Source organism: Triticum aestivum, chromosome 5B (assembly GCF_018294505.1).
Source record: "Triticum aestivum cultivar Chinese Spring chromosome 5B, IWGSC CS RefSeq v2.1, whole genome shotgun sequence".
Taxonomy (NCBI): Eukaryota; Viridiplantae; Streptophyta; class Magnoliopsida; order Poales; family Poaceae; genus Triticum; species Triticum aestivum.
The window spans coordinates 263,869,895-263,941,983 of NC_057807.1; positions in this window are offsets into that span (position 1 = coordinate 263,869,895).

A 72,089-nucleotide genomic window follows, 5' to 3' on the forward strand; every position below is an offset into this window, starting at 1 on the left:
AACAGGAGCATGAACACCTCATCCCTGGAGCCGCCCCTTCCGGATCCACGTCCTCGCCATGCCTCTGGTCCGCCCGTCGTTCCTTACCCGCCCGAGGGTGCCGTCGTCCCCCGTTCCAGCGCGGCAGCTGCCGGCCTCGTCTCTCTGCGAGGGAGACGAGCCCCTCGCTCGTTGACCTCGGCCTCATCAAGCCCGGCGCCACCAAGCCGCTTCCTCGCGAGATTCTCCTCCCCGCCATCACCTGCGCTGCCCCGGTGATGAGCCATCGACCCTGAGCCCTGCTGCCGTCGTTCCCTCTGCTCCTCGCCTCTGCTTCGCGCTGCATCGAGCAACCGCTCGGGAACGAGCGTTCGACCGCATGCGTTATTCGCGCACGCGTGGACCATGAGGCCTCGATTTGCGTCCAGCCAATCCTCCAAGGCCCAACCCAAGCCAGCCGGCCTGCCTTGGCCTCTCCATCGATCTGGGCCTCAGCCCATGGGTGAGCTCCCCACAGCCTCCTCTCTGTTCAGCCCAGCAATGCTCCAAATTCGGCCCGCATCGTTTTTTTCCGTTCTGGACATTTTAGCTATTTTTCCAGAGTTTGCAGTTCTACAGAAAAGTCCTTCATGTTCATGCATTAATAACTCCACAACCGTGCATCGGATTAAATTGATTTAAACATGTAAAATGATTAGAATTGCATCTAGTTTCACAATATGCTGCTTCCATCCATGTTTAAAATGTTCAAAATGCAGTTTGTTCAAATTTGCTCAAATGCCATGCTAGAATGATTTATTTCATAAGTAAATAACCGTAGCTCCAATTTTAATAAACTTTATTTGTAAATGGGGTGAAAAAATACCTAGTTTAACATGGTGCACTTTATTTCCCTGTTTAACAACATTAAAATATTGTTTAGGTAGAACAGTACCAAATCCATAATTTGCAAATGGGGATTTTCCGGAATTGTTGTTTGTTGTTCCGGCCTCATTTAAGCTTGCCTAGATAGGTAGTTTAATTATGCTTCACCTCTTGCCATGTTTAACAACATGTAATATTAATAATACCTAACCAAGAGTGAACTAAATAATTGCTGTGGTGTTTCGTCAATATGCAACTCGTTGCATATTGAGCTCCACTTAACTTGTAGTATTGTTTGTTGCACTTTGCCATGCCATGCCTCATTAAACCGGACATGCATCATACTTGTTTGTGCATCATACCATGTTTATGCTTGTGCATTTAGCATGTTGTTTGTTTATTTCCGGTATTGCTTCTTAGTTCCAATAATGTTGCGACTGTGAGGATTCATTCGACTACTCCCGTTCGTCTTCTTCATGGACTCGTTGCTCTTCCTAGCAGGATTTCAGGCAAGATGACCGTCACCTTGGACCTCACTACTATCGTTGCTATGCTAGTTGCTCCGTTCTATCGCTATGCTGCACTTCCTATCACTTGTTCTTCATGCCTTCCCAACTTGCCATGAACCTCTAACCTTTGTCACCCTTCCTAGAAAACCGTTGCTTGGCTATGTTACCGCTTTTGCTCAGCCCCTCTTATAGCGTTGTTAGTTGCAGGTGAAGTTGAAGATTGCTCCATGGTGGACAGGGTTATGTTGGGATATCACAATATCTCTTATTTAATTAATGCATCTATATACTTGGTAAAGGGTGGAAGGCTCGGCCTTATGCCTGGTGTTTTGTTCCACTCTTGCCGCCCTAGTTTCCGTCATATCGGTATTATGTTCCCGGATTTTGCATCCCTAAGGCGGTCGGGTGATTTATGGGACCCCTTTGACAGTTCGCTTTGAATAAAACTCCTCTAGCAAGTCCCAACCTTGGTTTTACCATTTGCCTCACCACCACCTACTTTCCCTTGGGAGTCGCTCTCTCGAGGGTCATCTTTATTTTAGCCCCCCCGGGCCAGTGCTTCTCTAAGTGTTGGTCCGAACCGAGTAGACTGCGGGGCCACCTCGGGGAAACTTGAGGTTGGTTTTACTCGTAGGATGTCTCATCCGGTGTTGCCCTGAGAACGAGATATGTGCAGCTCCTATCGGGATTGTCGGTGCATCGGGCGGCTTTGCTGGTCTTGTTTTACCATTGTCGAAATGTCTTGTAAACCGGGATTCCGAGACTGATCGGGTCTTCCTGGGAGAAGGAATATCCTTCGTTGATCGCGAGAGCTTATCATGGGCTAAGTTGGGACACCCCTGCAGGGTTTAAACTTTCGAAAGCCGTGCCCGCGGTTATGTGGCAGATGGGAATTTGTTAATGTCCGGTTGTAGATAACTTGACACCAGATTCGAATTAAAACGCATCAACCGTGTGTGTAGCCGTGATGGTCTCTTTTCGGCGGAGTCCGGGAAGTGAACACGGTTTTGGGTTATGTTTGACGTAAGTAGGAGTTCAGGATCACCTCTTGATCATTGCTAGCTTCACGACCGTTCCTTTGCTTCTCTTCTCGCTCTCATTTGCGTATGTTAGCCACCATATATGCTTAGTCGCTGCTGCAACCTCACCACTTTACCCCTTCCTTTCCCATTAAGCTTTGCTAGTCTTGATACCCATGGTAATGGGATTGCTGAGTCCTCGTGGCTCACAGATTACTACAACAACAGTTGCAGGTACAGGTTATGCGATGATCATGACGCGAGAGCGATGTTTGCTTGTTTTGGAGTTCTTCTTCTGCTTCTTCTTCGATCAGGGGATAGGTTCCAGGTCAGCAGCCTGGGCTAGCAGGGTGGATGTTGTTTGAGTTTTTGTTTGTGTTTCATCCGTAGTTGGATGGTGCTCCTATGTATGATGATGTTGTATTCGTGTGGCATGTATGCCTCCTGTATGTATCCCCATCTATTATGTAATGTTGATGTAATGATATCCACCTTGCAAAAGCGTATCAATATGCGGTTCTATCCTTGGTGGGACCTTCGAGTCTCTTTAGGATAGTATCGCATATTGGGCGTGACAAGTTCGTATCAGAGCCTCGACCGACCATAGGAGCCCCCTTGATTGTTGGCCGTGTTGAGTCTAGAAGAAAACTATTTTGAGTCTTAGGATTATATATATCGGAGAGTAGGATTCTTTTTACTCCTCATCCCCCTTCGTCGCTCTGGTGGGGACTCTCGACGTAGATGTTTTATCTTTCCTCTCCTCAATTTTTCACAAATTGTTTTTAGGATCACGCGGGTATCTTAGGATCGTTCTGATATTCTTGTGACGAGAACATTCTTCTTGGAACCTCCTGACGTTTAGGGGTTGTGGCAGTGTCCCGGGGAGTTGAGCTCCGAGGTGTTGTCATCACAATTTTATCGTTGCAGTTCCGGAATACCTGAGTTTTGCCGACATTGAAAATCTCTTTTATGCAGTTGTTGGCGAGATAACCTCAACGCCACCCAGTACTGGGGAGTTCGGGAGTATTGCCATAGCTCGTATAATGGATGCTTTTCGAAGGTTGAGGTACACGATTTCCATAGTTTTCTTGGTTATGTGTTGACGGATGGATACAACTGGATGTAGGGATTGTTAGTTTGGGTGAGATATATTGCTTCCCCTGTATCCCCAACACCAGATTGCATAACCAGAAAGTTTCGGGAGTTTATAGGTGGGAATTCAAGTAGCTCCTAGAATATCTTTCCAACAGATGCATGATATGAGATTGGGGTCGTCTAGTGGTCCGCCTATCCACGGTCGTTTTTACAGTTGTCTCGTTCTGTCTTAAAGAGCCCTTGGCTATGCCGGTTCAGGGACACTTCGTATGTCATGTGCACTGCCTTGTACATGATGGTGTTGTATGATCGAGCCCGTGTGGCCCCACCACGAAAACTTCGGATGAAATCTCTATCATATGTTTGTTCCGGCTTATTCTGCAAGCCAAATCCTTTGTTTTGTTTTACTTGTGGTATTTGAGTTGCTTCAATGCCAAGTGTTGATTCCATACCTTCTCTAAACGGAGTTCTCATATTTCTATGGGAGTACTAATCCTTCTTGATCACTGAGGTTGTCATGTCAACTCTTTTCCAACCGGTGTGCTTCTCTTGAAGTGGATCCGATCATTTTCAACATCTGCAAGATCAACTCTAAGTTTTCTCACCGGTGTTTGTTTCATCCGTCCCCAAGTTGCCTTTGTTTTCCCGCCCTCCTACCCTTTTTCTTCAAGGACTCAGATTTCTTAATCATGTATCCTTTTATTTGTGGGAAATCTCTTCATTCTTTTCTTTCAATGTTCTTATCCGGTGATTTCCCGTGAAGATGCTCAATAGTTTCAAGTTCATCATTCTTCATTCTCGTATTCTACTCCGGTGGATTAATTTCAAGCTTTCAGTGTTGATCGTATTCTTTTCCTTGTGTCAAATGCTTTTTCATATCGGTGCACCTCTTAATGTTTCACTTCTCGCTATTCATTTGTTCTGGAGTGCTGAAGATATCTCGGAAAACTCGTGTTTCCATTCTCAATTCGTTCAAGCTATTTGGAGATTATTATGTCATTCAAGTCATTTAATCAACCGGTACAATCTCTTTTTCAAGTAATCTTTTCCAATGGTTTTTCCTTTTAGTGGGCCCTAACCCACGGGTCTTTTCCCGAGATCTTACCTGATTTTCCTAATTATTCCGGAGTTATGCTCAAATCCTTTTTGAAGTTTGATGTAAGTATGAATTTCATCAGTCATTTGCCTTGTCCAAGATCGCTTTCAAATTCTTTTCATATTTGGCTCAACCTTTTTCTTTTAATCCTTCCGGAGTGTCTCAACAATTAATGGTGGTGTTTCTCCTCGTCATTCTCGGATTTGAAGACCGAAAAAGAGTTCCTCTTAAATCCTTACCCTTTCTTCCAAAGATGCATAGTTCAAGCTTGATGCCATCCTCTCATAAGTGTTTTTGATTGTGACAATTCTTTTCTTACCATCCGGAGCATTTCTTGAGTTGTTTCCATTTCTTTCCTCCGAAGGCCATCAGGTCATAATTCTTCATTCTCAGCTTGTAGCTATCATTCTCCAAATCTTACCGGTGAATCATTCAAATATCCTCTAATCAGTTCATGTTCTCTTCGTTCTCATGTATCTAAATCCCTTCAAGTATCTTCATTCATTTTCAAATTCTTTCCGGTGAATTGTGCCCTTGCTACTCTCTTTTGCAATTTTTACGGTGGTTCGTTCAAGATTTCACTTCCTTTATTATCATATCAATTCATTCGTTCTTTTTAATCCCACCGGTGGTTCCATCAATACCTACTCAAAGTTGCGCTATATCTCTCTTAATCCTTTCTACGGGAATAAGTAGTATGCCAAATCCATTCCTTGTCATCAATTTAATTTGATGAAGGATAAGCATATAATAAATCTTATTCTTATTTCCTCGAGGTGATTCAATTCTTTTCTTCTGGAGATTTTTCATGATGAAGTAATTCACGGTTCTAATGTTTCATCTTTTCCTTTTTTAGGAGTTCCAAGTTTTCTCGGTTACATCATCGCGAAGATCCATCTAAATCATTGCAAGGCTTCACCTTGTGTTTTCAACTTCTTTTTCTTTTCATCATCCTTTTATTACCGGAGTTCTTCATGGAGGCTCTACATGATGGTTCGTCAAGGATTCTTTTCATTCTTCAATTATTCTTCAATTGTTCTTCAAGATTTCTCTTGAAGTTATGATCCGCCAAGCTATACTCAAAATTAAACATGGTGCCCAACACATGTTTTTTCTGAGGAGTTCAAGTATTCTTCTTCTTGCATTTTGAAGTGCATTTCTTTCTACCTTATCTTTTGCGATGGTGATATGTCATTCTTGATAATTTCCATTCATGTTTCGTGATTCACAAGTTGTCAAGAATGAGGTATTTTAAATCCATCAATCTCTTCATTGGAGTTATCTTGGTAAAGATTTCACCTAAAGCCTTCCCTAAGGAATGTTGCTATTATGGTGTTTATCAATGATCCAAGTTATCTCTCTATCATCTTGGTGGAAGAAGTTTTTCATCTCTTCGGTGCTCTCAATCAAATCAATGGTTTCCATTTGTGGTCGGGTGTCACCTCATAGTCTTGAGATGTTTTCCATAAGCCCACTACAAGCTTATTTGTTTCGTTGTTGGTTTTCCAACAACTCCGTTATAACCTTCTTGGAAGGGTGCTTTCCAAGCTCATTTGTGGCAGAAGTTGGCATTTTCTTCTCCATTTTGCTATTCCAATGATCTATCTTCTATTCCTTCTTCCGGAGGCATTGTGATGTTGCTCCTTTCACTCATCATCTCGAATTGTGAGGATCATGTTCTTTTCGTACTTATCCATTTAACCGGAGTGTTGTGTCATCTTTTCAAGTTCTTTTCATCTTATCAAGTCTTGCATCTCTTTTCAACCGGAGTGCTGTCCGAATTTGATCGTCCTTGTTCCTTGTTTATCTTGTTTCAACCAGAGTGGTTCCAATTCCTTCTTGTCCATTGTACATGTCATTCATAGCTTTGCAACCTCCAAGGTTCACATGGTGTTCCTTGTTTCTATTTTCTACCGTAGTGCTCTCAATTGTGTTCAACTCCATTGTGTTCTTTCTTTCAAGTTTTTTCAACCTCTCAAGGATCGTGGTTTCGCTCGTTTGTCAAAGAAGCAACTTAGTTTTACCTCTTCTCTTCCTCTTTCGTTTTCTCTCCGGTGCCATCCTAGATCTCGGGACGAGATCCTCTTGTAGTGGTGGAGTGTTGTAACGCCCCGGATGTAACCTTCCATATTTGTAACTCCAACTCTTGCCATTTCCGGCTAGGTGATATATTATTTCCTCCGTGGTTGGGTTTTTGTCTTTCATTTTGCATTTTGTTCTTATCATGCATTTCATCTCATAGCATCATGCGCATTGCATCAGCATTGTTTTCTTAAAGCTTGCATCCGTTCGTAGTTGCCGTGTTCCCTTGCATTCGTTGACCATTTCGAGTCCAACTGGGTTTTCTTCCCTTTTGTTTGGCCGCATAACCTCTCTGCACAGTGCACATGCCCCCTCACGTGCGCGTTCGAAACTCCCCCGAACTCGAACCTGGTTGTCGTGACCGTTGGGTTCCGATCATCCCCAAACATCTATTAAATATCTCCATTTTCTTATTTGGGCTCCCTAGCCTATTTTTCTCCGCCGCCCGATTTCTATCGGAGGGACGAGATAGCCCCTAACCTAATCCCACTACTATATAAACCGACCTAACCCTAAAATCTCAGACGGCTGTCCCATCAATCCCCTCACTCGCCGCCGCCACTCATTCCAAATCCTCCTCGGTTTCCTAAGCCACCCAACCAGCCTCCTCCTTCCCGATCGAGACATCCAAGCCTCCAGTTTCTCCTCGATTTCCCGCAGCCGCCACTCCTCTGCTCGATCTCCCATGACAATCCAACCACCACAGCCCACGCATACCTCCTTGTTTCCCCTCGTCGCGAGCCAGGGACAGGAGCTCCCTGCCGCCTCCTACCTCATGCCGTCTCCGCCATCCACCAGTAGCAGCAGGCCGAGGCCCTCCTCCCGCTCGTCTCCAACACCGGCAGCCGCGGTGCTCCCCTTCTCCACCGCGTCGCCAACCTCTCCGGCCAGGCCGTCCCCGCTCCCCTGCCTCCTTCCTCTCCCTTCTCCGTTCTCTCCCTCACCCCACATCTCTCTGTCTATGTTTTTTCGAACAGGAGCATCACCACCTCATCCCTGGAGCCGCCCCTGCCGGATCCGCGTCCTCGCCATGCCTCTGGTCCGCCCGTCGTTCATCACCCGCCCGAGGGCACCGTCGTCCCCCGTTCCAGCGCGGCCGCTACCGGCCTCGTCTCTCTGTGAGGGAGACGAGCCCCTCGCTCGTTGACCTCGGCCTCCTCAAGCCCGGCGCCGCCAAGCCGCTTCCTTGCCAAATTCTCCTCCCCGCCATCACCTGCGCCGCCCCGGTGATGCACCATCGACCGCGAGCCCTGCTACCGTCGTTGCCTCTGCTCCTCGCCTCTGCTTCGCGCTGCATCGAGCAACCGCTCGGGAATGAGCGCTCGACCACGTGTGTTGACCGCGTACGCGTGGACCATGAGGCCTCGATCACCTCCAGCCAATCCTCCAAGGCCCAACCCAAGCCAGCCGGCCTGCCTTGGCCTCTCCATCGATCTGGGCCTCAGCCCATGGGTGAGCTCCCCACAGCCCTCCTCTCTGTTCAGCCCAGCAGTGCTCCAGATTCGGCCCGCATCGTTTTTTTTTTCGTTCTGGACGTTTTAGCTATTTTTCCAGAGTTTGCAGTTTTATAGAAAAGTCCTTCATGTTCATGCATTAATAACTCCACAATCGTGCATCGGATTAAATTGATTTAAACATGTAAAATGATTAGAATTGCATCTAGTTTCACAATATGCTGCTTCCATCCATGTTTAAAATGTTTAAAATGTTGTTTGTTTAAATTTGCTCAAATGCCATGCTAGAATGATTTATTTCATAACTAAATAATCGTAGCTCCAATTTTAATAAAATTTATTTGTAAAATACCTAGTTTAACATGGTGCACTTTATTTCCCTGTTTAACAACATTAAAATATTGTTTAGGTAGAACACCAAATCCATAATTTGCATATGGGGATTTTCCGAAATTGTTGTTTGTTGTTCCCGCCTCATATAAGCTTGCCTAGATAGGTAGTTTAATTATGCTTCACCTCTTGCCATGTTGAACAACATGTCATATTAATGAGTACCTAACCAAGAGTGAACTAAATAATTGTCGTGGTGTTTCGTCAATATGCAACTCGTTGCATATTGAGCTCCACTTAACTTGTAGTATTGTTTGTTGCACTTTGCCAAGCCATGCCTCATTAAACCGGACATGCATCATACTTGTTTGTGCATCATACCATGTTTATGCTTGTGCATTTACCATGTTGTTTGTTTATTTCCGGTATTGCTCCTTAGTTCCAATAATGTTGCGACTGTGAGGATTCATTCGACTACTCCCGTTCGTCTTCTTCATGGACTCGTTCTTCTTCCTAGCAGGATTTCAGGCAAGATGACCGTCACCTTGGATCTCATTACTATCACTGCTATGCTAGTTGCTTCGTTCTATCGATGTGATGCACTTCCTATCACTTGTTCTTCAAGCTTTCATAAATTGCCACGAACCTCTAACCTTTGTCACCCTTCCTAGCAAACCGTTGTTGGGCTATGTTACCTCTTTTGCTCAGCCCCTCTTATAGCATTGTTAGTTGCAGGTGAAGTTGAAGATTGCTCCATGGTGGACAGGGTTATGTTGGGATATCACAATACCTCTTATTTAATTAATGCATCTATATACTTGGTAAAGGGTGGAAGGCTCAGCCTTATGCCTGGTGTTTTGTTCCACTCTTGCCGCCCTAGTTTCCGTCATATCGGTATTATGTTCCCGGATTTTGCATCCCTAACGCGGTCGGGTGATTTATGGGACCCCTTGACAGTTTGCTTTGAATAAAACTCCTCCAGCAAGGCCCAACCTTGGTTTTACCATTTGCCTCACCACCACCTACTTTTCCCTTGGGATTCGCTCTCTCGAGGGTCATCTTTATTTAGCCCCCCCCCCCCGGGCCAATGGTTCTCTAAGTGTTGGCCCGAAACAAGTAGACTGCGGGGCCACCTTGGGGAAACTTGAGGACTGGTTTTACTCGTAGGATGTCTCATCCGGTGTTACCCTGAGAACGAGATATGTGCAGCTCCTATCGGGATTGTCGGCACATCGGGCGGCTTTGCTGGTCTTTTTTTTACCATTGTTGAAATGTCTTGTAACCGGGATTCCGAGACTGATCGGGTCTTCCCGGGAGAAGGAATATCCTTCATTGATCGTGAGAGCTTATCATGGGCTAAGTTGGGACACCCCTGCAGGGTTTGAACTTTCGAAAGCCGTGCCCGCGGTTATGTGGCAGATGGGAATTTGTTAATATCCGGTTGTAGATAACTTGACACCAGATTCGAATTAAAACGCATCAACCGTGCGTGTAGCCGTGATGGTCTCTTTTCGGCGGAGTCCAGAAAGTGAACACGGTTTTTGGGTAATGTTTGACATAAGTAGGAGTTCAGGATCACTTCTTGATCATTGCTAGCTTCACGACCGTTCCTTTTGCTTCTCTTCTCACTCTCATTTGCGTATGTTAGCCACCATATATGCTTAGTCGCTGCTGCAACCTCACCACTTTACCCATTCCTTTCCCATTAAGCTTTGCTAGTCTTGATACCCATGGTAATGGGATTGCTGAGTCCTCATGGCTCACACATTACTACAACAACAGTTGCAGGTACAGGTTGTGCGATGATCATAACGCGAGAGCGATGTTTGCTTGTTTTGGAGTTCTTCTTCTGCTTCTTCTTCGATCAGGGGATAGGTTCCAGGTCGGCAGCCTGGGCTAGCAGGGTGGATGTTGTTTGAGTTTCTGTTTGTGTTTCATCCGTAGTCGGATGGTGCTCTTATGTATGATGATGTTGTATTCGTGTGGCATTGTATGCCTCCTATATGTATCCCCATCTATTATGTAATGTTGATGTAATGATATCCACCTTGCAAAGGCGTATCAATATGCGGTTCTATCCTTGGTGGGACCTTCGAGTCTCTTTAGGATAGTATCGCATATTGGGCGTGACACCAGTGCCAGTTCCTGTCTGTTGCATGTTTGTGTTTCGCAGAAACCCCATATCAAATGGAGTCCAAACGGGATAAAAACGGACGGAGAATTGTTTTGGAATATTTGTGATTTTTGGGAGGAAGAATTAACGCGAGACAATGCCCGAGGTGGCCACGAGATAGGGGACACGCCCACTTAAAGTGGGCAAGCCCCCCACCCTTGTGGGCCACCCATAAGGCGGTTGATGCACTTCTTTGGTCGCAAGAAAACTAATTTTTGGAAAGCAATCTGGGCGAAGGTTTCAATCCAATCGGAGTTACGGATCTCCAGATATAAAGGAAACGGTGCCAGGGCAGAATTCCGGAACACAGAAACAGAGAGATAGGTCCAATCTCGGAGGGGCTCTCGCCCCTCCCGAGCCATGGGATCCAAGGACCAGAGGGGAAACCCTTCTCCCATCTAGGGAGGAGGTCAAGGAAGAAGAAGAAGGGGGGCTCTCTCCCCCTTGCTTCTGGTGGCGCCGGAACGCCGCCAGGGGCCATCATCATCACCACGATCTTCACCAACACCTCCATCATCTTCACCAACATCTCCATCACCTTCCCCCATCTATATTCAGCGGTCCACTCTCCCGCAACCGGATGTACCCTCTACTTGAACATGGTGCTTTATGCTTCATATTATTATCCAATGATGTGTTGCCATCCTATGATGTCTGAGTAGATTTTCGTTGTCCTATTGGTTGTTGATGAATTGCTATGATTGATTTAATTTGCTTGTGGTTATGTTTCTGTCCTATTGTGCCCTCCGTGTCGCGCAAGCGTGTGGGATTCCCGCTGTAGGGTGTTGCAATACATTCATGATTCTTTTATGGTGGGTTGCTTGAGTGACAGAAGCATAAACTCGAGTAAGGGGATTGTTGTGTACGGGATAAAGGGGCTACACCGGGGGCTACTGTAGTTGTGGACGCTTGCTAGAGTTCCAATCATAAGTGCATATGATCCAAGAAGAGAAAGTATGTTAGCTTATGCCTCTCCCACATAAAACTGGCTATCGGTCTAGTAACGTAGTCAATTGCTTAGGGACAATTCCAAAACTCCTACAACCACTTTGCCACACTCGCTATATTTACTTTATTGCATCTTTATCTAAACAGCCCCTACTTTTTATTTACGTGTTATTTATTATCTTGCAAACCTATCCAACAATACCTACAAAGTACTTCTAGTTTCATACTTGTTCTAGGTAAAGCGAACGTCAAGCGTGCGTAGAGTCGTATTAGTGGCCGGTAGGACTTGAGAGAGTATTTGTTCTACCTTTAGCTCCTCGTTGGGTTCGACACTCTTACTTATCGAAAGAGGCTACAACTATCCCGTATACTTGCGGGTTATCACTTACCCATGCCGGGCTGGGAAGAAGTGGCTCCCTCCCGGCCAACATCCGTCGTCGGGACGGGGCCACCAGCGCCCAAGTTCTCCTCCTCCTCCTCCTCCGTGCGCATGGGCCCGGTGCTTGGCGCCCTTGCCGGGGACGCCCCTCAGGGCGGCGTGGTTGATGGGGGCGACGTGTCGGGGGTGGCCCTCGGTGGCTCCTCCTGCTGCCGTCCTCCTCCTGCAGCCACGGCAAGGTCAGTACCAAGAGATCGTACCCCAACACACATTGATGAGGAGTGAGTGGTGAACACAAGCTGGGGGCTGAGACAGGGGCTACACCGGGGGCTACTGTCCGGGCTGATCTCTACCACCGATGTGCGCGAAGCTCCCGCCGGGGGCTGGTCACCCGTCGAGGCCCTGCCCCTCTTCGACACCCTCTGGGCCAGCGTCTCCCTGTCCCTGCGAAGATGAAAACAAGTCAATAAAAGCAGCACGGTCTAAAAGGACGGAGATACTTACTCGTCCTCCACCTCCTCTTCCGTTGCCTTCCTTTTCATCCTTGGGCTGACCGGCCCAAAGTCGAAGACGACCTCCGTGTCGACATCTGCGGGAGGAGGGGAAGGGGATGGAGTCCGGCAACGCTTGGACGAGGAAGAGACGGACGCTTTCATCTTCGCCATCGCGGCCTTCACCACCTTCTTCGCTGTCGCGGCCCTCGTCAGGCGCACGGACCCCCTGGGCCTCTTGCCGCTGTTCGGTCCTGCCTGGCCGGACCAGCTCGCCAGAGCTGGCCCGCCGCAGGACACGCCTTTTTCCCGTGGCCAGAGGGTTGTTGGCCTCGGCCTCTTCCTCGGTCGACTCCTCGACCACATGCTCAACAAGGGGGCCTCGGTGTTGATGCTGCTGGCCTCCCCGGCCGACCCCGCCCACTGGGCGAGCTCCCTCTCCTCCGCGGCCGCGTCGGCCTCATCCTCCATGCTGCCAGCGCTGCCGGCCTCCCTGGCGAGCTCCACCTCTGCCACCCTGGCAGCGATGTAGTCCAGCTTCGCCTGGGTAGTGTCCTGGATGAGCAGCGGATCGTCGTGGTCATAGCCCTCAGACAAGTTGTCAAAGAACTCCTGCACTTCGCGCGCCGAGGGCTCGGTCCAGGACGGGTTGAGGCCATGCGCGTTGAAGTCTGGCATCATGTCAATGATGGCAGACTGGCAAGAGTTGTTGCTCAGCGGGACCACTCCCGCCAGCAACCCAAACAGGGGCCCCTTGACGGCCTTGCCAGCCTTCGTGGCCCTGCCGGTCCTCTCTACCCTGCCGTCGCTGTACACATCGAGCTGGAAGAGCCTTTGGCAAAAATAGGCGTGCCCATCACCGTGAAGTTATGCTTTAGGCCAGGGCGGAGCCTCATGATGCCGGCCGCATTCATGAAGTCCCAGGCCGGCCTCCCTTTGTTATGCAGCTGGGCGATTCGGCGGCGGATGAAGTCCGCCCCGATCATCTCAAGGGTGAGCCCGGCAGTGGTGATGGGATGGATCCTGGTGGTGGCAATCGATAGCTTCTCGTCGTTGGCGTCGAGGTCGCTCCAGTCCCCGCGGCGGGTCGGCGGGCTCTGACCAACCCGGCAGAACTCCGGCGGGTTCTTCTCTTCGATCCAGCACCACCAGCCCTGCCACTCCTCCCAGCTCTCCTTCTGGGTACCCTCCGGGTACGTGTCTTTCCCCTGGACCCTCGGAATTCAAGAGATGCTCCCAGAGATGGCGCCCCCTGGTTGGAGGCGAGGGGAGAAGTAGTGGTGGAAGAGCGTCGTGCTAGGGAGTACCCCGGCAAAGCCCACACAGAGGTGGGCAAAGAGAGCCATGCACGCCACGGCGTTCGACGTGAGATCCAAAATACGGAAGCCGAAGGTGCGCATGACGTCATTGAAGAAGTCAGAGAAAGGGGGACAGAGCCCACAGGAGAAGAAATCGACGAAAAAAGGGGTACCGATTTGGGCCAGCCTTGGTGCAATCGGCAGGGATGACGCACGTGGAAGGGTGCCCCGTCATCTTCCTCCCCCACAGGGGCATGAAGAAGTCCTTTAGGTGGATCGCATTGACCGTCGACGGGAAGTAGGCGAACTGCGCCCGCCGCACCATCACCTCGCTCTCTGGTGCCTCCCTCGCCCTGCCATCCTTGGTCGCCCCCTTGCCCCTGCTGGTTTTGGGCGCCATGGCGGCTGGAAGGAGGCGAAGGATCAAGAGCAATGAGGGCACAGCGGCGACGATCAAAAGCAAGATCTTGAGGAGGAAGAAGATGGGGACGGCGGTTCTGAGATTGGAGAAGGCACAGAGGGTAAATGAGCAGCGCGCCTGCGGTTATTCCTTTTTATGGGGAAGGCGTGGGCCGCCTCTTTTCCATTCACTGTGATATGACGCATGCGTGCAGCAGGCGCCCCACGCAAGACCCCCATGTCACGCATTCAACGCGGTTCGTGGGGAAGCACAACGGACGAAGGAGTTACTGTAGTAAAAATCCGCCCCGCCTGCCCGCGCACCGTTCTGGGCCTAGCCCAACAACGCATCACGCTTATGTGTGGTCCAGGCCCGGGGGCTCCTGTTAGTGTACAAAAGTAGGGGCTCTCCTTCATACCCCTTTACTTGTGCACGGGCAGTCAGAGCCGCACCCACGGCCACACTTAGCAGGGCAAAGGAGGGAAGCCGAAGCCACAAGACAATCAAGGAAACGCCAAGACCGGAGACACAAGAAGCAAGAGGGCGAGGTAGACTCCCCCAGCAAGACCCTTGTCGGGGCAGCCTCCACAGCCCCGGCAAGAGCCTTGCCGGGGCAAATTGCCCAACGCCAGCGGAGCGCGCCACCCTTGAGCCCAAGGGTCCCAACACCATCAACCACATTGGAACCAAGTCATGGGAGGCACCTCCATGGTGGCAAGCAGATCTTCATGAAGATCATGAACACACAAGATCATATGAGGACCAGAAGACGACGATCCTCGGCAAGATCCTTGCCAAGGAAATCCACGAGACCTCCAGCAAGATTCTTGCCGGGGACGACCACGATGCCACGGCAAGACCCTTGTCGGGACCCCGGCAAGACCCTTGCCGAGGACATCAGCAGGGCCGCAGCCGGGCCCGCACCTGCCAAGACTCCACCGCCGTCCCCATGCAGCTGCCAGCCTAGCCAGCTAGGCGAGCACCTGCGCGGCGACGTACGGCCTCTAGACCAGCTCAGCAAGCATCTGCGTGGTGGCATGCAGATCTTCGTGAAGACACTGCCACCGTACCAGCTCAGTAGCCTGCCAGCCTACATGGCACCGCACGCCTTGTTGGCCAGGACGCGTGTCAAAGCAAGGCGAGGCGGCGACGGACGGGACGGGCTTCGTTACCATCCCCGATAAAGCAAGGGGACACCTAAGGGGCGCATTTAATTCGTTTTTGTCCTGTAATGATAGGCGATAAGCTTATCCACTGTATACCTTTCCACCTCTTGTGTGCCACTATGGCATCCCCTTTTTCCTATAAAAGGAGGCCCAAGGCATACTAGAGGGGGATTCGGCTCTTTTGGACTACGCACGCACCGTAGCTAGTTCAAGAACACAAGAACACTCAAATATACACCAAAGCAGGACTAGGGTATTATGCATCCTCACGGCCCGAACCTGGTAAACAATCTTTGTGCTGGCTCCTAGACCCACTCTTTCGACAACCTCGCGCCTGCCGACCGTAGTAGGGATTCCAGTGATCCCATAGGTGTCGTTTCCACTGACAACTAACTAGTTGGAGAAGATTAGGCTCGGAGTTGGATGAGGAGGATAGAGCAAAACCAATCTCCCTTTGTGCAGTCGCACTGAAATGTAGAGACGTTGCTCGTGTGACATTTTAGTACAACTGCACAAAACACTCTTAAGAAAAAAGTGATTTGTGCAGTTCACCAAACGGTCGCAATAACAACGAGGTGAAATGGATTGCCCTGTTTCCAAAAAAGAGGTAGAAAGGAAACAATTACTGGCCAATAACAGTTGATGACACATGGAACAACAAAAAAGAAGCATATTCCTTGTCCTAAGGGAAGATAACAACACGGTTGTGTTTGTCTAAAACGGTGTGAGGACGAGATTGCAATATGGAAAGTACGTCGAACGAGCTACATTTTGGGCAAAGAACTATGGAAGATCCACATGTAGCGACGTGGGAAGACGGGCAGTGGAGCAAGGCCGGAGGGGATACCTAGAGGTTGTCAGGATGTAACTAGGTGAGCGGCGGCAGGCGGAATCTGCCCATACTACGGCAGTGAGCAGGTGGCGTAGGCCTTACCGCGTCGGAGCTTGGTCAAAGAAAACGACGTGTACTACAGATCGAGACGTGCTGCCTCGGCGCCGTTGAACGGATAAACGATGCACATCCTCCCTTTCTGTCGGCGAACGGGATGCCGCCGGATCAGTGACCAATGGTGAGAGAGAGAGAGGCCACCGCAGCCTTGTGTGAGATACTCTGAAGAGAGACAAACCAGGCAGGCAGGCTCATTTGTATATAGTGGAGCGGGCTACCTTTTTCTCCATAAAAATTGTTTTATATTCTATGTACGTGCCATTGAGCGATATAACTTTCTTTAAAAATAATGCACCAACGCATCGAGTCAAACTTTGTTTCGTGCACGTGTGGTACACGACCTCCATAGGTAAACAACTGCTACACGCGTTCAAATTAGCACATGCGCTGCCATTTCGTACAGAAATGAGCTCCACTCTGTACCCGCGCGGGTGTGGCTGCGCACGAAGCGTGAGTACATGCACGGTGCACCTATTCTCTTCTTGTATACGTACACCACCTACGTGGGGTTGTGTGAGAGAGATACAAATGTAGAGAGATATATTGTGTGGGTTCATGGGAGTTTTTTTGGGAGGGGGGGCAATCAAAAAATGTAAAATATGCAATGTGTGTGAAATAGAGTCCTGGATATGTCATATATAGAGAGGGGTAATCCACGAGAAGAGAGTGGAGGTATCATCGGCTTGAGGTGTCCATATAATTGAAGAGAGGGATGATGTGTGTGTGTGAGCGGGCGATCAATAAAGAGTGCCATCGAATTTGTGTGTGCCCACGTCAGAGATATAGAGTGGCTGGCCTACTGGAACATGAGAGGGGACAGACGGACAGGTGCAGTTTGTCTCTGTAGCAATGATACCTACCTACAGCGCTCGACTATCGGTGTGTGGTGGGGGGAGGGAGGCCTAATTAACTATAGAGGTACAATGGCTGGTATATGTGTGGAGGAGGAGAGAGGCCTACCTCATGTATTAAGGGAGATCGATCTACCTCATGTATTAAGGGAGATCGATCCGCATCCATGCATATGTGTAGGAGAGGAATAAGGTTGGGAGAGAGACAAAGCTAGAGTGTTGGAGAGAGTGGTAGTGGAGTTGCTTCTAACAAATGGTGGGATAGGCTTGCTAGACAAATGGAGGGCACGCCTGCAATATCAATAAGAGAGGGATGGCTGCCTGTCTGTGCACGTGCGTGTAAGAGACGGGTCAGGAGGCATGCACAAATGATGAGGGGGGACGATATGGCTGTGGTAAGCAGACATAACTACATAGGAAGATCAATCATCCTTTGTCAGAGAAAGGAGAGACATAACTTGTGAGGTACATCGATTGATGGGGGGAATAGTTAAAGTTGACCTAGGTATATGTTGGGAGATCAATCAATATACATGCCTGTGTGTGTTAGAAGCAAATGAGGCACGGGGAGAAGAATAGAGAGAGAGAGGGGATGCATCTAGGAGGTGGTGCGAGAGGCATACTATATCAAGGGGGAAGGAGTGTGCGAGTACGAGATTGATGAAAAGAGTGGTGGGAGTGAGGCATGGACGGTGATAAGAGAAGAGGGGAAGCTTGTGTTTGTGCTAGGCACACCTGGCTAGAGAGACATATCGATCGATGTGTGCCGTAAAGAAGGAGCTGGGGGCGGGGTTACACACACCGTGGGTGAATGACCTAAAGTGAAAAGACGAATTTGCGCGATGGAGCTAGAGAATGCTGAGGGAGGATGCGAGGGATGCGGGCGTGTGAATGCACGAGAGAAAGTTAGCGCTCGCTACAAAGATAAGAGGATTGTGTGGGTGTAAAAGACGAATAGAGATCATACTTCATTATAAAAAGCGAATTCGGATATTTGAAGAACTTATCATAGTGTTTTAAACTGACGCATGTGTGAATATATATAACGGTGAGACACATGGTGTGTTTATGAACATGTTATACTACATATAATATACTTTATCTCTACTCTTATAAAAAACGGAGTTGTTGATGATGGTGTGCCTGCCATCCTGCAATATAGGCCGTCCGATTTATATCTGACGGATAGGAAGGAAATTATGGCAATTTTGAAAAAAGATACCGACACCCCTCTCCATATTTGCAAATTAGGCCTCCCCTTGATCATGTTGATGTTCTGTGGAACGCATGGGCATCTTACTAGTACTACGTATAATATATAGAACATTGTTTATAATTTGGGCTAATGTGTCGCTTTTGCAGCTCAAGTCTAAATACCTGTCATAATGTAGGGGGTGGGGCACTATACTTTGTGTGATAAACACGGTGTACGTATTGAACATGGTTTAGATTATGAATATATAGTTAGTACATCAAATGTGCTATTATTTGGAAACAACATCAAGTGTATTCAAAAAAATAGAATTCGAGTTCATGTAGTACACATAGTTCATGTTTATCTCTATAGTAATCATGTGGTGTGTTATTAAGGTAATACACGAATAATGGTTGAAGTTGGAAACAATCATGATTGTAGATTCTTATTGAAAAAGAAAAACGAATTCAAATTCAGTTCGAGTTGCAGCGGTAGTATAGACATTTGGAATGCACTAAAATGTTGGTATGAGTAGGTTACATGCATTATACAGCAAGCGAAAAAATTTAATTGGACATAACATGGATTCATACTTCCTCCTTCCATCTATATAGGGCCTAATGTGTTTTTAAGACCGCCTTTGACTATTGACAAGATTAATAGTACATGACATGCACAATGTGAAAATTATATCACTGAAAGCTCCTTTCACAGACGAATTTAACGGTGTGCTTTATGTAAGTTGCATGTAATATATTATTGTCATAATATTTGGTCAAAGTTAGCATCGAAAAATGCATTAGGCCCTATATAGATGGAACGAGGGCGTAGCCTTGAATACCATTTGTATAGTAAAACGGGGCAAGACTCTCTCTTTGTGTGGTGTGAATAGTTTTATTTTTTTCATTTTTTTTGGTTGAGGGAAGTGCGAATTGATTTGCTACGTACAAGTACAATATTACACGTTAGGCTTGTCCATAAAATTCAACCCGTGGCTTGTTATATCCCGAAAATTTAGATATCATGCTCCCAAAAGTGGAGCCTTCACAACCCGCGCCTTACTATCCCAAAATTACAACACGCGCGAAAACTCCCTCCAGCTGCCAAATCCCGACACGCGAAATCTCCCTTCTAACCCTGAGTCGAAAGGGCCGCTTGTTCAAATCGGTATGGGTACTTTTGTAACACACCCTACATTTTGGACAAGCGCGTCCCTAAGTCATGGTTCACCCCCTCCCATCGCCTCCTTTTCGCCATTCGAAATCCCCGGCGGCCATAACCTCTCTGCTCCAGCCGCAAAACCCCACCCTCCTCCGCCCACCACCTCACCGCTGCCCAGCCGGAGCCTCTTCCCGACGACATCATCCACTGCAACAGCTCGACGTCCCTCGTCCACCTCCCGGATGAGGATCCGTCGTCCATCTCATCGTCCCGCCGGTTTAGCCGCCCCGTCCTCCACCTCCAAGGAGTTGCTCCGACGATCGCCTCATCTATCGCGGCTACTCATCCCCACAGCACCGCCTTAACCTGCCCCACTGGAACCGTAGCATCCTCACCGACTCCTCGGACGAAGCCGAGGCCTACTCGGCGCCACCAAAGAGGTTGTACACTCATCACATTGCACCTTCTCCATAACTCGACCTCCCGGTGCCAACGGTGCTCCATCCCGCACCCCAATGGAGCGGCTACCTTGAAGCCGGTGCCGCGGGCAACATATCCACGTCGGATCTCCCCCAGTGCGAGGCCCCTTGGGCGGCGGCGGCCATACTAGCCGGATCTACTGTTGCTGCTCCGGCTCTCTCTTGCTCACTCGCGTTGCTGCTGCTACTCCGGCTCTCGCTCGCTCGCTTGCGCTGCTACTGCTGCTCTCCCCCTCGCTCGTGCTGCTGCTCTGCTCCGATTTAGCTACACTTCAGTCGAATGAATCGACTTTTGGGATAGTCGATTTTCAGGGGGTGGGGGGGCTCGCCGGTTTTAAGGAAAAACCACCCGCAGCGGGGACGGGGGCTCGACGGAGTGGTAGCCCACTATCTATCTTAGGGTTCAGGGCGGGGGCGGGGGGCCTAGAGGGCTGGCCGGGGTGGCGGGGCAGCGGGGGACCGACGGTGGGGAGTTGTTTCGGGGCGGCGAGGCGACGCTGGGGCCGGCGGTTCGGTCGGTGGTGGCTGGCGGCTTGGGGGGGGGTGCAGGTTGAAGATGAACTGCAGGCCCTCCATAAACTACATGTCAAGTGCCTCTCTGCTACCATTGCGTTCAGTTTCGACAATAACATTCAGATTCCATGGTAAATTTCAGTTTCGACAGTTAAGTTCAGAGTCAACAGTTTTTACCTCATCTGTTGTAGTCAGGTGGTTTTTGGTGATGTAAATTTTACATCTATTTTACATCATCTATTGGAGATGCTATTAGAATCCCACTTGAGATTGATGATGTCTGTCTTGTGCTGCTTCAGCCTTGACGTCTTACGGCTCACCGGAGCTGCTCCAACGACAGAACGATCCATCACAATAGAGCAGTGCCCTGGACACCGTCTATAGATTCCTCAGATCTTCCTCCACACCTCCGACATCCACCTCTGCCTCAACTGCTTCAGTGACCAACCCAATGATGCTGAGGTCGACATGGCTACGGCAAAGAGGTTGTACACTTGTTGCATCAATTATTACTATACATTCATGTCGATCCATTAGGGCTATTTTGGTTCAAGGAAAAGCATAGCAATAGGGAATTTTCCAATGGCACACTACTATTCAGTTATGCATGCATTTTGTTGAAAGGAATGAAGTAAAACATCCACCTGGACCTACTTTTCAAAATCCTATGCATGAAAACAAGACCAAGTGCATTAGTGGCAGAATAACATTCTAACTGTACACGCTTTCATATGGTTTCACTTTATTTTGGCCATGTTTCTTTGCAGTCCTCTGCTCTTAAAATTCCTGTAAACCAAACACCCAAGTTGACAGAAATCATGTGTTTACAAATGCTCTGTTTACCATGTGCATTCATATCCTATTCCGGTGTTTTTCCTATCCCTGCGTTTTTAGAATCATGCAAGCCAAATGATCCCTTACCGAATTACTTCAGTTACAGGTAGGTGTCGAAGGGAACTTTGTGTGGTTTGTCCTGCTCCTGTCGCGACATCGTCCACCTCACCTGAGTTGCTCCATCAATAGAAGCATCCACCAAACCAGACATCACAACTCCTGACCGTCTTTCGCCGCCTCAGATCTCCTTCCCTGCCGCTGGCACCCACCGCAACGGCATCACCATCATCGACTCAGCAGATTAACCTGAGGAGTACACGGGTCCACAAGAGAGGTCGCACTCTTTTGTTTCTGCTTATGTTATGCATTGCTTAAAATTACCTGCTACTTTATCGTCCTGTTCACCTCTTGGAATCCAAGTCAGGTCCAAATTAATTTTCAAACTTGAGTCCTAAATTAGTTGTGGGGCACATGTGGAGGCAGCAATGAATAGTATCTCTCTCTAATATCTGGTTCACCTAGGGTATGCCTATGTTGTTCATCTTGGGTGGGAAACAAATAGTAAAGCAATCATCATCTGTCTTTTTATTAAATTAAAGTAATCATCAGCCTGCTATCATTATTTTCGGATCCATCCACTGGTTGTTACCATCGCTCCATGGTGGGTTCAATGGCAAACCCTCCCCACCCCTCTCCAGATTGTAATCCAGAGGAAGATATCTGTTCTGAGGCGGATTCAGACGCCGCTGACCACTCCTATTTAAGCCCCCCAAGGTGTTTGCTCTACCTTGGCATGATGATGTTAGTCATATCATGCATATGTTGCCTTGCAGTGCCTACTTTTGGCATCATATATGTCATCTTCTTAGTTTAGACATGTTTTGTAATGCCACCTGTTTAGTTTCTATATCATATATGGGAATTATGCAGTCTCATGTCTTTTAGCCCGCCATAATATATGTGAAATGTGCAATGCCATCCTGTTGACCAGGCATCATATATTTGAATGATATCTTGCCCATCCTTTTCTTCATTACATTTCCATTTGTCGACAATTTTTGTGCATTAAACTACTCTTCTTGTGAATCAGCCATTTGGGTGGGAGATGGAAAAATCTGGAGTGAAAACAAGGCCTTGAGAGCATACAGTGCTACCTGTCATAACAGATCTCTTATTGGGTCCCGATAGCTCCTCAGATATGGATTCAGAGAAAGATGGCCAGTCCAATTCCCCCACCAAGGTGTATGCTCTAACTTGGCACGGTTATACTACTCATATCATGCATATGGTGTCTTGCATTGCATAGTTTAGACATCATATACACAATATTCAACACCATGTTCTTAGTTCAGACATCATATCGAATGCCCTCTGTTTAGCATATAAATTACATATGTGAATTAAATGATGTGATCCTGATTACTTAGATAGCATGTAGGTGAATTATGTCATGCCACTACTAGGAAAAGGCCTACTAATGGTGCACCGGTTTTGCCTACTAATGGCGCACTACCGGTGCGCCATTAGTAGCACGCCATTAGAATTTTTTACTAATGGGGCACCACTGGTGCGCCATTAGTATCTGGTATACTAATGGTGCACCTAGCAGTGCGCCATTAGTATGTGACTCCATGCGCCATTAGTATGCCTCCCGGGGGGCCATATGTAACCATGTGCTTTTCACACTAATGGCGCACTCTGCCTTGATGCGCCATTAGTATCCTTTGGCATACTAATGGCGCACTCTGCCTTGATGCGCCATTAGTATGAATATTTGGTTTTTTTTCGCTTTTCTGCTTTTTGCACAGGTTACAAAATATATTATTGGACAGAATATAGACAGCAGCACACTGCAATAGCAGATTCATCGAATACAATAGAAGATTAGTCTCTGAATACAATTCATCATATTAGTCTCCGAATTCAAAAGACCGAACAAAGATAAAACATTACAAGTCTCAAGACCGCGAGTATCGAGTTTGTCTTCACATTACAAGTCGATATCGATCATCTAAACTACCATCACATAAAAGAGAGTTGCGGTCATCACGATGAGCATCATCGCGATCAAACTGGTCTTCATCCGGTTCCTCCAACGCTCCCTCCTCTCTCCCGCTAGATAGCGGGCGTATCTAGATTCGGCCTCCGCCCTAGTGGTGTACCCTTTGTAACTGTTACCGCTGAAACGGTGAACCTGTCTCCGACACTCCTCCCAGTCGTCGTAGACTCCGGGAACCTTACCCTTGTACACGACATACGACGGCATCTCTATGCACAAGCCAAACAACAGACAATACATAAGCAATATGTAAGTATGCAACAAAAGGATCGGAAGAGAAAAGCAAGACATTAATAGCACGATTCATGATCCTACTAATAAATAGCATCGATTACATCTAAGTTGAATGACTGTCCAAACCAAAGAGACATACGAATTCATTAAAGTTTAATTACAACATGAGCCAATCAATGTTTCAGAACTACACATCACTACTTTCGACTCGACTCATCGGACAGGAGCGTGGATGAAGCCGCCGTCTGTCGTGATGGTCATGAAATCGCGGTCGTTGTCACCCTGCATTTGTAGCATTCCATCTATCTCATTGTTGGACGGTTGATATCTGAGGTAGAACTGCCCCGAGGTATGAAGGACATCTTGATGGATGATGTCCGCAAACTCCGACTGGATGCGAAAGAGTTCTTGTCTGAGGTCCGCGTCCTGGATTGCCGACAACCTCGCGGCCCAACCTTTGAGATTATCTGGTAGCAGAAGTTGATGATGGTCCCTTACGATCGCCCGCATGTGATGGAGGGCGTAGTAGGCATCCTTCTGACCGCCAGGCGGCTGCTTGACGCAGCAGAAATTCGTATTGTGTGAGAACATGTGCTTGCCATACTTACGAACGCCCTGGTGAAGGTGCCTCCAGATTTGGCGTAGCCGGGGAGAACATCATCAAGAACTTTCTTGACATTTGTGTAGTCTATCTTGGAGTTACGGTTCGGGTCGAAATACGTGGCCATGGAATATTTCGGGCTTAAGAGGATGAGTGTGCAATGTGTGTCACTGCACAGAACACGGAATGTTAGAAAAAAAGAACGATCGAAATCTAAGAAATCATATGTTACGGGGCGGTTAAGGGATGACTTACTCGGGAAAGTAAGCCACAAGGAAGTTATCCTTATCTGGGTTTGCCAGAATGACGCCTTCGAGGTGTGAACTCGCAACTTGGCGGTCCCCAGCGCTGCTCAAGTGCTTGGCACGCATGTAGAAGGGGTCGACTATCACGATGTCCGGGGTCTTGTCTCTAATGATCCGCATCTCCATACTCAGCGAAAACAGCCGAACGAAGGTGTAGTGCAGCGGATGAAGGTTAAACATAGCAAAGATGTCATCAAACCGCAGGACGATCGTACCCCCGATGTCGCCATCCACAAAGCCCTTGCCCTCTGGCACCTTGGCCACGAAAACCGGGTATGCCACATCCTTCTCTCTGAGACGCCACTTCTCCAAAGAAAGAACACTGTCGTGCAGACTCCGCATAGCACCGGTTGCAGCATTCAGCATATTTGGCGGTAGCATCGCCCTACCCGCCACATGCACCCTCCTCGAGATATCCTTAGGTGAAGGTGGCCCGTCCTGAGCACGGATCGAACTCGGTGCTGGCTGGCTCGCACCGGCGCCCTTGTTAGTCTTTCGTTTCCGTCCCTTCTTCTTGATCTCCTGTAATGGGAGCGAGTTCTGCTCACAGACCACCTTCTTGTGCGTGTTGGCGCTGATAATATTTCGCACCTCAGCTATCTGAGGCTCGGTGAAGGTGGGAGCTGGAGGCGTCTCCTGAGAACTGAACGCCAGACGACGCCTATTGCAATTGGATTTCTCCATCGTACCAGCTAGATTGCGGTCATCTTGGTTGGGTTCTTGAGAAAGAGGCCCGCAGAACTCGTCAGCGTTCCCATGTTCGGCAAAGTACTTATCGACTTTGGTAAATGTACAGTCTTCGTTGTCGTCGTCATCCGGATCCTGTGCCATAGGGCTGTCCGGATCCTATGCCATAGGGATGTCCAACATAGGGATGTCCGGCAGGTCCGGTAGCGTTGCGGCGTTCTTGCCATGGCTTGGCATTGGCACGATTGGCGGTCTTGTCTGTGGGGTGGTGTCCCCCGCCCCCAAACGAATCTGGCTCTTCGGCCAAAGCAGGGGCCAGTTTACGCAGGCGCTGAGGGTCATCTCATCTTCTTCGTCGGCCCTAGTGCGTTGAACCGAAGGTAACAGCTCGTCGCAACCTGGCAGCACCCGAACCACTTCAACCCTATACACTGTGGGTGGCATCGGATTACCGTGGAACATTGGGTTGCCTGGTTGAATGATTCTGCCCTTGGCGACATCGACCAACTTGGCGCCCACGAAGTGCAGAAGAGTGCAAGGAACGTCGGCGGTGCCCTGCGAAAACATGTACAGGGCGTCAGGGATGCCCAGTCAAAGGCAAGGAGATGAAGTCATCGGCCAAGAGGCTTAGTTACTGTGATGCCGTCGAGCTCGGCTAATGTCGAGGCACCGCCAACGGCGGGCATGCAACTGACGGAGGGGGCGCTTGCTGGTGAGGTGCCGGCTGGCGTACACCCGGGTGCGTTAAGCTCCAATGCCCATGCCAGCGCCGGAGACACGAATACCGCCTCCGCCGGAGACACCAATGGCGCCGCCGCCGGAGACACCAATGGCGCTGCCTGCGCATTGTGCGAGTTGCTGGCCGTGAAGCTGGGAACCGGGGGAGGCCCCTGTTGGCCGCCCGCAATCCATGTCGTCAGCCCATGAATCAACGTAGGCACCATGGCGTTGAGCATCATTCCCAGCTGTTGTTCCACTTGCTCTTGGACAAGCTCCAGAATCCGCGCCACTTGTGCCTTGAGTGCTTCAACCTCGCGCGTCTGGCTTTCCGAGCTGGCCTTTTTCTCCTTCCGCACACCAGCGGTATAGTTTGACCCCCATTTTGTGGACAAGCCTTTACCGGCCACACGACCAGCTGACGTCGGCTTAGTGAGCTTATCCTTGCTTTTCATTATGTTCAACGCCCTATTTAAAGGGGTGTAGAAAGGGGAGCTCTGAGACGACCCCGCGCTACTGCTTTCAGTGTCCTGCGAAAGGAACGTGAACCATTTAGAAATATTGGGGATTAATTAGAGTGCAACCATATGGAGCTAATTACGCGGGGGTGTATTCCTTACCAGAACAAGCTCAAGCGCCCTGGTCTTCGGATCCGTGGTAAGCTCCTTTGTTATCGGGTCCTCCTTGTACCGGGCCCTGACATAGTTCCTGGTCTGCTTGTTACCGCTGTATTTCTCGAAGCGGGGCGGTAGGCCTTGCTCGGCACGCTCCGCGTCCTCCTTGTCCCATATAGGCTCCGCCACTCTGTAACCGCCGGGACCGAGTTTGTGTTCCCCTAAGTTCAACTCCCGCATTTCTTTCCCCCACTGACTTGATTCGGAGGTTGCACTGCTCGGCACTTGATCTTGAACTCCTTGTACTCATCTTCGCTCATCAAAGGATATTTCGCCTTGATCTTCTCATAACTATCACCTTTATCAATCATTCTCTTCACCGCGCTTCTCCAAGTAGACAGGGTCGTGCTCATCTTCGTGAGGGCGGCACTGTTCACTTTATTCCCTGAGAGGCGTGTGTTTTCAAATTCGGCGGGGAACTTGTATCGTTCGTGCAGCTTCGTGAAGAGGAGGTTGCGCAAATTCCCTCGGTCCTTATGCCTAAGGTTCTCGGTGTTGATCGAGACGGTGCTCCGGAGAATGCACCCGAGCTGAACCGAGTACCCCTTGACTATATGTTTGGGCTCCGTTGGATTCCCGTCGGAGTCCACTTGAGTGAATTCCTCCTTGAGGGTGCGGAGCGCATTCGGGCGCCGGTCCTTCCTTTGCTTCTTCGGTTGGCTGCCATCTGTGTGTGCGCCGCCATCATCAGTGGTGGCATCCTCGGCGGCACCATCAGTGGTGTCATCCCCGACGCCACTAGGGGTTGTGTAATCAGGATCGGTGTCTTCCGCGGCGTCCTCATAGCGGTGAGGTTGTTCCTCCATCTCCTGGGACAGCTCCCAGAATTGCTTGCCGCCCGAACCACCGGCCTCATCGTTGTGGGCCATGTTTCGCTCTAAATAGGAAAAAAGTTTGGTCAAAAAGTTGGTTATTGTCAAGGAACAAGATCATGGTCTCATCATTTAGGGTTTGTCGACACCGAGGCACCCTAAAAGCCTAAGCTTTCATCATTTAGGGTTTGTCGACGCCGAGGCACCCTAAAAGCCTAAGCATACATCATTTAGGTTCTCATCGACACCGAGGCATCCGGGGCAGCCAAGTTAAGTTTTCATCATTTAGGGTTTATCGATGCCGAGGCACCCTAGGTTGGGCCTAATCACTTGGCACTAATCACTTGGCTCTATTGCCACCTATGTTGGGTTTATCATCTAGGGTTTATCGATGCTAAGGAGAATTCTAAGTTGGGCCTAATCACTTGGCTCTATTGCCACCTATGGTTTAATGCAGCAAGAATAAAGGGGCAGTTGATCCTACTTAATTAAGTACTAAGATACCCCGGCCCATGCATTAGTCGCAAGTACCCCATATGTCCTATTTTTAGCAAAGTCATGCTAAAATTCACGGAAAATTTCAGCATGACCTTTGCTGAAAATAGGACATATGGAGTACCCGAATTTGCCGGAACGGAAGTTAATCAACATTCCGGCAAACTCAAGGGCCTCTCGGGGTACCTGCAAATTCATCACGACACGATGGTCGGAGACAAAACCCAGCAAACTAGCACCACAATGTGCCTCTACTTTCATATGGATGAAAAGGCCACAGACCATATGGTCCTCTGCTTTCATATGGACAAAAATCAGCTCAACTTATGTGAGCTTCCATTCCAGATCTAATAGCAGCAAGTTGTTCACTTGTAGCTGAACTTATGTGAGCTGCCTTCAAGAAAAGAAATCTGCAGTGGCACATCTGCTCTCTGAATACATTGGCAAGAAACAAAACAACACCTAGTACCATCCATCTGCTATGGCCGTATCATGCAGTTTAACTAAGCACTAACAGGTAATTATATAACAGAAAACTTGGCGCGTACGTGTCACTTAGCTTGGGCAAGCAACATACCTCGTCCTCTTGGTTAGTCCAAACAAGCTGTATGCTGAGCCTCAACTCACCACCTGCACATTTTACAGCACCCATGAAATGAAAACTAAACATAATTGTCAACCAACAAAACCAAAACACAAACAGGACTTCAAATTTTCACGTTCAGGAAGAAAAACAGGGTTTTCAACTACTATATTCAGTTTCATGGCATCAGTTGAACAGTTGAAAAACAACAAGCTTCATTTAAATATCTTGCTGCTAACAAACATAAGTAATGTTAGTACTCAAAAAATATAGTGACCACACAGGGAACAAACAAACTATTCACTCGTTATTTCTTCATAATTGGACCAGACAGAGAACAACTCCTTGGAAGCAACATAGGCAAATTGATCTGATCCTGAAACTCTTAGCTCCTGTACTCACCACCTGTATACCTCTTTGATATTAGTACCAAAGATGGATCAAAAGTTATATCGCAACCATCAAAGTAAGTCTGAAGCATGTCGTAAACTGTTCACACTAGATAGAGTGGCAACCAAAACTTCGACCGATCGATCTTTTGTAAAAAAAAGAATTTGTCCCGATTTGTTTGTTGCAGTTTGAGATTCAACAAAGAAACTCCAAGAACATCCAACTGTTTTGTTTAAGTTACTGATGATAGATGTGTATGTACATACATCTTGGGTGGTGCTCTATATACTTAACTAATATAGCTTCATCATGTCGAATCACCCAAAGCACCAGCAGCAACATGAGTAGCAGCACATATACTTAACTAATAAAGAACATTTCCTTACCTAAGCTCTGCTCATTGTCCAAAATAATCCTAATTTACTCTCAAATGTACAGCCCTACATCTCAAAGTGCAGCTTCCTGCCACCCATCATCAGAACTAAAAATGGCATTTACTTTAACTTTGTGGCAGTAGAAATCTGGCCCCTGCAACCTGCTTCAGCATACTAGCTAGTAGAAAAATCCTAATTTGTGATGTTACCTGCTACTTGTTGTGTATCTTAAATCATATTTTGTTTCTAGATGTTCTCCTTGATTGTTACAGAAACTTCAGCATGTATATCTTGAGAAACATGCAGTAACAGTCATGCTCTGCTGGTAAGAGAAAGCAGAGGATGCTACTCCAATAACCACAGAAATGGGCAAAAATGACAATTTGATTCCTTTCAATAATCAAAGGCATCAAATGCTTGCTAAGATACTACCTTAGCTTGGTTGCAGTTTGGAATAAAGTAATTATGATTACTGACCTCTACTGTTTGGCTCTGAATTTAAACCTGTTAGTTAATCCAGAAACCTCACAACACAATAGTTACTTACTAATATTGGCTGCAATCATCATAGCAAGAAATAACTATCATTATATTCCCACAGTATCGAATCTACATCAAGTACTCATCCACTAAAAAATCAGGAAAAAAAATTGAACAGAGGATGCAAGAGGAAGGAGGGAGGGGGGATGAGGGAAGAGGGAGGGGGGAGTGGTGGCTACATGCCTATGGACTGGTCGTCGGCGTAGCTCCGGGCGGCAGCGTTGCTGGGCAGGAGCGCCTGCTCCAGGGAGGGGGGAGCCGCTGGTGGGAGCGGCTGCTTGATGGGGGGAGGCGCTGCTGGGGTCCAGTACCGGAGGTGAGGCAGCGGAGGGTTCGGCCGGCTGGGCGCGCCACGGCGGCGGGCCGGCGGCAGTGGCGGCAGCTAACAACCCTAGCTGTCGCGCTCAGGAGGGAGGTTGACGCAGGCGGGGCCGCGGGGGGAGGGGGACGGCGAGGGCGCATGGCGCGGGCGGAGGGGGGACGATGCTCGGCTCGGGGACGGCGAGGGAGGCGGCGAGGGAGGCGGCGCTCGGCTAGTGTGGGGGAAACTTTCTAATGGCACACCACCATCTCGTGCGCCATAAGTACGACTATTCTAATGGCGCACCAGCGTTCGGTGCGCCATTAGAATTTTGTTCTAATCTAGACCACTAGCCCTATCTACCACCTAACCCTATCTACAACAGAACCCACCCAGTAGCCCGACTGGTCAGCATGCAGCAAATACACCAGGAGGTCCTGGGTTCGATTCCCAGGCTCCACAATATTTTTTTATGCATTTTAAATGCTGTTTTTTATATTTATTTGTGTTTAAATATGTTCAAACTTGTTTAAATCATAACAGTAATATTTTTTATAAAAACAGTAATAATTTTTTAAAAAATATGTTCAAATTTGTTAATTAAAAATATCATCGGCGGTGGCGGTGGAGCGGGGGAGGGTGCGGGGGGTGCCCGTTGGCGGCGGTGGAGCGGGGGAGGGTGCGGGGGGCCGGGTGCTCGTCGGCGGCGGTGGAGCGAGATCAAGTGTCCTCATGAATTCAAAAAGTGCCCATGAAATTTAAAAATATTCATGATATCAAAAAGTGCCCATGAAATACAATCGAGAAATGAAGACTACGATTTAAATACAATTGATCTTAGCTAGCTATCTGTTCACAATCTTCTTGCCCTTCTTTTTCGCAAATGGAGTTCTTCTGTGGAACGGACATCCTTTAGGTAGGGTGGTCCTGCTTCTTCTTATGGTGTGTGCTGCTACTTCATCGTCGTCGTCATGTTCGATCTTCGGGTCGCCGTACTTGTCAAAGTCTTGCTCATTGGCTACTCCATCCATTCCGATGATCTTCCTTTTGCCTCTCCTCACGACAACAAGACTGGGCTTTGGCGGGTCGGTAATGAAGAAGCATTGGTCCACTCGGGAAGCCAGTACCCATGGCCCATTTTTCGCGGTGACGTTTGCGCCCGCGGTCTTGGATTTGGCTTCGGGTATAACCATGGTGGTGAAATACGGTTCTTCTTTTACAACGCTCTTGGCCCATCTGACACGGAACATCGGGACCTTCTCTCCAGCGTAGCTCAGCTCCCAGATCTCCTCGATCCTTCCGTAGTATTTGTCCTTGTCGTTGCCGGTGTAGGATTCCATCGTTACCCCGGAGTTCTGATAACCATCGCTCTTCATGTCCTTGTCCTCGGTGTAGAATGTGTAGCCGTTGATATCGTACGCCTCATAGGTCATCAGGTTGTGCTCGGCGCCCTGTGACAAGGCGAATATGAGTTGTTCTTCCACGGAAGAATCCTCATGTAAAGGGTACGACAGAAGCTTCTGCTTGAACCAACGCGTGAAACATGAGTTGTGCTCTTTGATTATATCTCCGTCCGTCCTCTGTTGGCCTCGGTCATTATACGTCTTCTCAATAAAGGTTTTGTGCTCTACCACCCAAGGATCGACCACGTCTATGTGTTGTAGCGCGACTAGGTTTGCTCTTTCAAAGTCGGCGAGTCGACCCTCGAAGTCGACATGCATTTCGCGGCGACCCTCACGGTGACCCCATCCAGCGAGCCTGCCGAGGTGCCTGTTGACGGGCAGACCAACGGGGTTCTCGATTCCTAGATAATTCATGCAGTAGGAGATGCACTCTTCGGTCAGAAAGCTCCTGGCTATACTTCCCTCTGGACGTGACATGTTTCGAACATATCCTTTGATGACACCATTCATCCTTTCGAACGACATCATGCTGTGCAGGAATGTCGGCCCGAGTTGGATGATATCCTCCATGATATGGACCAGCAGATGCACTATAACATCGAAGAATGCGGGCGGGAAGTACATCTCAAGCTCGCATAGTATCACCACGATCTCTTCCTGTAGCCTTCTGAGTTGCCTCACGCCAATGGACTTCCGAGAGATGACATCAAAAAAGTTGCATAGGCCAAATAGCATTTCATGGACGTGCGCGTCCATGATCCCACGGATTGCAACTCGAAGTATCTGCGTCATCAGCACGTGACAGTCGTGAGACTTCATCCTGCTGAACTTCTGCTTCGCTGGGTCTAGGTATCTGCTTATCTTCCCCGCGTAACCGTAAGGAAGTTTTACTCCTAGGAGGCAGGTGAAAAACTGCTCGATCTCCTCCTGACTTAGAGTGAAGCACGCGGGAGGGTAGTCATTTCCGGTCTTCTTGGCCTTTTTGCCTTTGCGACGACTTACTGTGTCCTGCTTCGCCTCATCATCATCATCATCATCATCATCATCATCATCATCATCATCATTAGCGTGAAGCTCCTGCCTGATGCCCATTGATTTCAAGTCTGCCCTTGCTTTCGGCCCATCTTTGGTCCTCTCTGGCATGTTGAGTAGGGTACCAAGCAGACTCTCACACACGTTCTTCGTGATATGCATTACATCAAGGCTGTGAGTCACACGGTGGATCTTCTAGTACGGCAAGTCCCAGAAAACAGACCTCGTTTTCCATACCTTCAGCAGCGGCTCAGGCGCCTTTCACTTCTTTCCCGGCTCTGGCACCTTTTGCTTCTTTCCCGGCAGTGGGCAGTCTTTCCAATTTTTCAACAGCTCGTCTATTTCCTCGCCGCTCCTCGTACACGGGCGTTTTCGGGGTTCGGTTTCACCATCGAACAGATCCTTGCGTTTCCTCCACGGGTCATCGTCGCGAAGCCACCTTCGATGTCCCATGAACACGGTTTTCGAAGACCCGGGATCTCTATCTAGCTGGCGATACGTTGTGTCATCCATGCACCTTACGCATCCAGAAAATCCGTGGACTACCTGCCCCGCGAGATATCCGTAACCAAGATAGTCGTGCACCGTCGTGAGCAGTGCGGCTCTCATAGGGAAATATTCTTTCTCTGCAGCGTCCCACGTATTGGCTGGCGTTTTCCACAGCGTGTCTAGCTCCTCCTTCAGCAGCCCCAGATACAGATTGATGTCGTTCCCTGGTTGTTTCGGCCCTTCAATTAGCATACTCATGTGAATGTACTTCCTCTTCATGCACAACCAGGGGGAAAGTTGTACATCCACACAAACACAGGCCAGGTGCTATGTGTGCTTCTCTGGCTGCCAAACGGATTGACTCCATCGGTGCTCGCGCCCAGCACGATGTTCCTTGGATCCTTCCCAAATTCTGGGTATTCAAAGTTCAACGCTTGCCACTGGCTCGCATCCTTAGGGTGACTCAGCATCTTGTCTTTTTTATTTATTTCCGGATCATTTCCGTCATCTTCCCGCTTCCTCTCCTCCCCGTCCGCGTGCCAATGCAGGAGCTTTGCTACCTTAGGGTCTGCGAAATACCGCTGCAGACGAGGAGTGATCGAAAAGTACCACACCGATTTTCGAGGAGCTTTCTTCCTCTTCTTTATCGAGTGATGCCGCACACCGGACATATGGTAGAATCCGCGTGCTCGTCCCGATAAATGATGCAATTGTTCATGCACACATGGTATTTCACGTGCGGTAAATCCAGAGGACACGCGATTTTCTTCGCCTCCTCGAAACTGGTCGGGCACTTGTTCCCCTTGGGAAGACGTTCATGCCAGAATGACATGTTCTCGTCGAAGCATGCGTCGGTCATTTTGTGTTTTACCTTCATCTCCAGAGCCATGAGCGTTACTTTTAGGCAGGTATCCTCGGGCCTGCATCCTTCATACAATGGAGTAAACGCGTCTATATCCAGTTGATCCAGCTTGGCTTTCTCTCGGGCAGCAGCTCTTGCGTTATCCGTCTGCTTGCGAAGAAGCTCTTGAATATGAGGGTCCTGCACCCAGCCTCCATCGTCGTCTGCTCCGGCATCTTCATCTTCATGATCATGCCCTTCGTCTTGATCTTCCTCATCATCTTGTACGACATCTTCTACATGATGATTGTGTACAACATCACCGTCGTGATCATGTCCTGGAGATTCTTCGTCTTCTCGCCCGCCCTCGCCGCGGTGGTTATCTTGTTGCCCTTCCTCATTTCTTGCCCGGCCCCCATGGACGACTTCATAGTCATCTTCATCACCTTGCCACCGATAGCCATCCATGAAACCACGCAAGAGCAGGTGGTCCCGCACCTGCCCAGAATCCGGGTCCGCAATAAGGCTCTTCAGCTTGCATCTTCGACACGGACATCTTATCTCTGTCTCGTTCTTTTGAAGCATCTCGGCCTTCGCGGAGCTCAAAAACCTATTCACGATGCCTTCGGTCATCGTGCGGACCATGGTCGCCTGCGGGGTAGAGCAAAACGATATTTTAGAACCAAGAAAAAATTTGGCATGACCTTCCCTAAAAATATGACCAAAAAGAATGCATAGTGCCAAAATTCTCACCGAAACGGAAATGAATCAACATCTGGCAAAATATTGGCAACTATCGCATTTCAAATACCGTTACCTGCAAACACAAACATATATGCAACACCACAAACACAAGCAACACCACAAACATACATAGATCTAACTAGGCCACAAAAAGTGCATGTGCACGTTGTTGGAGCGAGCTAGGGAGAAAAAAAGTAGATCTACATCATGAAGATAGCTTTCCCCTTACTTACCTATCAAAAAAGGTAATTTCACCACTTAATTTTGATGAATCTATGGTGGAAATGAGGTGAGGAGGAGGAGGCAGCCGAGACAAGCTTGGAGGAGGAGGTGGAGAGAATGAAGTGGGGAAACTGAGTGGGTAGGTGGGCTGTCCAAAATATCTTGTTGGTCCCAGGTTACTAATGGCGCACCACAACAAAATGCGCCATTAGTAACCCTGGTTACTAATGGCGCACCTGTAGGTGGTGCGCCATTAGTACTTTTTGCCAAGAAGTAAAAAAAAACATATGTATACTAATGGCGCACTGTGGAAAAGTGCACCATTAGTAGTTTAAACTAATAATGGCGCACTTTGACATGGTGCGTCATTAGTAGGTTTGCAAAAAAGTAAAAAAAATATACTAATGGCGCACTGTCTGGGTCGTGCGCCATTACTAGTTCTAACTAGTAATGGCGCACTTTGTCATCATGCGCCATTAGTTTGTATGGGAAAATGGGGAAAAAATCAATAGTAGTGGCGCACCGTGATTCCGGTGCGCCATTAGTGTCTTCCACACTAATGGCGCACCTGCAACCAGTGCGCCATTAGTATATAGTAGTGGCGCACTATTTACCTAGTGCGCCATTAGAATCATTCCTATCTATAGCCCTTTTCCTAGTAGTGTGCGATCCTGTTTAGTTATTCATCATATCTTTGAATTATGTTATGCTGTGCTATCCAGTTTAGATAGACATCATATATGTGAAATTATGTCATGCTATCTGTTTTAGTTAAACAATATACATGTCAACTATTTCGTGCCCTATTTTTTCCACACTATCTATTGCATCTGTCTCTCATACAAAATCTGTACATTCAACTATGTTTCCTGTTTATCAGCCATTTGAATTGGAGCGGGTGATGCCAGTATCTAGCGGACTAAAAACACGGTCTTCAAATAAAACAGTGCTACCTCTTGGTGGAGTTAGCACCCCGGTTGTACATGCACGAGAACCAGCCCTACCACACATAACCCAAACTCTCGTAGATTGTACCCCTACTACGATGTATACAGAACCAGCTTCACCCAATCTAACCCCAACCCCAGCAGATAGTAACCCAGTTCATGTTGACACATCACCATCTCCACCATAGAGCTCCCAAACAAGAGCAATTAGTAAGGCAGCTCCAGTGCCCAAAGGGCCAGTACTACCACGGTGAACCCCAACTCCACCAGTTAGTACGCCTATTCCTGTGGAGGAAGCACAACCAGCTAATCGTAATTTAGCATCTATCGCATTTGATGTTGTTAAATCGTATGTGTGTATCTTCACATCTTGGAAATATTATACTGAAGATGAAGGAAAATGCGAGTTGCAGGTGTTTGTCCAGGAGTTATGTGTAAGTAATGTTATTCATGGCAATTACTTTGCTTTGTCCCATACATCCTACCTCCATGATGGTTATAATACAGCAAATTTTCCCATTTTTCTCTATAGAGAAGGACCGATTTGGAAACTTGGGATGAGGTAACCTGTGCTAATACCTCTGCTATCTTAAAGAATGCTTGGTGGCAGTATCGGAATTACCTGAAGAAAACATACTTCACCGGCAAAGAAACTCATCAAATTCCCTTACATTCTCCTGAGACACATTTACTAGACGATGACTGGGAACGCCTTGTTCTGTACTGGTCCCAAACCAAGAATGTGGTAAGGTCTATGAGCTCATTTTCTATTTTTAAGTACTATAATCTTGTGTCTTACTGTACTCTGTTCATGTAGAACAAGTGCCTAAACCTGAAGAACAATTGTTCTAATTTAAGATTTCATTGCTATCATAGTTCAAAAAAGCGCTAGGTGTTAATTGTGCGCTTTGCCACCGCCTTATGCTTTACTGACCAAAGCGCATGCTTATGCGCAGCTATGCACAGATTAAGCGTAGTTATGCGCAATGCTATTTGCTAACGCCTAGAGCCTAGGCGCGCTTAAGCACTTGCTTAGGCGTGCCTCTTTTAACTATGATTGCTATCGTGCATACTGCTTTGGTCTTGTATCACTGTATTTACTCATACAAACTTATTTTTGAATTGAAGGATCCAATCGAAACTCCAATGGCACAGCAGGTATGTTCACGCATGTTTCTTTAACAGGTTTGCTCTTATCAATAGCTCTGTTGATTTCAATTTCAATTGTGTATACAGTTGACTTCTCATATCATGCACATTACTAGCATCACAACAGAGCCAGTAGTGTTGTTGTACATGTAGACCCGTGGTACCCATCTAAAATCTTGTTGTGTTGTGTAGTTTCCCACGCTTTGTATTCTTTCACTTCTGCTTTGTCTTGAACAAATATGATTTTAATCATGTCTCTATTTTGATTTGGCAAGCCAATGCAGTGACCATAGGACATAGATATATGTTTGTTTCATGCTTTTATTATGTACTAGTACTTGGCAATAGAAGACTTGGTAGTTTGATCCTGTCCACCTTACTAATGAACTGGTTCACCGAAATGAGTTTCATATACTAGTACATGCTAAACCTGTTATGTATCTTCTTTTAGAATGCTGACAGAATATTGGGGAAGAGTGCCTTATTAAGCAATGGTAAAGGAAGTAATGCAGATAAGGTTCAGGATAGTGAGACATCCTTGTTGGTCTCCAACAAAGCTGATAAAACAGCTAAGGAAGACTATCTTGAAGACAGTGAGACAACCCCAAAGTCCTGTCTTGGTTTAGTGTTCGAGTTACTGGCCACTACCGCTTGCACAAGCTATTCAAACTCACTGTCTGAATCAGTTCGGTTTCTTGAGTCTCAACTACAAGCTGAAAGACATTGATCAGCTGTGATGCGACAAGAAGCGGAAGGACTGTGGAAGTCCTTGGAGCATTCAGATGCATACTTTCTGGTGCAACAGCAAGCGTTGGAGGATTTTAGCGCCAAATAGGACAAAGCTAATAAGCTTGCTAAGATTATTGCCAGCATGGTGGATACTGATAACCCACAAGTGTAGGGGATCAATTGTAGCCTCTTTTGATAAGAGTGTTGAACCCAACAAGGAGCTAAAGGTAGAACAAATATTCCCTCAAGTTCTATCGACCACCGATACAACTCTACGCATGCTTAGCGTTCGCTTTACCTAGAACAAGTATGAAACTAGTAGTACTTTACATGTGTTGTTGGATAGGTTTGCAAGAATATAAAGAGCACGTAAATAAAAAGTAGGGGCTCTTTAGATGATGACACAACTAAGTTAGTTTTAGTATAGAGCTTTTTGTCACGAGAAAGTTATTTGTCCCTAGGCAATCGATAACTAGACCGGTAATCATTATTGCAATTCTATTTGAGGGAGAGGCATAAGCTAACATACTTTCTCTTCTTGGATCATATGCACTTATGATTGGAACTCTTGCAAGCATCCACAACAACTAAAGATCATTAAGGTAAAACCCAACCATAGCATTAAAGTATCAAGTCCTCTTTATCCCATACGCAACAACCCCCTTACTCGGGTTTATGCTTCTGTCACTCAAGCAACCCACTATAAGCGAATCATGAACGTAGTGCAACACCCTACAGAGGGAATCCCTCACGCTTGCGTGACACGGAGTGCGCCATAGGACAGCACCAAAAATGAAACATGCAACTCAAACCAATCACGATCATCAATTAACCCATAGGACAAAACAGATCTACTCAAACATCATAGGATAGCCATACATCATTGGGAAATAATATATAGCGTTGATCACCATGTTTAAGTAGAGATTATAGCGGGTAAAAGAGAGGTTACACCGCTGCATAGAGGGAGGAAGAGTTGGTGATGAAGGCGGTGAGGTTGGTGGTGTAGATCGCGGTGATGATGATGGCCCACGGTGGCACTCCGGCGCCACCGGAAGCAAGGGGGAGAGAGCCCCCCTTCTTCTTCTTCTTCTTCTTCTTCTTCTTCTTCTTCTTCCTCGACCTTCTCCCTAGATGGGAGAAGGGTTTCCCCTCTGGTCCTTGGCTCCCATGGCATGGGAGGGGTGAGAGCCCCTCCGAGATTGGATATGTCTCTATGTCTCTCTCCCTATTTGTGCGTTCCCCGAATTCTGCCCTTTCACCGTTTCTTTTATATTCGGAGATCTGTAACTCCGATTGGATTGAAACCTTCACCCAGATTTTTCTCCGAAAATTAGCTTTTTTGCAGTCAAAGAAGAGCGTCAACCACCTTACGGGGTGCCCATGAGGGTCAAGGGCGCGCCTGCCCCCCTGGGGCGCCCCCCTGCCTTGTGGCCCCCTCGGGCACCGTCTCGCGTTGGTTTTTCTTCCCAAAAATCATAAATATTCTAAAAATGATCTCCATCCGTTTTTATCCTGTTTGGACTCTGTTTGATATGGGGTTTCTGCGAAACATAAAACACGCAACAAACAGGAACTGGCACTGGGCACTGGATCAATATGTTAGTCCCAAAAATAGTATAAAAAGTTGCCAAAAATTATATGAAATTTGTATAATATTGGCATGGAACAATCAAAAATTATAGATATGATGGGGACGCATCAGATACCCAGGATAATGTTTCTTGAGCTCTTCTGAAGTTGTTTCAGTTATGCTCTTGTTTTGCTGCCGCGTTTATTTGCACTGGTGGCCAATTTTGATGGCCAGTGTATGTAATATGCTGCTTTGTTCCCTATATTTGCACTGGTGGCAAACTTTGATGCCCAGTGTATGTAATATGTGTAATAGCGGTAATAGGCTAGCGTTAATTGCTTGCTTATTTATTTATTTATTTACTTGTTTAGTTGTTTGCTTGTAGTCACTGCAGTTCTTTTTTGTGTTTTTCTAGTGGCCACAATAACCTAATTTTGGTAACTAGGCCAAAATAATCATGGCAACACATGGACTATTGTAACCATGGGCTTCCTGTTGGTCATATGATCCAGGGCCTTCTACGGGTCGTAGGATCCATTGGCCTTCTATACGGGTCATAGGATCCATGGGACTTCTACGGGCCGTAGGATCCATGGGCCTTCTATGGGCCGTACGATTGATGGGCCTTCTACCGGCCGTACGATCCATGGGCCTTTTATTGGCCATAGGATCCATGGGACTTCTACGGGGCGTATCATCATTTCTGCCAATCATGGGTCGTACTATTCGTGGACCATAACGGGCCGTTAATAGGCCGTATTTGATATCTCTATGAAAATAGCCCAACTTGTTTTTTACATGAAAATGGACCAACGTATTAACGGGCCACAAATGGGCCAACTGTAACAATGGGCTGAATTTGGCCCACAAGCAGAAAATGACAGTAACGGGCCGTAAGTAACCGAATGCTAGAAATGAGCCCAAGAATAAATGGGCCCTGAGAAGGTCAAAAGATAACTTGGGCTGGAAACAGCTGAGGGAGTCTTGGATTAAGGGGTCCTCGGATAGCCGGACTATATACTTTGGTCGGACTGTTGGACTATGAAGATACAAGATTGAAGACTTCGTCCCGTGTCTGGATGGGACTCTCCTTTGCATGGAAGGCAAGCTTGGATATTCGGATATGTAGATTTCCTTCTCTGTAACCGACTCTGTGTAACCCTAGCCCCCTCCGGTGTCTATATAAACCAGAGGGTTTAGTCCGTAGGACAACAACAATCATAATCATAGGCTAGCTTCTAGGGTTTAGCCTCTACGATCTCGTGGTAGATCAACTCTTGTAATACTCATATCATGAAGATCAATCAAGCAGGAAGTAGGGTATTAACTCCATCGAGAGGGCCCGAACCTGCGTAAAACATCATGTCCCCTGCCTCCTATTACCATTAGCCTTAGACGCATAGTTCGGGACCCCCTACCCGAGATCCACTGGTTTTGACACCAACATTGGTGCTTTCATTGAGAGTTCCACTATGCCGTCGCTGTAAGGCTTGATGGCACCTTCGATCATCTTCAACAATGCGGTCCAGCAACAAGGTTTTCCTCCCCGGACAGATCTTCATATTTGACGGCTTCGTACTACGGGCCAACTCGCTTGGCCATCTGGAGCAGATCGATAGCTACGCCCCTGGCCATTAGGTCAGGTTTGGAAGCTTAAACTATACTGTCGACATCCGCAGAGACTTGATCTCCGACGGATTCGAGCCCATGCCAGGTGCGCCGAACGGCCACGACGGGCATGAATTTGATCTGCCGTCGGACAGTATTTATGAGATCGCGCCTGCGATGGCGCCGGGAATCAATCCGGAGCAGGTCGTGCCTTTAGAGGGCGGGTGGTTGGACCCCGCCACGGAGGCCGCACACTCATCAGTGTCGGAGCCGAACACTGATCCCACCTCCTGTGAGGGTGGTGTCATTGGACCCTTGGACTCGTCTCTGGGTACAGGATCCGAACCACGTGCGTCCGTGCCAATCGAATCGGATTGGGCGCCCGTCATGGAGTTCACCGCCGCGGATATTTTTCAGCACTCGCCCTTGGGTGATGTGCTGAACCCATTAAGGTCTATTTCCTTATCAGAAGATTCTTGGCCGAACTATGTCTGGCTCGAGTGGGGAGCGGACGATGAAGAAATTTGTCCCCCACCCACCAGCCACTTTATAGCCACTGTCGATGACTTAACCGACGTGCTTGACTTTGACTCCGAAGACATCGACGGTATGGACGACGATGCAGGAAAAGAACAGGAACCACCGCCTATAGGGCGCTGGACTGCCACCTTGTCATATGATATTTACATGGTGGACACCCCTAAAGAAAGCAATGGCGATGAGGCAACGGAAGATAACCCCTTGGAGAAGCAATCTAGACACCGGCGTCATCGGTGCCGCTCCAAGCCCCGCCATAGCAAAAATAGTGATACCGGCACAAGAGATAACAATCCGGATGGTGCCGAAGACGAAGACAACCCTGCCCAGCCAGGCTTCGAGCAGGCTGAGCAAGAGGATGGACAAGCTAGCCCTAAAAACAGGCAACTAATAGAGAATCAGAAGACGATAATTACATGCCTCTCTCCGAAGACGAAGTGAGCCTTGGCGACGAAGAATTCATCGTGCCTAAGGATCCCGCCGAGCAGGAGCACTTCAAACGCCGGCTTATAGCCACTGCAAAAAGCCTGAAGAAAAAGCAGCAACAACTGCAAGCTGATCAAGATCTGCTAACTGACAGATGGACCGAGGTCCTGGCTGCTGAGGAATACGGACTCGGGTGCCCTAGCAAAAGCTACCCAAAGTGCAGGATGCTACCTCAACTCGAGGAGGAGGCTTTAAAGCCCATGCTACCAGTGCATGATGTGGCTATCCGGCCACCCCGTGGCCGAGACAAAGCGGCGTACCAGCCCAAAGTCTAGACCGCACCGTGTCGCTAATCAAACGATAATACCAAGGCCCGGGGCTACACGAAGGACCTGCGGGATGTATTGGAAAACAAAGCAGGACAGTCAAGATCGATCTACGGATCACGGGGACGCGCCCCAATGCGTGACAAGGATCATCACGATGGATACACTAACAAATCCGGTCGGGAAGAATACAATGAAGCCCGGCATAGAGGTGCCGCACATCCCTTATGCTTCACTGATGAAGTAATGGATCATGAATTCCCGGAAGGGTTTAAACCCGTGAACATTGAATCATACGATGGTACCACAGACCCCGCGGTATGGATAAAAGATTTTTTCCTCCACATTCACATGGCCCGCAGAGATGACCTACACGCCATCAAGTACCTCCCATTAAAACTAAAGGGACCGGCTCGGCATTGGCTGAATAGCTTGCCGGCAAACTCCATCAGGAGTTGGGAGAACCTGGTAGACGCATTCCTTGACAACTTCCAGGGAACTTACGTACGACCACCGGATGCTGATGATCTAAGTCACATAACCCAGTAGCCTGGAGAGTTAGCCAGGAAATTCTGGACCAGGTTCCTAACCAAAAAGAACCAAATTGTTGACTGTCCGGATGCCGAAGCCCTAGCGGCCTTTAAGCATAACATCCGTGACGAATGGCTTGCCCGACATCTCGGCCAGGAAAAGCCAAAGTCCATGGCAGCCCTCACAACACTCATGACCCACTTTTGTGCGGGCGAGGATAGCTGGTTGGCTCGTAGCAACAACACAGCAAGCAATCCCGGCACATTGAAAGCCAAGGATAGCAACGACAAATCACGGCGCAACAAACACAAGCGCCGCAACAACGGTGATAATGTCGAAGACACGTCAGTCAATGCCGGATTCAGCGGCTCCAAGTCCGGTCAGCAGAAGAAACCATTCAACAAAAATAGTTCAGGCCCGTCCAGCCTCGACCGCACACTCGACCGTCCATGCCAAATTCATGGCACCCCTAGAAAACCAGCCAACCACACCAACAGAGAATGCTAGGTCTTCAGACAAGCCAGTAGGTCAGATGCCAAAAACAAGGGGAAGGGGTCTCAAAGTGATGATGACAACGAAGAGCCCCGATCACCGAATATAGGAGGACAGATGAAATTCCCTCCCCATGTGAAAACGGTGAATGTGATATGCGCCAGTCGCCCCAAAATTCAACCCATGGTCCTCTTGCCCGATCAGTTTTGATCGCAGGGACCACCCTACCAGTATCTGCCATAGCGGCTCGGCCGCATTGGTCCTCGACCCCACCATCGACGGATTCCATATCACACGAGTTCTCATGGACGGAGGCAGCAGCCTGAATATGCTCTATCAGGATACAATGTGCAAAATGGGCATCAGCCCCTCAAGGATCAAGCCCACAAAAACCACCTTTAAAGGTATCATAACAGGTGTAGAGGCCTGTTGCACGGGCTCAATCACACTGGAAGTGGTTTTCACATCTCCGGACAATCACCGTACCGAAGATCTAGTCTTCGACATCGTCCCATTTCGTAGTAACCATCATGCACTGCTTGGATGAACCGCATTCGCTCGGTTCAACACGGTGCCACATTATGCCTACCATAAATTAAAGATGCCCGGTCCACGCGGCGTCATCGCAGTTCATGGCAGGTCCAAACTCTCCCTCATAGCCGAAGAGGCTACCACCGCTTTAACAACAAGAACAACGGACGACACCTTACAGTCGAACCTCGAGTCAAAGACCAAGCTCCCGGACACCACTAAAGGAGTCCGAACTACTGCATGGCATGATAGCCCGGCCTGCCCGGAGATTAATTAAAAACACTCCAAAAAGGATAATACAGGCCACATACTATTGCTCAACCGCCAGGTGGCGCAACACCATTTCTTGCACTTTCTTTGCAGGCTCACCTGTACATAGGCCGGGATGGATGGCGCGGAAACAGTTCGAGCGCATAAGGGAATCTATAGATATTCCCCTCTATGATCATCCGGCTACACCCCGGGTCCGAGCACAATTTCCTCACACCTAGTATCAGCAGGTTCTGCAATCATATTTCATTTTATCACATCATCTGTACTCATACGAATTGACGTATTACTCAAATACAACATGTGGATTTATGTGATGCTCACCTACTCCTATTTCTAATTTAAAACTCTTTTGTTAAAAGGCGGCTGCTTACCGTGATATGCCTCAATATGCCAGGGGCTTCATCACGCCCATACTACGGCAAAAAAGTCTGAACACCTTCACGGTAGTTCGGCACCCCAAACTTATAGCATTATATGCATCAGCTCCGAATCATGTCTTGGGTCAAAAGTTGGGTTTGCCCGGCTCCTATGTTTTGGTACCTTACGTTCCGCTATATCGGCTAAGGTAGCACTGGGAGAACTACTGCGATTGTGTCCCGATTCTTCCGGACGAGCACCTCAGTAGAGAAAGCCGAAAACTGACTGTCATGATGTAGCGAGAGCTGGTCAGCTGTTTGAGAGGTTCTCAAATCTTTAAGGATTTCTTCTGCATCATGCTATAACCAATGCAGTGTGCGATGGATCGGCCTTTTCCGATCAGGCGCTTATAGAGCCCCTCGTGCGGTCTAACGAACACCAGGGGCTGCGTCTACCTTCCTCGAAAAAACTCATATGGCTAAGTGAGAGTGATAAAGCCTTATAGTCCGATTGCCTGGTTCGCTGTGCTGAACACCTCCTTTAGGGACCCACAACTGGGATAAAGAGTGCTCAGGTTTATCCCGAACACCCCCGTACTCACTACATGGGGGCGGAAGCCGACAACTCGCCGACTCTCAGAATTATTATATACAACGGCCGCAAAGGATGAAAAACTTTCATATGACAAGCAATAAATAATGGCCTTGTTCAAATATTACAAAGGAAAAACATAACCGTATTTACGGAAATAAATGTCCTTGGTACCCTGCTCCGCCACAAGGCGGGCCCCTTTCAAGACACCCTCATAATACAGTTCTGGCTTGCGGTGCTCTTTCCCCTCTGGCGGTCCTTCGGTCATTAGCTTTTCTGCATCCATCTTCCCACAATGCACCTTTGCACGGGTGAAGGCCATTCGCGCACCTTCTATGCAGACCGGCCGCTTGATGACTTCGAGTCGAGGGCAGGCACTCATAATCCGCTTCACAATCCTGAAGTAACTACTTGGAATCCGCTCGGCAGGCCACAGCCAAATAATCAAATCCTTCATGGCTAGCTCAGCCACTTTATGCAGTTCGACCAGCTGCTTCAGCTGATCGAAAAACAGCACCGGATAATTCGGCGCCAGATACTACATCCAAGAAAGCTTATCCACAGTATTCCTCTCTTCGGCTCGGTAGGCGGCATCAGATATGCTGCGTGGCAGTTCCGCAAATACCCCTAGAGAAATCAGAATTTAAACTCTTAAACTGATTTTCTCCTTTTAACATACTTGCTTTGTACAGAAAAGGCCTTACCAGCCACAATCTTCCTCGCCTCCTGGATTTCCTTCAGGGCGCCTTGGGCTTCCCCCCGGGTATCATTTGCGGCTTGGCGATCTTGGGAGAGTTCAGATTCTTTCCCTGCTAAACTCTGCTCCAAGGTCTCGCACTTCTGCACGGCCTCCTAAAGCTTCCGCTCAGCCTCAACAACTCTAGCCTCGTGTTTCTCGCAAAGAGCCTGCTCTGTGGCTGCCTTCTTCTCGGCTTCGGCCACAGTCTTCCTGAGAGCCTCAATTTCGGCCGTCACTCCTAGAGCACATTATAAAAATATTTTCATCATGTACACTTATTCATTTGTGCTACATAAACAAGGTTTCTACCTACCTTGATTATCCTCCAGCTGTTTCTTCACTCGGCCAAGTTCTCCTTCGGCCCGCTCTAGACTATGAATCAGTCCGGATACTTCTGCAGCTTGAGAGGCGGCAGTCGCTACATATGCCTACTGGTTAAAGAGAGTGATAAATGCCATCAAGTGAGTCTCCTGCGAACTTGAATTTGATCCTCTGTCCGGTTCCTTCTTTCACCGAACAGTGTATCAGGGGCTACTATCTGTACCATGACACTCTCCCAAAAGCTCATAAAACATACCTCAAAGCCTCTTATAAGGCTGATACAGGATTCATTCAGTCCACTCTCAGCGGACTGAATCGTCTCAAGCACCGCACCCATGAGGGCACGGTGTTCATTAACGATGGAGGCACCCTTCAGTGCCGCTAATAAAGTAACCGGCACCTCTAGTTGGACAGAGGCAGCCGGAGGAGCAGGCATACCTCCTCCAGTTGGCGAAGGCTATCTGTTTGACTCGGGGACCTTAGGGGTCTCTAGAATCGTGTCCGGCTTGGGTCTGGATTCAACATGACCCTCGCCGTCGACACCCACGGGAGTTTTCTCTCCCGTGTGACCGGCCCCAGAAGTATGCCCTCCTGGCGCCGCCTTTGCAACCTTCTCCCCTCCTCCGTGTCATGGGTCCTTCTGGGACGAAACCTCGGTTTCATTCCTACGTTTGGAGAAGGAGGCCTTCGGGGGTGTCTCGCTCCCCATAGCATCCGAACCCAACAGATCTTCTAATGAGGATTGTTCGGCACGGGGCCTCGCCAGACTGAAAAGGAAAAGCACGCTCAAATTAGAATGTGACGCCATGACAAGTTCGGATGTATGAGTGTGTTCGGATTTTATACTTACAAGTTCACCAGGGGCTCAGCCCTGGGATCCCACTCCGGGCTGCTATTGGTGGCACCGGTGGACTCCTCTTGAAGAGGAGTTTTTCCCCTCTTAGGCGAATCGGCCTCCAAGGAGTTGGAGGCCGTTCTTTTACTCTTTCCCCCTGTGGGGGATTCGTCGTCCTCCTCCCCGTCCTCTTCGGAGGAAGAATGGGCATTGGAGTCTTCGGATTTCATTTCCGGGGCACCACGGCGACGGAGGCGGCCCCTGGTCTTCTTGGCCACCTTTTTGGTCTTCTTCTTCGGCGCCTTGTATGGCGCCGGGACCAGCATCTTCATCAGAAGTGGGCCGGCCGGTTCTTCTGGCAGAGGAGTTGGACAGTAGATCCGCCATGCCTTCTTTGCCCAGCCTTGGGAAAATGGTAGGAAACACGTCAAGTATTTTCCTGAGGATGTACGGATAGAACACATGAGTTGTCAAACATTCAGTTGCTTACCGCACTTGCGGGGAGGGAGAGTTGGTACCCACGGCCCTCGGTGGAGTCCGGCCACGGTTTGCCGGACTTGAAAAGCACCTTCTTGATGTCCTTGTGCGTAGAGCCAAAGAGCTCTAGCAGGGTCTGGTGCTTGGCCGGGTCGAACTCCCATAGATTGCAAGCTCGGTGTTGACATGGTAGAATCCGGTGAACCAACATCACCTGGACTACATTGACGATCTGGATGCTCTTGTCTTCCATGTCTTGGACACGCGTCTGGAGCTCTGATAGCTTGTCAGACGAAGCCCAGTTCAGGCCCTTCTTGTGCCAGGACATAAGTCACAGGAGGGCACCGGATCTGAACTCCAGAACGGCGGTCCACTCCTTGCCACGCAGCTCAGTGATGTAGAACCACTGCCGCTGCCACTCCTTGATGGAATCGTTGAAAGTCCCTATCAGCCATGTAACATTGGGCATCTTGCTTACCATGGCGCCTCCGCATTCAGCATGCTCGCCGCTCACTACCTTGGGCTTTACATTAAAAACCTTTAGCCATAAGTCGAGGTGCGGCGGGACGCGAAGAAAGGCCTCGCACACGACTATGAATGTCGAGATGTTGAGGAAGGAATTTGGGGATAGATCATGGAAATCAATCCTGTAGTAGTACATGATGCCGCGAACAAATGGGTGGAGGGGAAACCCTAGCCCGCGGACAAAATGAGGGAAAATACCACCCTCTCGTGGGGTTCTGGGGTGGGGACGATCTGTCCCTCCTTCGGAAGACGGTGGCTAATTCTCTTGGCCAGATACCCGGCCCCCCAAAGCTTTTTGATATCCTTCTCCCAGACGGTAGAGGCCATCCACTTGCCTCCTGCTCCAGATCCGGACATTTTCGGGAAGCCTTTTTGGGCGGAGAAGAGGAGCTCTTGGGCACTAGGGCTCGAGCCAAAAGGAATGGATGAGTAGAGAACGGCGTGGGTGAAAGGGAAGGTTCTTATCCCCTTATAAAGGCAGCAAAGATCCTGTGCCTCCCCACTTGCCCGCTAAAAACGCTTATTCCCCCAAGCGCCACGATTGATGGCATGGTTGGGTTACCCGCACCCGTATTAATGGGAATCCCACAATGGGGGGACACGATCTCTGCTTCGACAAGACGTGCTGATAAAACCACCTCGCGATATGTGCGTCGGCAGGTTATGAAAACGGTTCGAATAATGGCCATGCCATGGTGTGACGTCGTGCTATAAAAAGTTGTTAGCAGATTAGATTTGTGGAATATTATACTCTCTACGTTGGAATGTGGAATTTGTTTTGCAGAGCCAGACACGATCCTTGTGTCCTTAATATTTTATGGAGTATTCGGAGAAGGAACCCACCTTGCTATGCCGAAGACAATCTGCGCGCCGGACTCATCGTCATTGAAGCCTGGTTCAGGGGCTACTGAGGGAGTCCTGGATTAAGGGGTCCTCGCACAGCTGGACTATATACTTTCGCCGAACTGTTGGACTATGAAGATACAGGATTGAAGACTTCATCCCGTGTCCGGATGGGACTCTCCTTTGCGTGGAATGCAAGCTTGGATATTCAGATATGTAGATTTCCTTCTCTGTAACCGACTCTGTGTAACCCTAGCCCCCTCCGGTGTCTATATAAACCGGAGGGTTTAGTCCGTAGGACAACAACAATCATAATCATAGGCTAGCTTCTAGGGTTTAGCCTCTACGATCTTGTGGTGGTTCAACTCTTGTAATACTCATATCATGAAGATCAATCAAGCAGGAAGTAGGGTATTACCTCCATCCAGAGGGCCCGAACCTGGGTAAAACATCGTGTCCCCTGCCTCCTGTTACCATTAGCCTTACACACACAGTTTGGGACCCCCTACCCGAGATCCACCGGTTTTGACACCAACAACGACCCAATGGAATAATGGGCTGTTAATGGGTATAAGTGATACATTGTTCATTACGGGCCAGTTTCACCACGGGCCGTTAATGGGCCAAGAGTTACAAAGGGCCTCATATGGGCCGAAAGACATCATGGTCCATACATGGGCCAGAAGTTAAAATGGACTGGAATCATATTGGACGGCCCATGTGATGCTACTGGGCCTAATTCAGAGAGGTCGTAACGGGCCCTGGGTTAGCGGGCTGTAAATGGGCTATATGCGAATAGGCCGTTAACATGCTTTTCGTGGGCCGGCCTGCCACCTTTTGACCAAGTCAAACGGGCCGGCCTTTTCACAGGAATGGGCCTCTGTTGGGCTGTGCCACGTGTCGACGTATCATAGGTGCCTTGGGTCCAATGAGTGGATGACATCTGTCCCAACGGTGAGCCGACACGTGTTTCCTCCAGCCAATGATGATTTTACACGTGGAAAATCCCCGTTGGTCGGGGCTGTTAATGGGTTATCGGATCCAAAACCAGACCCAATAGCTTAACGGCATTCCGTTATGGTGGATGCCACGTGTCGGTCACCCTTGACGAAAGCACTTCTGTGACGCGCGATTTATCGTCATGGAAGTGGACACTTCAGTGATGATAATTTTGGTGATGTCATGGAACACTTCTACGATAGCACATGTATGACTATCTTGATACTGTCATAAAATTGTCATGCATGTACATGCATGACAGAAAATGCAACCTACTGTGACAAACACGTATCATCACGGAAGTGTATTTTTTGTAGTGTTGGACGCCGTCTTGGTTGTCTTGTATTTTGCCTCTAGCTGCCCCCATTAGGCCTCGCCGCGGGTGCGGCTGCAACTGCCCGTGCACAAGTAAGGGGTACTAAAGGGCCCAAACTTTAGTACATCGACAACTACCATTGAAGAAAAGTTGAATAAGATTGATGATTTGTCTAGAAGTGTTGATAGAATTTCTCATGATGTGGAAAATCTCAAGATGAAAATTTTTGCGCCTAAAGTTGAGGAATCAATTAAAGCTCTTTATGTTTCTATTGATGAAAGTAAGAAAAGAACCGCTATGCTTAGAGCTAAAAGAGAATTTTTGGAATAAGCCTTTCCAAGTGATTATTTTCGTAAAAGTGATGAAGATCATAAAATGATTGGTGTTTCTTCTATTGATTCCTTGTTTAGTAAAGTTACAATTGATGAAAAAGGGACTGGAGAAGAGTCAACTTTAGTTAGAAGGCGTCCCGATAATTCGGAGGGTGAAAATCTTGTTGAGAAAATTGATAAAAGTGGGTTTGAAGATGTCAAACTTTAACTAGTGATGTGCCCACTCTTTTGGATTACAAAGACTTTAATTATGATAGTTGCTCTTTTATTGATTGTATTTCTTTGTTGCAATCCATGATAAATTCACCCCATGCTTATGAACAAAATAAAGCTTTTGCTATACATGTTGTTGATGCTATGATGAAAGCTTTAGAAGAAAAGTTGGAATTAGAAGTTTCAATTCCTAGAAAATTGCATGACGAATGGGAACTTACTATCAAAGTCAAGATAAAGTTGATGGTGTTTTGCTTTGTGTGAGTTGAGTGCTAGTGTTTCTACAATTCCGAAATCTTTATGTGATGTACTTGGTCTTACCGATATTGAAGAATGCTCTTTAAATTTGCACTTGGCGGATTCTACTATTAAAAAGCCTATGGGAAGAATTAATGATGTTCTTATTCTTGCAAATAGGAATTATGTGCCCATAGATTTTATTGTTCTTGATATTGATTGCAATCCGTCTTGTCCAATTATTCTGGGTAGACCGTTTTTATGCACTATCGGTGTCGTGATTGATATGAAAGAAGGCAATATTAAGTTCCAATTTCCTCTGAGGAAGGGTATGGAACATTTACCTAGAACAAGAATTAGGCCCCCATATGAATCAATCATGCGGGCATATTATGGATCTCTAAACAAAGATGACAAAACTTACATCCTTGCTTTATGCCTAGCTGAGGGCGTAAAACTATAGCGCTCGTTGGGAGGCAACCCAATGAATAAAATTTATTTTTGCTTTTTGCTTTCTATTCTTGAGTGTTATCACAATTATGCTACTGTTATGACTATGGTTTTTGTGTTCTAACTAGTGTTTGTGCCAAGTAAAGCCTTTAGGATCTTCTTGGGTGATAGTTGTTTGATCTTGCTGAAAAAACAGAAACTTTTGCGCTCACAAAACTAATTTTCATTTTTAACCAGAGAGCGATAAAATACCGAATCCTTATGCAGTAGATTAATATACAAATTGCCGAGGTCGTCCTAATTTTTCAGAGTTTTGGGAGTTACATAAGTATCCGAAATATCCAGATTGCTACAGACTGTTCTGTTTTTGACAGATTCTATTTTCTTTGCGTTGTGTGCTTGTTTTGATGATTCTATGGCTTTCTTTGATGAGTTTTTGCCATAGAAAAGTTGGAATATAGTAGATATAATGCAAGAACAAAATATGAATTGGTTTACTACAACACTTATAGTAGTGATTTGTTTTCTTATACTAACGGATCTCACGAAGGCTTTTGTTGAGTTTTGTGTGATTGAAGTTTGCAAGTTTGGGTTATCTTACGATGGATGAAGGAATACGGAGTAAGAAGAGCCTAAGCTTGGGGATGCCCCGGCATCCCAAGCTATTATCCAAAATAGAGCAAGCAACTAAGCTTGGGGATGCCCCGACTGGCATCCCCTCTTTCTTCTAACGACCATTGGTATTTTACTCGAAGCTATATTTTTATTCATCACATACTATGTGTTTTGCTTGGAGTGTCTTGTATGATATGAGTCTTTGCTTGTTTCATTTTGTGTTTTTAGTCTTGACCCCTTGCTGGACACACTTATTTTGAGGGAGCCAAAATTATGTCATGACTTATTAGAATTGCTCTAGTGCTTTAGTTATATCTTTTTGAGCACGGTGTGCTTTAGTATTTTTGAAGAAATGCTCTCTTGCTTCACTAAGATTTATTTGAGAGTTAGTAAAATTTTCAAGAAATTCTCTCTTGCTTCACTTAAATTAATTTTAGAGAAAGAAATATTATGCTCATGATCTTCACTTATATTTGTTTGAGCTTGTCAAAAGCAACATATGAAAATTAGTCCCAAAGTGATAGATATCTAAGAAGGATATAATAAAAACTTTCATGAAGATCATTGGACAAAATAAATATGTTTCGTAGTAATAGTTTTGAGATATGATGATGTGATATGTGAGTCATCTTGATGAGTAATTATGCTTTAGTAAGAATATTGGTGTTAAGGTTTGTGATTCCATATGCAAGCACGAAAGTCAATAGTTATGCAATGAAATTATATCCTACTTGTGGTGCATTATTTGGTGTTAATTATGCTTAATGCTCGCTTATGAGATTATTCGTTTTTTGGTTGGTCGCTTCCCAATCTTTTGCTAGCCTTCATTTTGCACTAAGTATGATCACTACTTGTGCATCCAAAACCCTTTAAACCAGTTTTGCCACATGAGTCCACTATATCTACCTATACGCAGTATTCTTTTGCCGTTCTAAGCAAATTTGTATGTGCCATCTCTAATATTCAAAATAAACTTCTCTTTTGTGTGCTCATACCGCTCGTGAGGCGGTGAGGGGTGTCTAATATTTTTCCATGCTAGATATGTTATTCTCACGATGAGTGTTTATTCACTTGTCATTGCACGAGAGTAAGGCAAAGGTATTAGGGATGCCCAGTCCCGAAATAAAAAATGAATTTACTTTATGTTGTCAAATAATAAATTCCTTGGAAAGAGTTGGTATGGAAGGCACCCGTGGATACAGTTAGCCATGGAAAGTGAAAGTATGATGGAAAAAGGAATAAACTTTAATTTCTGTTTGGGAACCGCCTATGATATATCTAGCATGGAAAGTGTTGGGAACTCTAAGTCGTTTTCGTTGGTGGGAAAAGTATGCCTCTCAAATGTTTTTATCTCTCAATTTTCGCTTTGAGCTCTGGAAGCTCTACAAATCCCTACTTCCCTCCATGAAGGGACTTTCTTTTACTTTATACAATTTTTATTTTTGAATTTGATTCTCCATCTTCTCTTATGAAAGCACCAACTAGGAGGCACTATGATCGTACTTGAGCATTGGGTGTAGTTAATATGCGAGTGTGTTTCATGAATGGATCAATGATTGAGCACGATGGGCTAGGGATACCTTATTTTAGCATTGATATTTTGAAAGACATGGTTGCTTCTTGATATGCTTGAGTATTTAAGTTATCATGTCAAAACTAGACTATTTTTTGAACAATATAAAAGTCCAAATGTCAATGCTATAAAGAAAAGAATATGATATGACATGTTAGGAAGCATTCCACATCAAAAATTCTGTTTTTATCATTTACCTACTCGAGGACGAGCAGGAATTAAGCTTGGGAATGCTGATACGTCTCCAACGTATCTATAATTTTTGATTGTTCCATGTTGTTATATTATCAGTCTTGGATGTTTTATAATCATTTTATAGTCATTTTATATCATGCCTTGGTACTAACCTATTGACACAGTGCCAAGTGCCAGTTGCTGTTTTTTGCATGTTTTTTACATCACAGATAATCAATACCAAACGGAGTCCAATTGCAACGAAACTTTTTGTGGATTTTTTTTGACCAGAGGACAACCAATGGGCCGAAGAAGCACCTCGGGGCTGCTCCGAGGGGAGCACAACCTACCAGGACGTGCCTGGAGGCCCAGGCACGCCCTGGTGAGTTGTGCCCACCTCATGTGCCCCCCAGACCGCCTCTTTACTCTATAAATACTCCAATATTGCAGAAACCCTAGGGGAGTCGACAAAAATCAATTCCAGCCGCCGCACAGCCGAGAACCACTAGATCCAATCTAGACACCATCACGGAGGGGTTCACCCCTTCCATTGGTGCCTCTCCGATGATGCGTGAGTGGTCCTTTATAGACCTTCGGGGTCCGTAGTTAGTAGCTAGATGGCTTCCTCTCTCTCGTTTGATTCTCAATACAATGGTCTCTTGGAGATACATATGTGTAATTCTTTTGCCATGTATTTGTTGGGATCTGATGAACTTTGAGTTTATGATAAGATCTATCTTTTTATATCCATGAAAGTTATTTGAGTTTCTTTGATCTCTTATATGCATGATTGCTTAAGCCTCGTATTTCTTCTGTGATATTTGGGTGTTGTTTGGCCAACTTTATATATTTATCTTGCAATGGGAAGAGGTGCTTTTGTAATGGGTTCGATCTTACGGTGCTTGATCCGAGTGACAGAAGGGGAACCGACACGTATGTATCATTGCTATAAGGATAAAATGATGGGGTCTATCTCTACATAAATAGATCTTGTCTACATCATGTCATTGTTCTTATTGCATTACACCGTTTCTCCATGAACTTAATACACTAGATGCATGCTGGATAGCGGTCGATGTGTGGAGTAACAGTAGTAGATGCAGGCAGGAGTCGGTCTACTAATCTTGGACGTGATGCCTATATAATGATCATTGCCTGGATATCGTCATGATTATTTGAAGTTCTATCAATTGCCCAACAGTAATTCATTTACCCATCATTTGCTATTTTTCTCGAGAGAAGACACTAGTGAAACCTATGACCCCCAAGTCTCTTCCTCATATTATTTTCCTTTGCGATCTATTTTGTTTGCCTTTTATTTTCAGATCTATTAAACAAAAAATACCAAAAATACCTTGTTGTAATTTGTTCTTATTTATTTTATTTGGTGTTCAATTTATCAATCTACTACAATTTATTCATGTTCATTTGCCAATTTGTGGCACCGTTACCCGAAAGGGATTGACAACCCCTTTTACACGCCGGGTTGCAAGTATTTGTTATTTGTGTGTAGGTGTCATTTACTTGTTGTTGCTTGGGCCTCCTACTTGTTCGATAACATTGGTTTCATATCTGAGGGAAATACCTACCGCTGCTGTGTTGCATCATCCCTTCCTCTTTGGGGAAATACCGACATAGCTTCAAGCCGCCATCAAGCTGCATGGTGCTTCTTTGGAGTTTTCAATAATTTCTTTTCTTCATGCTCTAAAAGGTTAGCACTAATAATAACATGATATATCTTCTTTTCATCAAGATAAGCATATTTCATAGTATCAGATAATTGTTTAGTCTCAAACATGGGATCACCCTTAGGTGGAGGAGGGTCCCCAAGGATTTCAACAGGCAAATTGTGTTTCAAAATAGGCCCTTGATTAAAGAATACTTCATCTATTTCCCTTCTTTCATTCATAAACATATCATTTTCATGGTCTAGCAAATATTGTTAAAGTATCAGTAGGAGGCATGGCAATACAAGCAAGACCAATAATTTCATCCGTACTAGGCAATTCTTTATCATGGGGTTGTCTACGAAATTTAGGGAAATTAAAATCATGAGACATATCCCCTAAACCAACGGTAACAATATCATTCTCGAAGTCTATCTTAGCATTAACAGTATTCAAGAAAGGTCTGCCAAATATAATGGGACAAAAATTATCTTGTGGGGAACCAAGAACAAGAAACTCAATGGGATATTTAATTTTCCCACACAAGACTTCAACATCTCTAACAATCCCAATTGGTGATATAGTATCTCTATTAGCAAGCTTAATAGTAACATCAATATCTTATATCTCAGCAGGTGTAATATCATTCATGACATCTTTATATAAGGTATAAGGAATTGCACTCACACTTGCACCCACATCACATAAGCCATGATAACAATGATCTCCTATTTTAACAGAAACAACAGGCATGCCAACAATAGTTCTACGTTTACCTTTCATATCGAGTATAGCAATTCTAGCAGCTTCGTCACAGAAATAAATAACATGCCCATCTATATTATCAATGAAGAGATATTTAAACATAGCAATACTAGGTTCAACATTAATTTGTTCAGAAGGTTTGGGTGCTCTAATATTTCTTTTGTTAACTACAGTTGAAGCTTTAGCATGATCCTTAATTCTAATAGGGAAAGGTGGTTTTTTAATATAAGCAGTAGGAACAATAGGAAGAACATTATAAGTAATAGTTTCTTCTTCAACTTTAACAGGTTCAACTACTTTAACTTCAATGGGAGGATTGTATTTAAACCACTTCTCCTTAGGGAGATCAACATGAGTAGCAAAAGACTCATAAAAGGAAGCTACTATCTCAGAGTCAAGTCCATATTTAGTGCTAAAATGATGAAAAGCATCGGTATCCATAAAGGATTTAACACAATCAAACTTAAGTTTATACCTGACTCCTTACCTTCGTCAAGATCCCAATCTTCAGAGTTGCATTTAATTCTTTCCAATAAATCCCATTTGAATTCAATACCCTTCTTCATATAGGAACCAGTACAAGAAGTATCGAGCATGGATCGATCATTATGAGAAAGCCGAGCATAAATTTTTTGAATAATAGTTTATCTTGAGAGCTCAAGATTGGGGCATGAATATAACATTGACTTAAGCCTCCGCCAAGCTTGAGGATACTTTCTCCTTCAGGAGGCCAAAAATTATATATATAATTCCGATCACGATGAACCAGATGCATAGGATAAAACTTCTGATGAAATTCCAATTTCAGGCGGTTGTAGTTCCATGATCCAATATCATCCAATAGCCTATACCATGTCAATGCCTTTCTGTTCAAAGATAAAGACCTTCTTTTTGACCACATCCTCGGGCATACCTGCAAGCTTAAATAATCCACAAACTTCATCCACATTGATTAGGTGCATATCAGGATGTAATGTTCCATCTCCTGCATAAGGATTAGCTAGCAGTTTCTCTATCATACCCGAAGGAATTTCATAATAAATATTTTCAGTAGGTGCAGTAGGTTGAGGAGCAACTGATTGTGGTTCCGGTCGAGGAAGATACCCTGAACAAACCCCTCAAAGGATTATTTTATAGTAACAAGTGACAGTAAATTTCAGCACACTATATAAATGTTTCCTTACCAAATTCCACTTACCAAAGGCGCTTCACTCCCCTACAATGGCACCAGAAAAGAGTCTTGATGACCAGAAGTATAGGGGATCTATCATAGTCTTTTTAGTAAGTAAGAGTGTCGAACCCAACGAGGAGGAGAAGGAAATGACAAGCGGTTTTCAGCAAGGTATTCTCTGCAAGCACTGAAATTATCGGTAATAGATAGTTTTGTGATAGGGTAAATTGTAACGGGTAGCAAGTAAATAAAGTAAACAAGGTGCAGAAAGGTGGCCCAATCCTTTTTGTAGCAAAGTACAAGCCTGGACAAACTCTTATATAAAGCAAAGCGCTCCCGAGGACACACGGGAATTGTTGTCAAGCTAGGTTTCATCATGCTCATATGATTCACATTCGTCACTTTGATAATTTGATATGTGGGTGGACCAGTGCTTGGGTGTTGCCCTTCCTTGGACAAGCCTCCCACTTATGATTAAACCCTCTCGCAAGCATCCACAACTACGGAAGAAGAATTAAGGTAAGCCTAACATAGCATGAAACATATGGATCCAAATCAGCCCCTTAATTATGAAGCAACGAATAAATTAGGGTTTAAGCTTCTATCACTCTAGCAACCCATAATCTACTTATTACTTCCCAATGCCTTCCCCTAGGCCCAAATAATGGTGAAGTGTCATGTAGTCAATGTTCACATAACAACACTAGAGGAGAGACAACATACATGTCATCAAAATATCAAACTAATACAAAATTCACATGATTACTTATAACAAGACTTCTCCCATGTCCTCAGGAACAAACGTAACTACTCACAAATCATATTCATAATCATAATCAGAGGAGTATTAATTATCATTAAGGATCTGAAATATAATCTTCCACCGGATAAACCAACTAGCATCAACTACAAGGAGTAATCAACACTACTAGCAACCCACTGGTACCAATCTGAGGTTTTGGGAGCAAGATCGAATACAAGAGATGAACTAGGGTTTGAGAGGAGATGGTGTTGGTGAAGATGTTGATGGAGATTGACCCCCTCTCGATGAGAGGATCGATGGTGATGATGATGGCGATGATTTCCCCTTCCGGCGGGAAGTTTCCCTGGAAAAACATCTCCGCCGAAGCCCTAGATTGGTTCTGCCCAGGTTCCGCCTCGAGACGGTGACGCTTCATCCTGAAAGCTTCTTCTTGATTTTTTTTCCATGGTAAAAGACACCATATAGCCAAAGATGGGCACCAGAGGCCTGCCAGGGGGCCCACAAAGTCAGGGGGCACGCCCAGGGGGGTAGGGCGCACCCTCCACCCTTATGGCTGGCTGTGGCCCCCCTCTGGTACTTTCTTCGCCCAATATTTTTTGTTTATTCCAAAAACATCCTCCATGAAGTTTCAGAACTTTTGGAGTTGTGCAGAATAGGTCTCTAATATTTGCTACTTTTCTAGCCCAGAACTCCAGCTGTCGGCATTCTCCCTCTTCATGTAAACCTTGTAAAATAAGAGAGAATAGGCATAAGTATTGTGATAGAATGTGTAATAGCAGCTCATAATGCATTAAATATCAATATAAAAGCATGATGCAAAATGGACGTATCAGTATGTGGTACGGTAGGTAAACCGACTCCAAAACGTTTCCAATGGTAAATTTTCTCTGTTTTGGAATATTTAAAAAGTTAGGAAAATTGAAAGTAGTCCAAAACAGACACGAGGCCTCCATAAGGGTGGAGGGCGCACCATACCCCCCTAGGCATGCCCCCGTCCTTGTGGCCACCTTGTGTGCCCTCTGGACTCCGTTTTCTTGCAGGATACTTCTTTCGGTTGGTAAAAGTTCATTATATAATCTCCCGAAGGTTTTGACCACCGTACCACGGCAATATCTCCTGTTTTTGTTTTGAGCTGTTTTTCTGACAGATATAGATCCCCATGACGTGTCCAAGTGCCCCCAAGGACAAGTTTTTCGAGAAGCTCATCAAACCTTACCTTGCGGAGGTGCTGCAACACCCTCAAACCATTGAGATGCATGAGGGGGTGCTGCACATCCGTGATGTTGAGGGGCCAAAGAAGACCGGAAGCATGGAGACAAGACTCGAAGCAATGGAGCAACAAGTTTTCAAGTGCCATGGGATGGTGGAACCTGGACTCAACGCCAATCACATGATGATCGTTGAGTTCACCAACAATCACAAGCTGGATGCCAAGAACATTGGGGAGGCCATCTTCAAGCTTCACGAGAAAATCTAGCACCTCCAGGCCCAGATCTATGACCTGCAAAACCAAAATTGTGAGTATAAATATAGATTCAAGAGGATGACTTTGGCTGCAGATAAAAGGATCCCGGAGACTCAGTGATCCTTCTATGATGGTGGGTCTATGCCCTGGAAGATGGACGACAAGCCTGCATCATCAACAACTCCATCACCACCACCTTCGAAGAAAGAGACATAAATACATGGGTATGGGCACTCGCCTTGGCAACTGCCAAGCTTGGGGGAGTGCCACGATATCGTATAACCATCACATCTTTATTTTTATTGCTTTTCTTAGTTCAATCCTTTTGGTTATATCTTGATCCAGTAGAATAAAGTTTTAGTATGATCTAGCTTTGAGTTTTGCTTTTTTCCCTCTATGTAATCAAGTCCGTGAGTTATATATAATAAAGAGTAGTTTTGAGTTGAGAGCTTTGCTTTCTTGCTATGATCTTGAGGGAATTAAATAAAAGAAAGAATAAAAGAAATAAAGAGACCGTACATTGATCTTATGGAGAGTAATGACTTCACATATAAAGAGTATGATGAATAAAAGTTGTTGAGAGTTGACAAACATAGTTTTGGTCATTATTGCAATTAATAGAAGTAATAAAGAAAGAGAGGCCTCACATATAAATATACTATCTTGGACATCTTTTGTAATTGTGAACACTCATTAAAATATAACATGATAAAAAGATGATGGACAAGGAAGACAACATAATGGGTTATGTTTTCTTATATCCAAATAGAAGTTTATTGTTTTGGATCATCCACATGTTGAGCTTGCCTTTCCCTCTCATGCTAGCCAAATTCTTTGCACTAAGTAGAGGTACTACTTGTGCTTCCAAACATCCCTAAACCAAGTTTTGCCATGAGAGTCCACCATACCTACCTATGGATTGAGTAAGATCCTTCAAGTAAGTTGTCATCGGTGCAAGCAATAAAAATTGCTCTCTCCAAATATGTATGATCTATTAGTTTGAAGAAAATAAGTTTTATACGAACTTGTGATGTGGAAGAAATAAAAGTGACGGACTGCATAATAAAGGTCTTTATCACAAGTGGCGATATAAAGTGATGTTATATTGCACTAAGATTTTAAACATCCAACCATAAAAGTGCATCACAACCTCAAATTCCCTCTATGAATATCCTATATTTTACTTTTATCTTCTACCCTTATACAAGAGTCATGGTGATCATCACCTTCCCTTTTTATACTTTTTCCTTTGGCAAGCTCTATCTGTTGGAGAGATCCAGATATATATATCCCCTCGAATGTAGGTTTTCACAAAGTATTATTGTTGACATTACCCTTGAGGTAAAAGGTTGGGAGGCAAAACTATAGGCCCCTATCTTTCTTTGTGTCCGATTGGAACTTTGAACCCATAAGTATGGCGTGAGTGTTAGAAATTGTGAGAGACTAAATGATAGTTGAGTATGTGGACTTGCTGAAAAGCTCTTTAATTGACTCTTTCCAATGTTATGATAAATTGCAATTGCTTCAATGACTAAGATCATTGTTTGTTAGTTTTCAATGAAGTTTCTGATTCATACTTCACTTTGTGAACGAATTATTACTTTAGCATAAGAAATTATATGGCATTATATGTTGATGTTCTAAAGATGATCATGATGTCGTCATGTCCGTACTTTATTTTTATCAACACCTCTATCTCTAAACAAGTGGACATATTTATCGATATCGACTTTCGCTTGAGGACAAGCGAGGTCTAATCTTGGGGGAGTTGATACGTCCATTTTGCATCATACTTTTATATTGCTATTTATTGCAGTATGGGTTGTTATTACACATTATATCACAATACTTATGCATATTCTATCTTATTTTATAAGGTTTACATGAAGAGGGAGAATGTCGATAGCTGGAATTCTGGACTGGAAAAGGAGCGAATATTATAGACCTATTCTTCACAACTCCAAAAGTCCTGAAACTTCACGGAGCATGTTTTTGGAATATATAAAAAATATTGGGTGAAGAAAGTACCAGAAGGGGGCCACCAGCCAGACACAAGGGTGAAGGGCGCGCCCTACCCCCTAGGCATGCCCCCCGACCTTGTGGGCCCCCTGGCAGGCCTCCGGTGCCCATCTTTGGCTATATGGTGTCTTTCACCCTGGAAAAAATCAGGAGGAAGCTTTTGGGACGAAGCGCCGCCATCTCGAGGCAGAACCAATCTAGGGCTCCGGCGGAGCTGTTCTGCCGAGGAAACATCCCTCTGAGAGGGGGAAATCATTGCCATCATCATCACCAACGATCCTCTCATTGATAGGGGGTCAATCTCCATCAACATCTTCACTAGCACCATCTCCTCTCAAACCCTAGTTCTTCCCTTGTATTCGATCTTGGTCCCAAAACCTCAGATTGGTACATGTGGGTTGCTAGTAGTGTTGATTACTCCTTGTAGTTGATGCTGGTTGGTATATCCGGTGGAAGATTATATTTTCAGATCATTAATGATAGCTAATACTCCTCTAATCATTATTATGAATATGTTTTGTAAGTAGTTACTTTTGTTCCTGAGGACATGGGAGAAGTCTTGTTATAAGTAATCATGTGAATTTGGTATTCGTTCGAAATTTTGATGAGATGTATGTTGTCTCTCCTCTAGTGGTGTTATGTGAACGTCGACTACATGACACTTCACCATTATTCGGGCCTAGGGGAAGGCATTGGGAAGTAATAAGTAGATGATGGGTTGCGAAAGTGACAGAAGCTTAAACCCTAGTTTATGCATTGCTTCGTAAGGGGTTGATTTGGATCCATATGTTTCGTGCTATGGTTAGGTTTACCATAATTCTTCTTTCGTAGTTGCAGATGCTTGCAAAAGGGGTTAATCATAAGTGGGAGGCCTGTCGAAGGAAGGGCAGCACCCAAGCATCGGTCCACCCACATAGCAAATTATCAAAGTAACGAACGGAAATCATATGAGCATGATGAAAACTAACTTGACAACAATTCCCATGTGTCCTCGGGAGCGCTTTGCTTTATATAAGAGTCCGTCCAGGCTTGTCCTTTTCTACAAAAAGGATTGGGCCACCTTGTTGCACCTTGTTTACTTTTATTACTTGTTACCCATTACGATTTATCTTATCACAAAACTATCTGTAACCGATAATTTCAGCACTTGTAGAGAATACCTTGCTGAAAACCACTTGTCATTTCCTTCTACTCCTCATTGGGTTCGACACTCTTACTTATCAAAAGGACTATGATATATCCCCTATACTTGTGGGTCATCAAACCGCGGGCACGGCTTTCGAAAGATCAAACCCTGCAGGGGTGTCCCAACTTAGTCCATGACAAACTCTCACGATCAGCGGAGAAAAATCCCCCATCCCAGAACAACCCGATCAAGCTCGGAATCCCAGTTCACAAGACATTTCAACAATGGTAAAACAAAACCAGCAAGACCGCCCGATTTGCCAGCAAATCCTGATAGGATTCGCACATATCTTCTCTCAGGCCACGATCGGATAAGCGACGCGTACGGGTGCCAAGTACCCCAAGTTGCCAAGGGGCGGCCCCGCACAGTGCTTTAGTTTTGACCAACACTCAAGAGGAGCACTGGCTCGGGTTGTTGATTAATTATCCTGGGGGTTAGGAAAGTCCCTATGCAAGTTTTAGTTGTTATTAGGCAAATGGTAAAACCAATGCTGGGCCTTGCAGGAAGAGTTTTATTCAAAGTGTACTGTCAAGGCGGCCCATAAACCCGGAACTCAAAATCAAGGAACATAACACCGCTATGACGGAAACTAGGGCAGCAAGAGTGGAACAAAACACCAGGCAAAAGGCCGAGCCTTACACCCTTTACCAAGTATATAGGTGCATTAATTACATAAGAGATATTGTGATATCCCATGATATCCATGCCCCAACATGGAACAACCTGCAATTGCACCTGCAACTAGCAACACTATAAGAAGGGTGGAGCAAAGCGGTAATATAGCCAAACAACGGTTTGCTGGGATGGTGGAAAAAGGTTAGGGGCTTATCATGGCAATTTGGGAGGCTTGATAAACAAGTGGTAGGTAGCACGACATAGCGATAGCATTGGGACAACTAGCATAGCAAAGATAGTAGTGGTATATAGGGTAGCTGTCATCTTGCCTGAAATCCCGCTAGGAAGAAGACCAAGTCCATGATGTAGATGATCCAACGTAGTTGAACGAATCCTCACAATCCCAATGTTACGGGAACTATCAAGAAGAAGCAACACTAGAAAGAAGCAACAACATGGTAAACCAACAAGCATAATCATGGCATGATGCACAATTAAGAATTATGCATGTCCGGTTCAATGAGGCATGGCATGGCAAAGAGTACGACAATCAATACTACAAATTAAATGGGGCTCAATATGCAACGAGTTGCATATTGGCGAAACACCACATTCAATTATTTAGTTCACACTCGTTTATGTACCCATCAAGATTAAAAGTTGGTTAACATGGCAAGAGGTAAAGAATAATTAATCTAACTATTTAGGCAAGTTTAAATGAGGCCGGAAACAACAAACAACAATTCCGGAAAAACCTCATATGCAATATTCGAATTTGGTACTATTCTGCCCTAAACACAATTTAGGGTTATTAAACAGCATGAAGTGCACCATGTTAATATATGAATTTTTCTACCCCATTTACATATAAAGTTTATTTAATTCAGAGCTACAGTTATTTAGTTATGAAATAAACCATTTTAGCATGTTATCTATACAAACTTAATCAAACAGCAAGTTCAAGCATTTTTAACATGGATGAAAGTTGCATATTATGAAAGTACATGAAATTCTAAGCATTTTACATATATAAAACATTTTAATCTGATACCCGACTATGAAGTTATTAGATGCGTGACTAGAGGGGCTAAACTGTTAAACTAGCATTCTCTGGAGATAATGTCTAAATTCACAAAACGTAAAAAATGGAACTGGGCTGAATCTGCGATTGGGCCATCACGAGCACTAATATGGCTTGGGCCGGCTGCGTGGGTCGCAGCAGCGGTCAACGGCGCCCACGCGCGCGAGGCATGGGAGCGAGACAGGGGGGTCGCAACCATGCCATAGAGGCGGCCTTGGAGCAGCGGCTTCTCCTCGTCTAGCAAGGCGGCAGGAGCGCGGGGACGACGGGTCTCGACGGTGGAGAGGTCGGCCTAGTCCTGGCGGCGGGCGGAGCTGGGGTCGCCGCGACAGGGCAAGGCAGGGAGCTCATGGGTGGTTGTCCATGGCTGATGTACATAGAAGCAAAAAGGAAGTTTCAAAGTTTTCACACACGAGCACGTCACCGTGTACCTCCAACACCGAGGGTGATGCACCGCAGCTCACGTCAAAGGAGAACGCAAGCAATCCGGCAGGCGCTTTTGATGACCCAAAACCCCACATGCCCGGAAGGGACCCCGTCAGGGCGCGCGGCGGCTATGGGCTGCTCTAGATCGACCTGATCGCTCCTAGGGCCTAGAGGTTCGCCGCCCTGCAACAAGAAGAACAGACGAAGTACAAGGAAGAAGAAGAACTAGGGTTAAGGAAAAAAGATAAAAGTAAAGGTAAAAGTGGTAGGTGAATTGATTGATTGTGTGTTGTTCAATCGGCCGTCACCCCTTAGGTATATAAGAGGCGGCTAGACTTCCCGTGCAAGGAAAAGACTTGGATTCACGTCCAAAACCCTATTCAAATTCGGATTGGTTTTATCCGAACTTTCCAAAACTGTTCGGTTTAAACTGGCTGCACCTTGCGGGTAACTTTTGAGGTGGTAAACAACCTTGGATGGAAACATTCCGAAAAGAAATCTTGACCGTTTCGACGAGACGAACAACTTTTATGTTGAACGTTTTTTGATCAGATGTCATCTTGAGAGTCATATCGCTCGTGCAAAACAGGCTGTTATTCGCGCTACCCATCACACAGGGTGTCTGGTGGGGCGCGCCACTTTTGGCTCGTGATAGGGCTATATTCGGATGGCTCTAACTTCTGCATATGAATTCGGATTTGGACGATGTTTATATCAAAATCGACCGATTCGACGAGACGAAGACAATTCGTGTAGATAATTTTCTCATAGCAGGTTATCTTCGGGGTGTAATCAGCCGAACAGTGTTCTAGATACAAAGTCTTAGTACTTCGAACGCAACTTCGTCCTTAGAGATGAGACCGGGTCACTAAGGCCCAAATATCAAAGTTTGTCCTTTTGACGATACAGAACTTTCTTACTTTAAGCACTTTTCCATTTGAGGCCTTCTTAATTATGTTTTCGACCATGCCAAAATTTGATGTCAACACATGCCCCCTGTTTTTCGGCAAAGCTTGCGCGCCGAAAAATAACTTGCACAATGCTCTTTCTAAGGATGATGTCAACACTTCATCAGCCATTTGTATGTGATTAGGACGATAAGTATATATCAACAATTTAGATTAGCTACAAAAGTGAAGCTAATCAAACATATGATGATTTGATAATACCCTTTTATGATGTAAGAAATTATATTGCATTCATGGATTAAAATAAACCCATTGTGGGTAATTAATCATACCTGATGACAAATTCCATGGCATAGGCATCAATGTCATTGTTGAAGAAAATGGATAATGTGCGGACCGAAGATGTTGAAACCTTCGGCTTGGTTCGTCATAGTTTTCACTCTTTTCCTTCTTCACCTTTGCTGCACTCCTTGTAAAGGAAGTTTGCACATAATTATTATTTTGAATACTTCCTTTGGCAACCCATGCCATGTTTCTTTTTTCAAGTTCTTGTGCACTAAGCTTTGGCAACTTCTTCTTTTGCCAATACGATCAGCCGAGTGGGCACCCCGGCTGCAATTTTGTTTGAAGTAATGGCCATTCTTGTTTTACCTTGTGCACTCTCAACTTCTTCCCTTCAGATTTGGCACTTGATTGACTTTCCTCATTGCCTTTTGTAGCCAATGTCGACACTTTAATTGGCTCTTTTTCATTTGAGATCATCTCTGAAGTGGCACTCTTATGACCATCCCTTTTGACGCGGTAGACTTGCTCAACCACCTCCTTATTCTTCCTTGTGCTCCGGACCAATTCTTTTTATTCAAATGGTCTTGAACATATGACTGCTCATTGAACGTTGGTCTTCTTGGAGCTGCATAATATTGGCGATATGGTTTATAGTAATATTGAGAATGTGTCCATCTATCATACTTGTCCCATGATGGATATGGATTTACGTGAGCATAGGGAGTCATCCACGACATTGTCATTGGCGGCCCAAAATACGGATATGAACAAGTTGCATTCAAATTCTCTTCTTCCCAATATTGATCCTTGTATTTGCGCCTAGGGGGTGATCTTGATGCCTTTGCATTAGTTGGTCGATTAACACTATTTTCTGCACTTATCTTCTGATATTTTTCCAATAGTTGTGCGAAAGTGACTTTCGGCCTTTTACCTTTGTGCTTACGTAGGCCTTTATTTTATTTGGTTGTGCTTGCACCGATCTTTGGATTTTCTTGTTGCCCCCTAGTCCTTGGCTTCTCCATTCTAGCTTCGATGGAACTCATGCCTTCAATAATATTTTCATTGTGCTCTTGAACAACTTCTTTACTTGAAAGCTTGATCCCATCACCTGTAGTTTTTACCTTCTCATCTTTAAAGGAATCGTCTTGAAGCAGCCGATTCAAAAACTTTTTTCCATTAGGACTAATCGGAATAGACAGGTCATCCCTTGGTGTTTCAACAAATTTTAATCGTCCTTTATCAATGGCCGATTTAACTATTTGACGAAACATGTTGCAATCCTCAAAATTATGCTTGGACGAATCATGCAACTTGCAATACATTCGTCCTTGGATTGGTGGATTCACATGGTGATCAAGAACTCTAATGTAATTATTTTTCAGCAACAAATCAAATATTTGATCACACATACTTGAATTGAAGGTATACTTCTTGTTTTCTAGCCGATCTTGGTGTGCAAACGGCTTTGGAGTTAAGCAAACGAATTGTTCAAATTTGGAATATGACCATTCGGATATGCATTGTGTTTTGCACCTTATCTCTGATGTATTTGGATAAGATATTATATTAGCATCGGATTTCTCAAAAGAACTTGACATTGGCTTTAAATTTCTGAAACGAAACTAGTTAGAATACACATGTCTCAATTGAGACCAAGTGCAAGCTAAGTATGAAACAAGCAAAGCTACCCAATTAGATATAAAATTTTGATAAAGCAATGGGGAAAACTTTGTCTGCAATAATAGTTCACTATCGGTCTTTATAAATGGCACAATAGGTTGACGATATGCTCTATAACAGTTTTATTGCTAACAAGTAAATTTCTCTTCTTCATTGGTCTTTCAAAATTACTTATGAGAATTTTTCTTATAGAAGCATCAACAATAAAGTTGCGATCAAATCAAAAGATAGGTAAATCACTTGCTAGACATACCTTTTCAAACACGTTGGGAGATCATGATGGTTGTGTTACTTGAACGATATGTTGTTCCTCTTTTGAATAGCTCCCCAACACCTTGTCGTCCTGTTTTTCTAGAAAAGATTCGGCATACGTAATATTTGATTTGGTCTTTTCAATAGCCGAATTAACTTTGTTATCTAAATCACTACCTTTTTGACAATTCTATCCACACCCAATGCTTTCTCTTTTTTTGCATAATCTAGCTTGGATTGCAGTAGAATTAATAGACCTTCCCTCTTTTATTAATTCATATAGAACAACATTGCATTCGTCCCAAAAAGACATAAGATTTTTCTTAATGACCCAATCTGGATAGAATTGCCCCCCGACACTTTTAGACTCTTTCGGTAATGATATGTCACCGAAATTCTATAATTGTGTTGGGGGACATGATATGCTACGGTAGTAGCTGAAGGCATTTGTGCTCCTGTAGAAGTTTCACTTATTCGGCCATGACCATGAAGGTGCAGAGCCGAATTATGGACATCAACAGTTGCGTATGGTGCCAGAAAATTAGTAGCATGAGGTGTAGCATATGATGTTTGAGGGTAATTGGCCGAAAAACTAGTAGTATCATGGCCAATTCCCCTATCCACCGGCACGTTTGGATTAACAAACTGCAAGTTATTTGCCGATGAATAAAAAGTTGAAACACTTTGTTGCATCCTTTTGGAAGTTCCTACATGGGGTGTCTCAACTTGATTAACCTAACTCATCATGTTGTTCATCAACATATAGATTTGTGGGGTTGCCGATGCATGGGAGTTGGGATACATATGTTGCATGTTGCTGAAATTATATGAAGTTGAAGCATGAAGATTATTCTGAATCGGCTGTTGCACATAATTAGATACATGATTGATAAAACTAGGGTTAGCCAATACATTATGCTTATTAGATGATCTAGCAACAACATATGCATTATTTGCATCTACATAACTGAATTGGGTATTCATATTACCTTCATAGATGTCAAACCCTAGATGACGATCTCTTCGTAGCAAGAACGGGCCGGAGACCGTTCAAAGCTTGATCCCCAGTGGAGTCGCCAAAAAGTGTGTTCGCACACGAACACATCACCATGTACCTCCAATGCCGAGGGTGATGCACCGCAGCTCACGTCAAAGGAGACCCGTCCGGAAGCGCGGTACGCAAGCAATCCGGCGCGCGCTTTTGATGACCCGAAACACCACACATCCGGGAGGGACCCCGTCAGGGTGCGCGGCGGCTATGGGCTTCCCTAGATCGACCTGATCGCTCCTAGGGCCTAGAGGTTCGCCGCCCTGCAACAAGAAGAACAGACGAAGAACAAGGAAGAAGAAGAACTAGGGTTAAGGAGAAAAGATAAAAGTAAAGGTAAAAGTGGTAGATGAATTGATCGATTGTGTGTTGTTCAATTGGCCGTCACCCCTTAGGTATATAAGAGGCGGCTGGACTTCCATGCAAGGAAAAGGCTTGGATTCACGTCCAAAACCCTAGTCAAATTCGGATTCGTTTTGTCCGAACTTTCCAAAACTGTTCGGTTTAAACTGGCTGCACCTTGTGGGTAACTTTTGAGGTGGTAAACGCTCTCGGATGGATACGAGCCCAAAAGAGATCTTGACTGATTCGACAAGATGAACAACTTTTATGTTGAACGTTGTTTGATCAGAGGTCATCTTGAGGGTCAAATCTCTCGTGCTAAACATGCTGTTATTCGCGCTACCCATCACACAAGGTGTCTGGTGGGGCATGCCACTTTTGGCTCGTGATAGGGCTGTATTCGGATGGCTCTAACTTCTGCATATGAACTCAGATTGGGACGATTTTTATACCAAAATTGACCACTTCGACAAGACAAAGACAATTCGTGTAGATAGTTTTCTCATATGAGGTAATCTTGGGGGTGTAATCAGCCGCATAGTGTTCTGGATACAAAATCTTAATACTTCGAACGCAACTTCGGACGTAGAGATGAGATCGGGTGGCTATGGCCCAAATATCAAAGTTTGTCCTTTTGACGATACGGAACTTTCTTACTTTAAGCACTTTTCCATTTGAGGCCTTCTTAATTATGTTTTCGACCATGCCAAAATCTGGTGTCAACACAAAGTATAGAAAAAGATAGAGGATGCGGAGAAAGAGAAGGAAAAGGGAAGGCCGGAGGTGCTGTCCTAGGGGCGGTGGAGTCCAGCGAGGAGCAGCTCCAGTGGAGCCGCACGAGGAGGCACAGGAACTCCACGCTATGGTTCCTCAGGCGCGAGGATGGCTGCGGGTTCGCAGGAGGTATCACGGACGCGACAGTGCTGCTGGTTCGGTGGTGCTCCGATGAAGATGGAGGTGACAGGATTGAGGCGTGCACGGGAGGAGCTCGAGGGAGCTGCTACATGAGAGGCGGCGACGAACTCCTAACAGCGATGGGAGGGAGCTCCTGAAGATCATCCATGGCGGGTCAGGGATAGGAGAGAGAGAAAAAGGAGCACGGGAAGGTGAAGAAGAAGGGGGGAGTTAACGCTCATCTGGTTGGATGCTTTTTGACCGGCCGGTGGCGACGTGGGTGGGGTCCGGCAAGGTGGCAGACGGGGAAGGATGAAGGAGAGGAGGCGCGGGTGACGGGGAGCATGAGAAGCTGCTGCAAGCTTCGGTGGTTGAGGTGGGGATCGATGGATGCACTAGATCGGGAGGTGGTAGGAGGCTGGAGCTGGGGTTGGTGCGAAGGGGATCTGGGAGGATCCCAAGGGAGAGGGTGGCGGCGGCAGGTGAGGGGATGGATGGGACAAGCTCCCTAGAAGTTAGGGTTAGGCTAGATTATGTATGAGGTTGGTCTATCTATAGGGAAAGTGGATTAAGGTTGGTTCCTCCAATTAAATTGGATGGTCGAGAATAAATAGATTAGGTAGTCCAAATAAGAAACTGAAGATGTTTTAGGGATGTCTGGGGATGATCCGAAATCAACGGTGACGACTGAGTGGGTCGGGTTCGGGGAAGTTTCGGACGCGCACGAGGGGTCTGACAAAAGGGCACAGAGATAAGGGGGTTTGATGGGCTCAGAGAAGAGAGGGAAGAGAGCGGTCTGGTTGGTTTGAGAGAAGGTCAACAAAGACAAGGAAGAAGCGGAAACTACAAGCAGATGCAAGTTTTATGAAAACATGTGAATGCAATGCACATGATGACATGATGAAATGCAACAAGCAAATAAAACACCCGGAAACAACGAAATAACTTGACGGCATCCAGAGCGTCGGTCTCGGATCGTTACATCTAAACACTCACATACTGCTGTTATGGAGGGAATAGATGAGAAGATTTCTAGTAAATTTATTGTCTACCTTTGTACCTATATCGTCAAGCTCCTAACATGGATATTTTTAATTTGGTTGACGTTGAAGCTTGTTTTAAATTGTTATGATATTCTTGTTTTTTAACATAGTTGTTTTGAATTATTTAGGTATGGTTTGCCCTACATGCCACCGTCCAGGCGGCCCTTGCGAACCACACCATGAAGCTCTCCAACAGTTTGAGGTTATTCTTGATGAGAATGCTGGAACCGCATGGTTAGTAAGCATTTCTACCATATAGTTATCTTCTTATCTTAAACAATGGTCGTTTGGTAGAATTACAACTATTAGTTGCTTAAAATACAATAGAAATCGCACTCTTACTCATACCCGTTTGCACATACGCTAGGTTCCCCTGCTGTCACTTCATTGCACTTGTCCTCTGTTTTCTTTTTCCATTACTTTGCCTGCCTATATATGCCTTAATTATTATAGTGCGTCTTCAGTTCTAATTAGAAATCGTCCATCTATGCCAAAATTTGTATCCATTAATTATCATACCATTATGTTGTTATCTTTAATTGTTATCAAATATTCAGATGCAAGCTAAGAAAACTTTTAATGTTAATGATCGGTGAGTTCAAATTTATACTTACAGGTTGTTATTTTTACTATTTTTCCAGTATGTACCTTGTAATGTCAGAGCTTTTCTCACTGAATACATTGATGAGAGGAAGGAAGATGCAAGAATAATGTGTAAAGAGCCGGGAGAGCCAGCCCTTCTTACACATGAAGGAAGGTATTACAATGCTTTGTTTAAGCATAGGGAGAACTACACAAAGTTCTGGGGTGGTGACTGGTACATCTATGCATATGATTATGAACTACATGTTGGAGACCGCATAGAATTTGAACTACTAGGCGAGGGACTGAATCTGGCAATACAAACATATCGGGGTGACAAAAGGCTGCTTCCATTACCCCATGTTGGTAGGTACTTAATATTCCTAAATAAATTTTTTTGTTCTATTTTT